Source organism: Primulina eburnea, chromosome 10 (assembly GCF_022965805.1).
Source record: "Primulina eburnea isolate SZY01 chromosome 10, ASM2296580v1, whole genome shotgun sequence".
NCBI lineage: Eukaryota > Viridiplantae > Streptophyta > Magnoliopsida > Lamiales > Gesneriaceae > Primulina > Primulina eburnea.
Window position 1 is genome coordinate 7,339,132 of NC_133110.1, and position 72,089 is coordinate 7,411,220.

The 72,089-nt window shown below is 33.6% G+C and overlaps 5 protein-coding genes, 2 long non-coding RNA genes and 1 pseudogene across 8 annotated transcripts; 2 read left to right on the top strand and 6 right to left on the bottom strand.

Moving 5' to 3' along the window:
* The first annotated feature begins 15,337 nt into the window (after window positions 1-15,337).
* On the top strand, window positions 15,338-22,644 carry LOC140802995 (plasma membrane ATPase 4-like). Its single transcript, XM_073158662.1, has 16 exons — window positions 15,338-15,580; window positions 18,116-18,235; window positions 18,484-18,720; window positions 18,828-19,589; window positions 19,675-19,797; window positions 19,905-20,009; window positions 20,148-20,292; window positions 20,416-20,580; window positions 20,676-20,914; window positions 21,002-21,034; window positions 21,138-21,219; window positions 21,309-21,469; window positions 21,605-21,778; window positions 21,880-22,062; window positions 22,201-22,382; window positions 22,472-22,644. Exons 1-16 carry the CDS (start codon window positions 15,524-15,526, stop codon window positions 22,566-22,568), a joined length of 2,865 nt encoding a protein of 954 aa, XP_073014763.1. The 5' UTR covers window positions 15,338-15,523; the 3' UTR covers window positions 22,569-22,644.
* Window positions 22,645-23,444: 800 nt separating this feature from the next.
* LOC140802996 (uncharacterized) lies at window positions 23,445-24,780 on the bottom strand. The gene is made up of 3 exons (XM_073158663.1): window positions 24,556-24,780; window positions 24,257-24,430; window positions 23,445-23,807 (listed from the first exon to the last, which is right to left on the bottom strand). Exons 1-3 carry the CDS (start codon window positions 24,699-24,701, stop codon window positions 23,558-23,560), a joined length of 570 nt encoding a protein of 189 aa, XP_073014764.1. The 5' UTR covers window positions 24,702-24,780; the 3' UTR covers window positions 23,445-23,557.
* A 12,822-nt stretch (window positions 24,781-37,602) lies between these two features.
* LOC140803657 (peroxidase 16-like) lies at window positions 37,603-39,042 on the top strand. Its single transcript, XM_073159558.1, has 4 exons — window positions 37,603-37,849; window positions 38,000-38,197; window positions 38,274-38,439; window positions 38,603-39,042. The coding sequence occupies exons 1-4, from the start codon at window positions 37,625-37,627 to the stop codon at window positions 39,007-39,009; spliced, it is 996 nt and encodes a 331-aa protein (XP_073015659.1). The 5' UTR covers window positions 37,603-37,624; the 3' UTR covers window positions 39,010-39,042.
* A 2,846-nt stretch (window positions 39,043-41,888) lies between these two features.
* On the bottom strand, window positions 41,889-45,901 carry LOC140802997 (probable receptor-like serine/threonine-protein kinase At5g57670). Its single transcript, XM_073158664.1, has 7 exons — window positions 45,598-45,901; window positions 45,184-45,438; window positions 44,731-44,888; window positions 44,565-44,644; window positions 44,081-44,216; window positions 43,836-43,985; window positions 41,889-42,205 (listed from the first exon to the last, which is right to left on the bottom strand). The coding sequence occupies exons 1-7, from the start codon at window positions 45,773-45,775 to the stop codon at window positions 42,005-42,007; spliced, it is 1,158 nt and encodes a 385-aa protein (XP_073014765.1). The 5' UTR covers window positions 45,776-45,901; the 3' UTR covers window positions 41,889-42,004.
* A 3,170-nt stretch (window positions 45,902-49,071) lies between these two features.
* On the bottom strand, window positions 49,072-53,064 carry LOC140802998 (VIN3-like protein 2; annotated as a pseudogene).
* A 1,972-nt stretch (window positions 53,065-55,036) lies between these two features.
* LOC140803534 (uncharacterized) lies at window positions 55,037-55,502 on the bottom strand. The gene is made up of 3 exons (XR_012111899.1): window positions 55,440-55,502; window positions 55,255-55,355; window positions 55,037-55,170 (listed from the first exon to the last, which is right to left on the bottom strand). It is a non-coding gene; the product is annotated as an uncharacterized lncRNA (long non-coding RNA).
* A 12,197-nt stretch (window positions 55,503-67,699) lies between these two features.
* On the bottom strand, window positions 67,700-68,556 carry LOC140802999 (uncharacterized). 2 transcript variants are annotated; one of them, XR_012111730.1, is made up of 3 exons: window positions 68,539-68,556; window positions 68,355-68,423; window positions 67,700-67,980 (listed from the first exon to the last, which is right to left on the bottom strand). It is a non-coding gene; the product is annotated as an uncharacterized lncRNA (long non-coding RNA). The 2 variants fall into 2 exon arrangements; XR_012111729.1 differs by having other exon boundaries at window positions 68,355-68,550.
* A 41-nt stretch (window positions 68,557-68,597) lies between these two features.
* Window positions 68,598-69,020, bottom strand: LOC140842844 (uncharacterized). Its single transcript, XM_073211035.1, has one exon. It carries the CDS (start codon window positions 69,018-69,020, stop codon window positions 68,598-68,600), a length of 423 nt encoding a protein of 140 aa, XP_073067136.1.
* Between the last annotated feature and the right edge of the window lie 3,069 nt (window positions 69,021-72,089).

Genomic DNA, 72,089 nt, shown 5'->3' on the forward strand with positions numbered 1-72,089 from the left:
CTAGCTAAAAAAAATAAAAAATCAATGGCCATCATCATGAAAATGAGACAATTGGGGCAAGATGATCAATAAATGCATTTACTAATTCATTGAAAGAAAGAAATTGTGATTCTATTTATTGGCAATAATTCATCCAAAGTCTTATTCATCATCACCACAAAGCCACGCTCGGCTCAAGTCTCTGTCGTTTGGTGGGCAATGTTCTTCTTTAATAGAGTTGAAAAGTATATAATAAAAATAATAATTGAAAAATGGAAAGAAAATAAATAAGTTTTTTTGACAATTAGCCTCTATTTTAAAACTGTGAAATTAAAATCTACGTCATCAAACACACACACACAAAATGGAGAGGAATAATCTTCTATTTATTTTTATTTTTTTCCAAACAAGTGTCGAATATATGTGGTCGATATATCGGTCTAATATCATTAATATATACAAAATTATTTAAGTTGAAATCATTCAATATATACACAAAAACTCGTCTGAGATCCGTGGGATCTTCAATCCGACTTAGATGTAATTTTTTTTTTAAAAAAAGATCTTTAATATTTCGGGAAAAAATTTGAAAGATTATTTGTCCAAAAACAAAAACAGAAGATATTGTCTGTGACTGTAGTTTGGTCCCATTTTTGCCTGCAGATTTCAAATGTATATAGTTGTCCCCATTATGTATTAAATCTTCGAAAATGAATTTATTATAAAAGATTATACACCAATCAAAAATATTCGTGTTGTGGTTGGGACAATGAAGAGAATACAAGAGAGAAGAGCCCAAATTAAAATCACACTTTTATTCATCTTAAATCTAATTAAATTGTTTTAAAAAAATCTAATTAAATTTTAGAATTTTTTGAGTATGTCCGTTATGAGACAGTCTAACTAATCTTTATTTATGAAACGACTCAATCATGTCCATATTTATAATAAAAATTAGAGTAAGTCTCTTGTGAGACGGTCTCACGAATCTTTATCTGTGAGACAAGTCAACTCTATCGATATTCACAATAAAAAGTAATACTCTTAGCATATTTTTTTCATGGATGACCCAAATAAGAGATCTGTCTCACAAAATACGACCCGTGAAACCGTCTCACACAATTTTTTGCCTAAAAAGTAATATTTAAACATAAAAAAATTATTTTTTCAGGGGTGAGTCAAATAGAGATATGTCTCACAAAATTTACTCGTGAAAACGTCTCACAAGAATATACATACATTAAAATATTGTGGTGAATTAATCAATGAATGTCATTATCTTACTATTTAATTACAGGCAACACCTTTGTACTAATTAATTTCTAACTCATTTGGTGAATTTTTACTTAAACTTAAAATTATTTTTTATTTTTCTAAAATAATCTTTCTTTTTAAATCTTCAATAACTTTTTTAAATCAATTATATTTTTATTTATATTTTTAAATCTTTAACATGTGACCAATCGAAACGCTCGAAATAGTATCTTTTAATTATTTGATGGGATTATAAATCAAATGTTGTCTTTCGTTTCACCGGAGATTTTCCTAAAATAATTTTATTTTTATTGAAATTTTTTATTAAATTAAGATCAAATTATTCCGTTATTAAAACCTATGAAACTTGATTCCATGACAATTAACACAGACCCTTTCAATGGATTAAAGTAAATCAAAATTATGTTCTTTGTATTTCGTGTTTTTATGTTTTGTCTTGATTCTGTTTGTCCATATTTTCTATTTTTTAAAAAAGAAAAAAACATGTAATCTCATTCTTCAAGTCAAGTCAATGATATTTGACTATGTTTCTTGTGAGCGATCTCACGGATCTATATTCGTGAGTAAGATGAATCGATTTGATTTATATCTATATTGAAAAGTAATTTTTTTTTTTTGCATACAAAATAAAATTTTTCGTGTGTCGAATCAGGTCGAATATTCATCTCATAAAATTGATCCTTCTATAAGAGGTTTTTTTATAGTTTATTTTTAAACACAAGAAGTTAACCTTTTCCAATTAAATATATTTAATTAATCACAGACAAATTAATTCCATATTCCAAAAACAAAAATTACGTTCTCAACAACAAAGTAAAACACAGACAAAATGCATGATCACAATCATTGTTTAACTATTTTAATTTGAGCACTTGATTTATTTTAAGTTATTAATTAATTATTTTTTAAAAAATTAATTGTATGCAATAATTTTTTTAATTAATGCAATAGTTATTTTGAACAGACGCAAGTGCCTGTCGGATCCTATGCTATTATTAAATTAGAAGATCCTCAAAATTAAATAATATGTATTATAAAAAGAAAAATTACAACTTTATTCTTGTATTTTTTATTTTTTATAATTGTTATCTATGTTATCAAATTTTCAGTTTTAATTTTATATATGTTGCTTTTCAATAATTTTGTCATGTTTAATCGGGAATGTTGATGTGACACTACACACATTGACATCACATCAACATCATGTCCAAAAAAAATTAAAATTACTTAATAAATAAAGATATTGGACTCATACTAAAATTTGATAACATAATTAACTAAAATTGTAAGTAGACAAACATATTAAACTAAAAAATAATTATATATATAGTTTGATCTTGCATATCTAAAAATAAAATAAACTTAATGTTTGTATAATTACTTATTGTTGACGTGTATTAATTCTTTCTATAAGGATGTCAACTGAAACGTGATGTTTGGATTAATGTATAATTAAAATTTGATTTGTACCCAAGCATGGAGCCATGATTCAAAGTACATCGGGTTAACTTTGTCCCGAGTTAGATTGTAATTAATACAATAAATTAATTAATTTAAAAACATAAAATAAAAAATATATGTGAATATTAACTTTCCAAAAATATGGAAAAAAATAATCAATATTCAATAGATTAATAAACATTGAGAAAAAACACTATTGAAGTTGTGCTCTTCGATTCTTTTTAGAATCAAACTAATTAATTATTATATCGTTACCAATTTTTTAACCAAATCACATTTAACGTAGATGAACATAAAATCTACTAAAACTCTTCATTCATCTTGTTACGCATAGATGTTTTGAAATTCCAAGCAACAATTTAAGGCACTTAAAATTACAAGCAATAAATTTAAGCAATTGAAATTCCAAAATCGTGATTTTCAAACTAAAATCCTATAAATCAACATTTTTAATTCAAAAACTCATCAAAATAACATTTCAGAAAATTGTATTTATCAATACTAAGGCGTGACAACTACCAAACTTGAATTACCCGACACTAAACTTCAAAAAATCCCGAAATATTATAGTCTGAAATTTTGAAAATAACCAAATATAAATTTTGAAATTCGATTGATATCTCAATATGTTCAAAGTTTGTCCAAAATTAAACCAAAATTTGGCTCACCCTTAAACTGTCACGCCCCGGGACGAGGGTTGGTTGACACCGGCGTTGCTCTCAAATTTACATTCGAAAACAACAAGCCTCAGAAGTACAGAATTTCAGAAAAAACCAATCTTTTATTCATAATACTGAATATTCATTGTCTGATACAACTCAATAATAATGTTTTACAGCGGAAATGTAAAACCAATTACAACATCGTCTTAACAAATGCAGCGAAATAAACATAAATAAGAACTGATAACAACGATCTTCATCACCAGCCCCAAAACTGACGTTGCTCCTCTTCTTCTATCAACTCTTCCTCGTTTTTATCTGAGATGTGTTTGGTGAGTGAGTGATATGATTGTCACTCAGTAAGCGGGGGCGGGAATAACTCCCAGTTTCGAAATCGTTTTCAACAGAAACAGTAATACGATAATATACAGAGAACTCTTGTTTTCAGAACAGTAATCAGAATTCAGAAATTACAGAACAGAATTCAGAATTAGTAAGCACTAAGCACGTTAGTGAATTTCATGGCTAAACTGATATCAGTCCCCTATATGTTCTCTCCTCTAAGGGGTGAGGCCAGAATCAGAATCAGAATTCAGAAATGTTCAGAATATATATTCCTACCATTAGTTCACTAGGGAGTTTCAGTGCTTCAAAATCAGAAATCAAACATACAGAAACTGAACTTTAAAACAGAATTATCAAACGGATTTCAAGATATTTACATATAAGCCCACTTACAGTAAATTGCTAGAGTTTCGGTTGAAGTCTACTGAAATCTGTTTGCCTCGCTACTGGATTTTACAGCTTCGAAAATGCACTCTCTTAGCTCTAATTTCAGGTGATAACTCAAGGTTTTGGTAAACCAATTCAGGTGTTTGAGAGTGATATTTATAGGTGAAATTCTGACTGTTAGCCTCCCAATTAAAGGCCATAATCTGACATTATCAATCTTTATTTCGTGTTAAATGCTTCAGTTACAAGTTCAAGCTGAATCAGTAACTGTCTGCTGGAATTTCGTGCTGCTGCTGCTGCTGCTACTGGATTTTATCTGTTGTCTGCTGCTGGATTTTGGAAAAATACCAGCTTCTGAAATATTAGCTTCTGCTGGAATTTTTAGCTTATGCTGAAATTTGTTAGCTGCTGGAATTTCAGGTTCTCACATAAACAACCTCTAAATGTGGAGCAAGGGCAAGGGTTCAAGCTCCAAAAACCTTAAAAACTAGAGTATATGCGGCGATGGACGTTTAGGGCGGCAGACAAACGGCATGCGACATGATAATTTTCGCAAAAATAGTACCAAAAGAGAGCTTTCAACGAGGGCTTTCCAAATATGTGGTCGTTTACAAATTTCGGTAATCGACGACGGCGAATCGGCTTGTCAAAGTGGCAACAATAGTTTGAGCAAATTTTTTGGAAAGAGAAAGGGTTGATATTTTTGCTATAAAATTTTGACGAATGTTGTTCATGTTGGGTGGAGCAATCGAAATATGATGTTTGAATTATTATACTGTTTAAAAAATTTAAATTGCATTGTTACCAACATCTATAGTAAAACCGACCAACGTTCGATTCTACACCTGGTTTGCTTTATTTTAACATCTGTATATTATTTAATTCAAAGATTTACTTTAATATCATAAATAAACTGATTTTTTAAATATATATTTTAAAGCATACAATTTAATTTTTTGGATTAATGAGAAAAAAATTTAATAAGACGGGGATACAGACAAAATTAAAAATATGCATGACTAATTTTTGTTTTAATTAATTTAGTAAACGTTAAATGTTCAATCCTATAATTGATATCAGATATAAGATGACATTTTTTTATTCTCGTGGATTGCAAGGAGTTGAATTATTAAGAGGGATATTGTTGAAGTAAAATAATTGTTCATGCTATGACAACGATCAAAATATGACGTTTTAGCGGCCGTACAATTTAAAACATTTGAATTAAATCATTACGACTATACATCAGCCATAGTTTTTGGTAAAAAAATTAAATACTCGTTCCGATACTTATCATTATGATCATCATCATACGCGTGTTCTATTTTATTGTCCATGTTGTTATTATTAATAATAAATTAACTAATAAATTAGTTTAGTGAAAGGCGGTAATCGTAGCGTAATTAAACAACTTTCTCGTTTGACATATACATACACAGAGTAAATTTGTACAAGGAAAGTGGGTGGATGTCCATAGAGACGTCATTAATTGATCTAATTAATTTTGACTTCCATTGCTACTGTTATTCAACAACTTGAAGAGGCACGCACTTAACATCAACTAAACATAAAAAACAAGAAATGGGAAAGTTGCATCGAGACAATATAAATATCGTAAAAAAATTTGTGAGACGATCTCACGAGTCAATTTTGTAAGATATATATCTGATTTGGGTCACACGTGAAAAATATTATTTTTTATGTCAAAAATATTACTTATGATTGTAAATATGAGCAGAGTTGACCTATCAAACAAGTAAAAAATCCGAGAGATTGTCTCACATAAGACCTAATGAATAAATATTTATCATCCTTCAAATGACCAAACACAAAAGGATTAAATAAATGCACAATTCTTTCCAAATTTCACGAGTTGGCTTGGATATTTGCCTTCATGAACTAATAGAAAAATATAATTTATTTGAAAATCTATGAATATAAGAAGTTCACGTGTACTTGTAATAGTAATAATATAATAATAATAATAATAATAATAATAATAATAATAATAATAATAAATTTAAAAATGTGAAGTTTAACAACCAAATGAAGGACCCAATCTTTATGCAATAGTATTTTTGCCGGGGATGGTAGCATTCTAGCAGCGTGGTTAATAATCTGTCCCTTCACATCAACGTGCAAGCCAACTTTTTCTATATTTAGTAGTAAAGATAATATTGTCAATAAAAAAATTAAAAAAATATTATTTCATTTTAAGTTATTTTAATTTAAAAAATATATTTTCAATAGTTAAATAATCTCAAAAGTAATATGTAATCGTACATGTAACTCTCGTCGTCATACAACTTTTTTTTTCAACTAGCCACCTAATACCAACACTTTAGAAATCTAAGTACTTAAGTCTGAAGGTCATGTGTTTAAGTGTTTGGGAAATTGAAAGAAATCACTTTCCATGGGTGAAATACTTTATGAGTAACAGTGCATGAGCATGAGCTACGGCTCATGTTGGATCATACTAACGACTTATGACCAGTAGTGATGTATGAGTATGTGCTAAGGCTTATGTTAGTTCAGTCTAATGACTCATTATCGTTGTACAGGAGTCGTGTCTATTGGAATAGATCTAATCATATATTATACCAAAAATAACTACCCCTGTACTAGCTTTTTCGATTTGAGGAGTCCGAAAGAACGAATAAAAAATGAATACTACATGTAAAATAAAATGGGATTTTTTTTTGCCTTCCCGATATGTTTCCAAGATAGTCGAGTAGGTGACGAGTATTTGACAAATGATAAATAGTTTGATTATCTTTTCCAACATTTTATCGGCTATTGTGTTAGTGAAAATTATAAATTTTGAATGAAAAATAATAATTTTAATTTGTATGACAACGAATATTACTTTGTTTTGGGTTACGGTCTCTATATAAGGTCGTTGATTTAGGGGTCAAACGTTAATCAATTTGGAAAAAAAAAACGCAAATTGATGTTCACACTAAACAAATACACAATAGTTTCAGAGCATGTGTTGACCGACCTCACGCAACTTTTCTGATAAAAAAATCGAAATTGATACACACTGAAAATTTAAAGTTCGGTTCCAGTAAGTGGTGCTAGTCGAGTGCAGACCTCGAATTTACTCTAGGTCTGAAATTACGAAAGAAACCGTTAGAAAAAGGCCATGAGGGTGTCCTTCCGTAGCTCATCCGACACTCAAGTCAGAGACTGAGAATATAATGAGAGAGCAGCTAAGGATGCTGCTGAAAACCAATGTAGTGAATGAATGAATTAGACACTCAAATCTGATATTTATAGGAGAGTACCTGATAATTTAGTATTTTAGTCACATACAATATAAACTTCATGCTTGAGCTCTAGCTATATAATCGTATTCGTTGTATGTTTGTATAATATTTTATTTTAAAAAATTATTTGGATTTGAAAATTTTGTTTTTAATTAGTTTCGTTTATATTATTAAATAGATACGCAGTTTTGAAATTTTCGTTCGATTAAATGTATAAGAGTAATTTTATTTTGGTGTAATTTTGCCATATGAATAAAGGGTAGTGTGTTAATATATGGTACCGATTATATATACGTACTAAGAAATTAAGATGTAGTGTATTATCTGAAATTTATTCATAAAAAAATTGTGCGTAAAATATAAATTTATTACACAAAATTTGATATTTTCTGTTCGAATTAAATTTTAGGCATGTATATCTATTCTTCTAGAACCCGTAGAAAAATTATTCTAATCGCTAATATTTTTTAAAAAAAAAACGTTTTATAAGTATTTGTAGGATCGAGTGCTTACCGCTTTACCAAAAGCTATAGCTAGTGGTAATGATGCAACTCAAATATTTTAAAACGCACAGCAGCTCAAGCATCACGGTTCGATCGCTCTACCAAGCAAGGACAATTATTGCACTCAACAATTTCTCTCACAATAATTCCACTCCTTGCAATCAATGGGAATCGAATCCGTGATCTTGGCTCTGATACCAATTGTAGGATCGAGTGCTTACCGTTTTACCAAAAGCTATAGCTAGTGGTAATGATGCAACTCAAATATTTTAAACTGCACATCAGCTCAAGCACCGCGGTTAGATCGCTCTACTAAACAGGGACAAGTATGGCACCTGTTAAAGTTTGAGAAAACAATAGAAAGGAAACAGAGTATGCGAGAATGAATTCTCATTTTCTGGAAAAAATGGTTATCGTACATGAGTTTACCTAAGTGGGTTTCTATTTATATGTAACCAAGACTAACAACTAACTAACAAAATAGAAACACGCTTTTAGCTTTTATGGTTTCAATACTCCCCCTCAAGCTTGGAAAAGATGAATCATTCCAAGCTTGGATAATAAATAGTTATGCTGAACCTTTCCCAATGCCTTGGTAAAAATATCTGCTGGCTGTTCTTGTGTTCCAACATATGCAGTGCGAATGATATTATCTTTCAACTTCTCCCTAACCAGATGACAATCTATCTCAATATGCTTCGTTCGTTCATGATATAAAGGATTAGCCGCTATGTGTAATGCAGCCATGTTATCACAATGCAAGGTTGCTGGCCCATCCAAGCACACTCCCATATCTGCCAAAATTCCAGTAATCCACACCACTTCACACGTAGTATTTGCCATAGCACGGTATTCCGCTTCGGCTGAAGATCTTGAGACAGTGCCCTGCTTCTTGGTTCTCCATGAAATTATAGACTCCCCTAGTTTTATGCAATATCCTGTGACTGATCTTCTGCTCATGGGGCAAGAGGCCCAGTCTGAATCACAAAATGCAGACAAAGTAAGAGTACTCTGTGCAGATAGGAGAATTCCACTTCCTGCTGTTCCTTTCAGATATTTCAAAACACGAAAAACTGCCTCCATGTGTGAAGCTTTCGGAGCTTGCATAAATTGACTTAAAACCTGTACAGAATAGCATATATCCGGGCGTGTAATTGTGAGATATAGAAGTCTTCCAACTATTCTTCGGTACACACTCGGATCATCAAGAAGTGGATCATTCATTTTCTGCTTTTCAGCCGAATCATCATACTCTTTTGTTGTTAATTTCAGATTTTGTTCCATTGGAGTGTCAAAAACCTTCGCTCCAGATATTCCTGCTTCTGAAATCAGCTCCAGTGTATACTTTCTTTGGTTTAAACATATCCCACGTTTGGAACGAGCCACTTCAATTCCCAAAAAATATTTCAAGGACCCTAAGTCTTTGATCTTGATAACAGTGTGCAGATATTCTTTGACCTTTGATATAGAGTCTTCATGATTACCTGTTATCACAATATCATCCACATATACCAAAAGAATTGTGATAAAATCGTGTCCCCAAACATCCACATGGATCATTTTACTTCGTATTATAACTGAAGTCGTATCCAAGAAATTAGCGAAGTCTTTGTCAGTTCAATTAGGGAAAACCGACCCGGAATTAGACCGATGTCGACTTAAAAAGTCTTTTACTTCATCGATTTCGTAAAGTGCAGAAGTAATAGCTTATTTATAACTTTATAGTTTACAGAAAATTAGAAGTGAAGCCCGTGTTTTTAAAATTTTGAAGTAAAAAATAATGTTTTACTTCGCTGGTGTTATTATCGAAGTTGATCAGTATATACTACTGCATCATTAATAATCGCCTAAGTAATCAGTGACGAAGTAAAAACAAAAAATTCTACTAGTGCTGACTAGTTTGAAAAACAATCGCCATTGAATATTAATATTTAATAATAATTATTATAAACTCTAGGGTCTCTAGGAAACTAAATCAGAATTATTATTTTAGTAATTAAATAATAAATTGTGCCAAAATAAATTGAAATGAATTATGCAACATTTGAAGTTGAATAAGTGCAACTTTTCGAATTAAATCAGTGTCCATTCATAAAGGATTTGAACCAACATGTGTTTGATCGTAAAAGGTATGCCTATTCAATAAGTCAAATATTTACAAAAAAAGTTGTTTCTACATTATAAATATAACTTAACTTCTGAATTGTGATTTACCAAATAAGATTTCGTTTACTTTAAGACGTACTTGAAAAACTTCAGATATTGTTGTCTATAAATTTTGTTCTTTGTTTCGAATTCTTCGGAAGGAATTTGTTATTATTATCCCAATAATAATATGATATGATCAATATTTTTTTAAGAAATAGGTAGGTCTATTATGAGACAGTCTCACGAATTTTTATCCGTGAAACGGATCAATCATGTTCAAGTAATACTTTTAGCATAAAAAGTAATATTTTTAATAGATGACCCAATGAGATATCCGTATCACAAAATACGATCTGTGAGACCGTCTCACACAAGTTTCTGCCTCTATAAGAAAAGCAAAATCGCGGTCGAAACAAAATCACATTCTGAAAACGTATTTACTAACAAGGATAAAATCATGTTCTCACCTACATTTCGATATTTTTATATCAATGGTGATATATTATTTCTCCGTTATTGAATTTTCTCTATCCGTTTTTCTTTGTTATTTAAGATATTTGTCCGTACCTTTTGATGGAACCAAGCAGTCAAACGTTGACTTTTACCGTGGGAAGGAGTTTTCGATGGACGAATGGTCCACACCAAAGGGCGCCCGCCGGAGAAAACAAAAAGCATTGCCAGTTGCCTTAACAAAGAGGGCAAAAACTTGTGTGAGACAGTCTCACGGGTCATATTTTGTGAGACGGATCTTTATTTGGATAATCCATGAAAAAGTACTATTTTTTATGCTAAAAGTATTACTTTTATCGTGAATATGGGCGGGGTTGACCCATCTCACATATTGAGATCCGTGAGACGGTCTCACATGAGACCTACTAAACAAACAGATGTTAGATATTTTTTTAAGACAAACTTTCTATGATTTTATATCGGAGTGAGTTGAATTAGATATAAATTATAAATTTTTAGTGGAAATAAATTTTTAAAATTTAATGTATCAGGATTAATAATAAATCAAATATATCGTGATGTTTATATTTAATTAAATGGACAAAAAATAGTACAAAAAATATTTTTTTTTAGTTGTTTTCCCCCTTTTTTGAGAGATTTTTAATAGGTTTTTAACACTAATGTAATACATATTATAGTTTGAGTGGGTCTCATGTGAGACCATCTCACGAATCCTAATCTGAGAGACGGATCAGCCATACCGACATTAACACTAAAAAGTGATATTTTTAGCATTAAAAGTAATACTTTTTCATGGATGACTCAAATAGAGATCTGTCTCACAAAATTCGACCCGTGAAACCGTCTCACACGGGTTTTTGTCTTATAGTTTTATTAATACTTGACTCAAACTATTATTAAAAAAAATTGACTCAATTTGGGTTTGGGTCAATTAATATTGATATATTATTTTGGAAAATATAGTCATATGTACGTAGTCAAATAATAAATTCATTATCATTTATATATATATATATATATATATATATATATATATATATATATCTCAAGTTTAATCACATATATTCATATTAAACCCAGTCACATATATATGGTGTGCAACATCTCGCCATAGCCACTACATAGATACGTCTCTGATCTTACGAATTTATTTTTATAAAATATGTCAATCTGATTTATACTTAAGAGAAAAATAATATTTTTAACATAAAAAATATTTTTTATGAATCGAGTTGGAGATCCGACTAAAAATATTGACACATGATATCATCTCACGAGAGTTTTTGTGTTTAACTAAATATATTGGTTACTATTTCTTGCAACTTCAAATTTTATAGAAATAAAAAATAAAAGAATTCGAGAGTTAGTGGGTTGTACCATTTAATTGTTTTCTTCTAAAATTATGAGATAATTATAAGTATATATTAATTATTAAATCTTTTGTGAGACAGTCTCACAGATTTTTATACTTGAGAATTGTCAATTATGTCCATATTTACAATAATAATTAATATTTTTTGCATAAAAATAATAAATTTTCATAAGTAACCCAAATAATATATCAATATCACAAAATTAACTATGATACCGTTTCACAACAATTTTTGTTAAATGGTAAATAGCCGAAACTTTATATAAAGAAGAATAAATACACAAAAGATTTAGGCAAAAACTTGTGTAAGATGGTCTCACGGGTCATATTTGTGAGACGGATCTCTTTTTTGGGTCATCAATGAAAAAGTATTACTTTTTATGCTAATAATATTACTTTTTGTTGTGAATATGAGTATGGTTGACCCGTCTCATAGATTAAGATCCGTGAGACGGTCTTACATGAGATCTGCTCAAAGATTTAAGTATACTTTTTTTTTATGGAAGATTTAAATATACTTAGTCTTTTGAATTAGAGCAGGTCTCATGTGAGACCGTCTCACGGATCATAATCTGTGAGACGGGTCAACCCTATCCATATTCACAATAAAAAGTAATACTTTTAGCATAAAAAGTAATACTTTTTCATGGGTGACCCAAATAAGAGATCCGTCTCACAAATATGACCCGTGAGATCGTCTCACACAAATTTTTGCTTTTGAATTAAGCAATATATGGAAAAAGCTCCAACTTGTTTCGGCCGGAGCACTTAGATCCACCGATTCACAGGTATATAATATAAAGAAATAATAGTATAGAATTTCATTTAAATGTTAAGACAGAAAGGATCCATGCTGTTTATTTATTTAATTTATTTACCTATGACAACAAATAAATTAAACATCATCTTAAATTTTTTGTCGTTGATTGCGTTGAGTCCCTAATTTTTTCAAGAAAAGAATCTTCAAATATAATTTCAAAATCTTTTTTTTTTTACTAATAAGGGCGATTATTATTATTACTAGTAAAATATGCACACGCGTTGCATGTGCTATTATTATTTTTAATTTGATCAAATAATATTAAACAATTAACACGAAATTATTTTCAATTTAGGAGAGTAATTCGATTTAAAATGAAAGTTTTGTTTAGATTTTTTTATGTAAAATATGAGGTGACTTAAGGAAGTTTTTAGTAGGGTAAGAAGAGTAATTATGAGATTAAATATTGTAATGTCCTCTAAGTTAGTTACTATAAAAGTTTCACACTTAATAATATAATAATAATAATAATAATAATAATAATATATTATGTATTATTATTATTATTTTACAAATTAAATTTTTTCATCCTAAAGAAGGCTTCTCCTTGACCCTTTTCATTTGCTTAAAATTTCAGTTAAAGAATCTGTTTGGTTATGGAATTAAGAATGATATTTAATTTTATTTCTGTCTTTTTTTTAATTTTTTAAGCATTTGCAAACACTAGCTCGTTAAGATAGTGTAACTTTGATTAAAAAAATATTTAATTGTTAAAATTATTAAAAATTTGTTTTAGTAATTAGAATTTGTTTGAAATAATAATAACATATTTAAAACTATTTTTAATTTTTTAAAGAGTGTGAAAATTTCAAAAGCTTAATTAGTATATAATATGAAGGATACAAATACATTTTAAGCATGTATAAACAATAAAATGAAACGAAAAGAAACAAAATATGGGGAATCTTGTTTTTGGTTTTGTAATTTTGTTCCTTTTCCATACGATGTTTCTAAAAAAATATGTGCTACCTAACAAAATTATTTGCTATTAGAAAACGATAAAAAAAAAATTGTTTCTAAGAAGGAAATAGTAATCCAAATATTACATTTAAGTCGGTGTACGATAAAATATCTAAACGACAACTTACACCGTTACAGTATTCTAAAAAATTTCGATTCTACTATACCGTTGTTGAATGCAAGTAGAGACGGTCTCATGAATTTTTATATGTGAGACGGATCAATCATATCGATATTCACAATAAAAAGTAATAATCTTAGCATAAAAAATAATACTCTTTCATGGATGACCCAAATAAGATATCTGTCTTACAAAATACGAGCCGTGAAACCTTCTTACAGAAATTTTTGCCTGCAAGGTAATGCTCATCAAAATCAAAGATTGAGTGAATCGAACACGAGAAACACAACAATTTGTGTGAGACGGTCTCACAGGTTAATTTTGTGAGACAATTATATTATTTAAGTCACCCTTAAAAATATTACTTTTTATACAAAAATATTATTTTTTATTGTAAATATGAACATAGTTGACTCGTCTAACGAATACAATCGGACTGTCATCAAATACTAGAAAAATATGGTGTAGCAAATGTAAACATGTATCTCGCTCTATGGATCACATCTTTGGATACTGTTTTCATTTAATGGCTAACAAATAATTGTGTGCATATCAGAATTACAGCAATTGTACGAAACATAAGATTTATAAATTTCACGTTAAACATTATTTATAAGTGATTCAAAGAAGATTTTTTTCCTTGATTTTACATACAAAAGAAGTTATACATAAATTTTTTATTATCTCATTTGTATTATCTTTTAATACATAAAACCTCCTTATATATTATTTTAATTTAATAAATCTTGCACTTAACATACTAGTATAACTACTGACCCATAAAGTGCGTGTCATGTAGTAAATTTCAAGGTTCTAAACAACGTACAGCGTTTCAAATCGTGGATGTCGAGCTCCAAGTTTTTTAAGTTTAAGCGCAAAAAAACATTTTTTATCTTTAGTGTAATTGTAATTATCTCAAACCAATAAATAGATAAAATAATTAGTCTGATGCATTAATTCTTATATTTATAAAAGCATAAAAATCTGAAAATTACAATATTTATTTGTTTTTTTGCAACTAGACCACATTAAAAAATGCTAAATATTTGTCAAATCATTATCAGACATACTTAATCATAATTAAAATTGAAAAAATAAACATATAAATTATAAACTTAATTTATTATTTTAAAATAAAAAGACGTATCTTCAAAATAAAAAATTTAAAAATAAATAGATGCGATTAATTGTGGATAAACAAACTTAATTAAACGTCTTAATTACGCTTAATTCGATCAAATTACAGTTTAATCGTTTTTTTTTTCTGAAGCGAGGCGTTTTTGTCGAGCTTCAAACTTAAAACACGCTTAAACGGGCTTTTTAAAACACTGATAAATTGTACTAATATATATATAATTTTAATTAATACAAAAATTTACATAATGTCGTCTCACGAGATAATTTTATTATATAAATTTATTGTAATTCGATTTATTAAAAAATAATATGTTCCAACCTTCCGTCTCAAACAAGTTGGATGTCAAAGTTGGAAGTCTGAGGCACTTGGTGTGGGGACATACGGCTATCGGGTCGCGAAAACAAGTATATAAAGAGGCCACGGGCGAACCACTACTCTTACTTGAGGCGATCGAGCGATCGATCCCATTTCCACTTCTCCCTAAAAAGCTTCGAATCATATATTTCCCTGTCCCTTCTACTATCCCTTTTCGTTCATTTTCACAAAAAGATTATTGGGAAAAATAAAACAAAAAGAAGAAGAAGTGATCTAACAGAAGTGGGGGAAGCGAACATGGGAAATGACAAAGGCACAAGTCTTGAAGAAATCAAGAATGAAACAGTTGATCTGGTACAATTGTTTTCCCAGTTTGATTCTTGATTATTGAACGAAATCTTGAAGTGGGATTTATGATTTTTTGTTTTGTTTTGTTTGTGTTTTGACTTGAATCTGTGATGAAAATCAGATGAGTTTTTGCTGTTATTTCATCACTGCGTTTCCCGAGATTCGTTTTGTTTGCACTTTGGGGATTGACTTTTAGTGCTAACCGGAAAGGTTTCTTTTCATATCATTTGATGCTTTGCTTTCAACTTTCCAAAGGCTTTTTGCTTCTCTCTTTTAGTTTCTGTTATACATACATACAAAGAACTGCCAACTTGCACAGAATTATGGGGACCAGTGTGTATGTATATATATGCATCCATTTTTCTATATTTCACCATTTTTAATGGGTGAGTGACATCTCATCGGTACTCAGATAAGTGTGCTGCAGGATATCAAAACTGTATATATAGACACACACCTTACTAATAAAATAAATAAACCAAAATTAAAATTTATTTCATTTTCTTGATTGACCATCCCTTTTGTGTTAATAATTTGATAACAATCTGTTACCCTTTTTTCTAATCATCACTAATCTCCATGAATCTGAATTTTGATTGCTCATCAATAAGCTTGACTTTTTTTCATATCATTTAATTAATTTGAAGACTAATTACAGTTATTGGGATGTACAATTAATGACTAGGTTATGAGACATATCAAATCGATTCATCCAAAATAATATTTTTCATTAATCGAATCAGGTTAGAGATCCGTCTTATAAAATTGACCCGTAAATTTACAAAGGTAGCCGAAGAAAATTTAATTTAGGAGAAGATATTGTGATTTGACTAGTAAGCAAGATGCATCCATCCATCCGCATCTCATTTTAAAATAATATCCCTAAATCTGAAGGTGTATAAAAAATATTAAATATTTACCTTCATTTTATAAATAATAATATAAGAAATTATTAAGTTAATTAATTAAAATATAAAAACTATGAATAATTTGTGGATAAAATACCGTTTCTGGCCCAGACGCCCCGTAATTCAGGTGAACCACGAAGACTGCTACTTTGGTCAATTTTCCTTTTTTATATAAAAAATATGGAGTAATTATCAAGAAAATGCACACCAAATTTAAATAACGAAAATTTTGAATTTACCCATCTTCATTCGCCAGTCAACTTGATGTAGTTTTCGAAAATTTATCATTTTTTTAAACCTCGTGGAGATCTAATCGAGGGAGTGGCCACAAGCATACAAAAATCATTTACAATTTAATAAAATATAACAACCTTTTTTTTAGATCGTTTGATTAGTTAAATTTGTACGATGTATATTTTATTTGATTCAATTAATAATTTGTTTTAAATTAAATAAACAAATTTGACGAACGTGAAATCGTATAAAAAAAGAGTTACTCTTGATAAAATTAATCAAACAAGTGACTTTTGGGAATTTTGTCCTTTTATGTTAACTTTTTGAAAGTGCCACTCTTTTTTGTAATAATAATAATTAAAAAATAAATATTTTGGGACACACCCAATGGTTGAAACTTGAAAGTCAACTTTCTCATGTCCACTTTTATTTTATTTTTTATTTTATTTACTTTTTGGAGACTTGTTTCGTTGGATCCTATGAACGAACAATTAATGAGTGTACCATGTGTAATTTTAAAAAAATTCATCCTAAAGGAACATGTTGCATGTTACTTATCTTCTTCCCACTATACAAGTTTGATTGTTTTTCAAACACGTGTTAGAAAAACAAACAAGCGTAGGTCAACCCTACCGATATTCACAATAAAAAGTGATATTCTCAACCTAAAAAATAATACTTTTTCATGGATGACTCAAATAAGATATCCGTCTCACAAAATACGATCCGTGAGACCGTCTCACACAAATTTGAGATAAACAAATAATTTAGAGTCAGCGCAATAATGGATTTAGGATTGCTTTGGCCTTTGCGGACAAATTTAGATTATGCTTAAATTTTTTTAATAATTTTTTTTTGTTCGTAATGGATATTGGGTTTTTTTGTCAGGCTGAAGAGCATTTTAGATAGCTGAAAATTTTGACAATTAATTCTATAATTGATCGTGAAAAGTATTAATTACAATTGTGCTCGGTTGACTTTGTCAACCACCTAACGATGTGATTGAGTAGGCCATTAAGAAAGACTAATCATGATGTTAATTATCCAACTACTGTTGTGTAATTTGCTCACACAATCGATTTTTAATGGAGACGAAATTGGAAGCCTATCTGATCGTAGTTTAAGGCTCATAAACTCACATTCGGTACGAAAAATGATGTAAACGAAACGAGCCGATTTCTGTGGTTCTTCCTAGGATACTGCTTCAATGACGTATGATTTTTAATGCATGTAACTTCAACTTATATTTTGCAACATCTGATGCATTGTCTAGATGTGAAGCTTTGAGTGTGGCTGTTGATATCGTTTTGATTTGGTTTTTTGTGACCAAAGAAAATATTTGGATGCATGACTGATTGTATGGATTCTCATGTTCGTGATTTTTCGTAAATGATAATAGGAAAAAGTCCCGATTGAGGAAGTCTTTGAGCAGTTGAAGTGTAGCCGTGAAGGGTTGAGTTCCGATGAGGGAAACACGAGGCTTAATATTTTTGGCCCCAACAAGTTGGAGGAGAAGAAGGTAATGAAACTGCTTTTTATAACTGTTTTGTTTGATCTTTTTTTACAATGCATGGTTATTGGCGAGGGGCAGAGGACGGATTCATGCACTAGGGAGAAGGGTGAAATGGGACGAGGAATGTGAGATGAGATGTTTCTGAATGATTTTTGGGAAGTGGAAACACATAAAATTTTAGTATCATTTTATGATCAGCGTCTTGCTGGATTGGATTGCAATGTATTTGATTATCTGTGTCAATTGTGATTCAGGAAAGTAAAATTCTCAAGTTCCTTGGTTTTATGTGGAATCCACTGTCATGGGTCATGGAAGCTGCAGCAATCATGGCCATTGCGCTAGCTAATGGAGGTGGCAAGCCCCCGGATTGGCAAGATTTTGTTGGTATCGTTTGCTTGCTCGTTATCAACTCAACTATCAGTTTCATCGAAGAAAACAATGCTGGAAATGCAGCAGCTGCTCTCATGGCTGGTCTTGCTCCTAAAACAAAGGTATATGATTTAAACCGGAATTTTGATCTATTTTCAGTTGTTGAACGGGCAAAAGCATAGATTTAATGATATATTGTTTCTCATATTGGATGATTTCTTGATCACAGGTACTTAGAGATGGTCGTTGGAGTGAGCAGGAAGCAGCCATTCTAGTTCCTGGAGATATCATAAGCATCAAGCTCGGAGACATCGTTCCAGCTGATGCTCGTCTTCTTGAAGGCGACCCATTAAAGATTGACCAATCTGCCCTCACTGGAGAATCCCTTCCCGTCACCAAGAATCCCTATGATGAAGTATTTTCAGGTTCAACTTGCAAACAAGGTGAAATCGAGGCGATAGTGATTGCCACTGGAGTTCATACGTTTTTCGGGAAAGCAGCACATCTTGTGGACAGCACCAACCAAGTGGGACACTTCCAGAAAGTGCTTACCGCCATTGGTAACTTCTGTATTTGTTCGATCGCGATTGGTATGTTGGCTGAGATAATCGTGATGTATCCGATTCAGCACAGGCCATATAGGAAGGGAATCGACAATCTCCTTGTTCTTTTGATCGGAGGTATTCCAATTGCTATGCCCACTGTCTTGTCTGTCACAATGGCTATCGGATCCCACAGATTATCTCAGCAGGGTGCCATCACGAAAAGAATGACTGCAATTGAGGAAATGGCTGGCATGGACGTCTTGTGCAGTGACAAGACTGGAACTTTAACTCTTAACAAGCTTTCCGTTGATAAAAGCTTGATCGAGGTCTTTGCGAAGGGTGTGGACCCAGATCAGGTTTTGCTTCTTGCCGCAAGGGCGTCAAGAACTGAAAATCAAGATGCTATTGATGGTGCCATTGTTGGTACACTAGCTGATCCGAAGGAGGTAGCGCATGACTACTTTTCTTGTCTTATATTTTAGATAGACTTGGAGTGGATTGTGTTTAGACGAAATATATTTGATTTTTCAGGCAAGAGCTGGTATTCGGGAAGTGCACTTCCTCCCGTTTAACCCTGTGGACAAGAGAACTGCATTAACTTACATAGATTCAGACGGAAACTGGCATCGGGCAAGCAAGGGAGCCCCTGAACAGGTGCTTCTGATTTCCACTATCTTGGTCTACTGCTTCATGAATATTATGCACAAATAGTTTTCTAACACATCGAATATTTATTCAAATATCCTCTTTTCTCGAATCAGATCCTAACTCTCTGCAACTGCAAGGAAGACTTGAAGAAAAAAGTCCATAGTGTCATTGATAAATTTGCAGAGCGTGGGCTTCGTTCACTGGCTGTTGGTCGACAGGTTTATTAACACTTTCTTGTAGCATGTTTGCTTGTTTCTCAGCATTTCTTTTTTTTTTTTTTTGTTTTTTGCATTTCATTTTGTACTGTTATTCTATTAGAGATGCAGATTTTTGAGACAAATGTTTTCTGTTTTCAGGAAGTGCCAGAAAAATCGAAGGACAGCCCTGGAGGTCCATGGCAATTTGTTGGGCTCTTGTCCCTTTTTGATCCTCCAAGACACGATAGTGCAGAAACAATCCGCAGGGCCCTAAATCTTGGTGTAAACGTCAAAATGATTACTGGTAAATGAACTTTCCCTGGATATGCAGTCCCAGAAGAAAGATACATTTCTCCTGAACCAACCTCATATTCATTTCTTTTTTCTTTGAAAACCTCATATTCATTTCCTTTTTCTTTGAAATTAGGTGATCAACTTGCCATTGCCAAGGAGACAGGGCGTAGGCTTGGGATGGGAGTAAATATGTACCCTTCTGCTTCTTTACTTGGCGACCACAAGGATGAGTCCATAGCTGGCCTGCCTGTTGAAGAATTGATCGAGAAGGCTGATGGTTTTGCTGGGGTCTTTCCAGGTCCGGTTTTTCCCTCTCTTTCTCTGTATTTACACCCTCTTTGTTTCTTAAATTAACAAATGGAAATTTCCTTATTTTTTTGTCTTTCCATACAGAGCACAAATATGAAATTGTGAAGAAATTGCAAGAGAGGAAACACCTTGTCGGAATGACTGGAGATGGTGTGAACGACGCCCCTGCTCTAAAGAAGGCAGATATTGGTATTGCTGTTGCTGATTGTACCGATGCTGCAAGAAGTGCTTCTGACATAGTGCTGACCGAGCCAGGGCTTAGTGTTATTATCAGTGCAGTTTTGACCAGCAGAGCTATTTTCCAAAGAATGAAGAATTATACAGTTAGCATTTTCCTCCTCTCTTCCATTTTTACAGATGAACTTTTGGTCGAGCTAACTTAAATGCTTTTTGTAATTATATTTTTGCAGATTTATGCAGTCTCCATTACAATCCGTATTGTGGTAAGTCGATCGACTAAAGCACAACAATCAGTTTTCTGTTTTTGGTAATTTTACTTTTAATTGACAGTTTTGATTGATTATATTATCCACTTCTTGTTTGCAGGTTGGTTTCATGCTTATTGCTTTGATTTGGAAGTTCGATTTCTCTCCCTTCATGGTTTTGATAATCGCCATTCTTAATGATGGTGAGTTACCGGATTGTATGAATGTTTCCTGTTTTTTCATTTTTTGGAAAAAAAACATGACATCTAATCGACAAATCTGGTCTACTTAGGTACAATTATGACCATTTCGAAGGATAGAGTCAAGCCATCTCCATTGCCAGATAGCTGGAAGTTGAGGGAGATCTTTGCCACGGGCGTAGTACTCGGAGGTTATCTTGCATTGATGACGGTTATATTCTTCTGGCTGATGCATAAAACTGATTTCTTTCCTGTAAGGAAAATCAACGTCTCTTCTTACCATTGGCGCCCTTGCCAACTTCCTTCTAACTCTACCACTGTTTGACGTATGAAAAGTATTTCAACCATTGTCTAATGGTTTATGTCCTATCATTTGTGGCCAATGCAGGACAAATTTGGTGTTAGGAACATTAGAGGGAGTGAATATGAAATGATGGCTGCTCTATACTTGCAAGTGAGTATAGTTAGCCAGGCCCTCATTTTCGTGACTCGGTCGCGCAGCTGGTCATATTTTGAACGACCTGGGGCTCTTTTGATGATTGCTTTTCTTATCGCACAACTGGTAATGGTTATATACCTCTATTGTTCCTCAGAAAATACACACTCTTTTCATAGTTCTCATGGTCTAAACTCCGTGGTGCGGAAACCGATATGCTTGTGTAGGTTGCAACTCTTATAGCTGTGTATGCCAACTGGGGTTTTGCTAGAATTAAAGGATGTGGCTGGGGATGGGCCGGTGTCATCTGGCTTTACAGTGCTGTTTTTTACATCCCGCTTGACTTGATGAAATTCGCTACTCGTTACATCTTGAGTGGAAAGGCCTGGCAGAATTTGTACGACAACAAGGTAATGAATGTTGTTATGTAATGAATTACTGAAATGTCTTCTCCTCTCCATGTTGGGTAGCATATATGACAAAATAGTTGAAGCATCAAAGCTTGGACTGGAGTGGAATTTAAAAATTTTGAATCCACTTTGAAACAGATTGCTTTTAGCAACAAGAAAGATTATGGCAAAGAGGAGAGGGAAGCTCAATGGGCTCTTGCTCAAAGAACTTTACATGGCCTTCAAAAGCCAGAAGTCTCGAATATCTTCCACGAGAAGAGCAATTACAGGGAACTTTCTGAAATTGCCGAACAAGCCAAGAGGAGAGCCGAGATTGCTAGGTAACATAACTTTTTCTCAGTCTATTTTCCTCGGAAGAACATCGAAAATGAAACCGAACATAACATGTTTTCCCATGTTTATTATATAGGCTTCGTGAGTTGCATACGCTCAAGGGTCATGTTGAGTCAGTCGTGAAACTTAAAGGGCTCGACATTGAAACGATCCAGCAGCACTACACCGTGTGAAGAAGCTGGATAACCTTGTAATGTCTCAGAAGATCAAATTTGTGGTTTAGGGAACACCCATACCTCCCCGCCCAAAGAGGTCGTGTTTTGTGCCATAGTTGTTTCTTGATGTATTTATGTTGTTCTCGGATGTGTATCTTAAAGAGCTGGCAGAAGGATTTTCTGTCTGATCTTTGACTCTATTGTGAGCATAATGGAATGATCTTGTCACACATTTCTCCCATCTCAAATATTTCGTTTTTCTACCTAAAAAAAGAAACAAAATCTTGGTTTTTCTCTGGTTTCTTTGCCTTGCCTTTCTGGTAAAGTGACCTCATTCAATGGTCTATTTTTATTTGCTTGTGTTGATTTGATTGAAATAAGAGTCTAGTAAAACTAAAAAATTCGAAAAATGAGCTAAAACTGATGATAACAATCATTCATTCACCCTGGGTTTTTGACTGTAAACACGAGTGAAACTGATTGAGACACATATTTGCAGTTTCTGGCCTTGGTGGTAGTGTCGTGCGTCCCAATGTTTAGTACAAATACCTATAACTGGACATTTGGTCATCACTCCCGTCTTGTGCAAGTACTGAAACAGTAATCAAACCATAACTATGTGACTGATATTTTGAAAATTTGTCTGAATGGGAGGAAAATCTTATTCTAATCGAGAAGAAATTAAAATGAATCAATCGATTTAGTATTGGATGGTTGGACTTTCGACTGGGTATGCCAATGGGAATATAGTTGTGTGAGCAATTTCATGTCGGATCGTTGTCCTTGACCCTGCGTATCGATATAACCTCAAGTAGATTGACCATCAACCATGAGTGATCGTTATTCACAAGATTACTGCGAATATGAATCATAAGCCATCCTGGTATGTCTCAGTTCCATATGAACTCAACACCGTTTTATTACTGTAAAATTATGCACCATACTGTTAACAGTTGAGCACAAAAAAGTATACACTGCAACGATCTTCCCACAATTTCAAATCGATCCTAGTATTCATCATCTTCATCATAGCCTTTGGATCGGAAAAATCGCCTGAGCACAGCAGAAACTGCACCAAGAACAATAAATAAAACAAAGAGATCGAATCCGCCTCCAACACCAACAGCCACGCTTGGACCTGGGGCGAAAAACGAGAAAGGAGACCAGCCCCATCCACCGTAAAAAGGAACACCAAGCCCGTAGCCGTATCCTCCTACTAGAGGAGGGGCCACTGGTGGGTTGATAAACACATTGGTCCTGCAAAGACAAGTAGCATTAAGCTTGTATAGTTGTATGGATGAGGGAAAATTTGTATGAGAATCCAACTTTCAGCCCACACATCAAAATTCTAGTAACCCATTTGGTCCTGCTTACAATCTTGGTGACTGATGAGTTAGAAAACAAATTTTACAGAGGTGCAACGGAACTTGAATTTATGAAGTCTGATCGAGTTCGGTTTGTGATATCTGAGTTTAATGTTGAGCTAGAACACATATGACGACACTATCTCATGAGCTCCTAAGCTTGTTCAATCTCCAATCACATGTAAAAGTGATAAATATATTAAATTGCGTTAGATTACATGTTCACGACAGAGTGTTCAACAATTAACTGACAAAATGGTCTGAAACTTCAGTTTGCGGCATTCATTAACCATTCAACGTACATGTCTCAAATATCAGTTAGAATCCCATATAACTAACTACCTCGAATTGTTGATTCTTGGGCCAGCAGAGCGTGGCGGAGGCGCAGACTTGAAAGCCTGGCCACCAATCCGACCACCAGTCTTGGCCGCGGCTGCCGGGTCAACTGATCCGAGTGTCAAAACGCCAGCTGTCATTGCAACAAGCGCCAATTTCGCCAAGCGATTCTCAATTTTCCTGCCAAACATCAGCTCCAAACAATCAAGAATCTTGCTATCAAGCACCAATCCACGAAAATGGGGTAAGGAAACATAACCAACTGCAGAGGAGAGTAAATATGTATTTTACACGATGAAATATACCTTGAGGAATCATCCTTTTCGTCCGGTCTACACCTGCAGGATATACGAAAAAGTTTTACATTTGGAAAAAGGGATTTTCCATTGGGTGTGAAAGTAGTTGTGGGAGAGATGGGGAAGAAACTACTCTCAAGCAAAGTGAGTGGCATGATTTCCGTGAATTTCTTCTGGGAACTTCAATTTTGGTCGTCCACTCGGAGAGGAGCCGGCTTGGGGGTCCAAGAATATGATTTATGTAATAAATCTTTTGTTGGAGACGGTTTAATTGGTGGTTATACAAGGTGGCACGTGGAGGCATCATAGTGGATAATTGGGATTTTTAATTTTTTTTTTTAATTTTTGGACAGATTTGATAATTGAGAAGTTTGAAAATTGAAGGATTAAGAAACGAACAAATTTCAATACATATTTATTTATCATGAATTACGAAATACTAGATGAAAATGTAGAGCATTTAGAATTAAGTTATAATTAGGGGCGTTCGTTAAACGACCATTTAAACTGACCAGAACATAAATTTTGATTTATTTGATTAGTTTAAACTGTTTTTTTGGATCGGTTTCGATTTTTATTTTTATTTTTTTGTATGTTTTTCGGTTTGGTATTTAGTTTTAAAATTAGAAATCATAAAAATCAAATCAATCATTTTATATATTATATATTAAAATATTGAAAAGTTTTATACATAATATGACAAAATAATTAAGAGAGTAATATTTACCTATAAAAGAAGACTCTGAACTTTAATGTAAATTATTAAACACAAAAACTCTCGTGAGATGGTCTCACAGATCAATTTCGTGAAACGGATCTTCTATTTAGATCATCTATGAAAAAATATTACTTTTTATGATAAGTCTCCGTTTGATACGTGTGATAGGATAAGTAAATGATTAATAATTAGAGTGATTGAAAAATGAGATATATGAATTAATAGTATGGTGGGATAAATAACATGGTGTTTGATAGGATTTTAAAATGATGGATTAATTTTGTAAATTTTATTGTAATGACCAAAATGCCCCAAATGCTAGTTAAATATATATTCTTAAAATAATTAGATAGATAATTCAATATTTATAATTATAATTTACATTTATTAAAATTAATTTAAATAATTAAAAAAATAAATTAGAATTGAAATAATATTTATTTTCATAAAAAAGTTAATTAACAAGATTAAAAATTTATAAAAATTTAATTTAAGATAGATTTGCATTATGATTTATTTTTTCTTTAAAATGATTGAAAATAATTAAAATATATGAAATTAATTTATGAAAAAATATAATAAAATTTTAAATATTATATTAATTTTAAATTTTCACTAATTTTAATTTTCATATTATATTGAAGAAAACAATTCAAGGGTATTATGGTCAAATATACAATCTTATCATGATCACAATTAAAAAATTATTAATTATCACACCTTTTGAGGAGGATTATTTAATCACAAAAATAACATGAATAATGTGGACTTTCAATCATAATCAAGGGCCTATAGATTAATAAAAAACGAACCAAACGCGAGATAAGAGAATAATTATTAAATAAGCATTCCCTTATCATGGCTACAAAACATAGCCTAAGAGTATTACTTTTTATTGTGAATATCGTTAGAGTTGACCCGTCTCACAGATAAAGATCCGTGATACTGTCTTACAAGAGACTTACTCATTATTAAATGGGTGGTTTTAATCACTTTCATCATATTTATTTACGTTATCATGTTTTGGTTATGTTTGTTTTATTTAATTTGCAATCCAGCTCTTCTACAAACATGGCAAGTCTCAGAGCTGGACTGAGACGTTTTTTTTTTTAAAAAAATTATTTTCCTTTTGCCTTAAACTTATATATTTTGTTTTTGCTGCTGTTATGAGCGTGGAAGTTGGTAAGGTGATATACCGGGGGGGCGGAGCCAGGATTCATGAGTATTTGAGGCTGACTTCATCTTGTATTAGACACTAATAGGTTCTATTAAAATCGAATTAACTGAAATTTTTTTTCGACAAACTTTATTATGAATATCTAACAAATCAAATCGAAATAATCAATTATTTCGGTCAGTAACACAATTAACTGAAGTTTTATATATTTTTTAAATAATCATGTTTAAAAAAAGTCCAATATAAAAATTAGATTAAATAAATTAAAATTTTATTTATTATAAAAATATTTTTAAGTATAGTTCTATTGTCCAATAAATTTTACTAGAAATTGTAATATTTATATCCTTATAAATTTTATTAGAAAATTTAAAATATTAATTTTATTTATAAAAGTTCAATTTGTTAGGTTAATCGAAGCTTTATATTAAAAATTGAAATCGAACGGAACTAACCCATATTTTAAAAAAATTAAATAGAACTTCCAAATAAACTAATTGTAGGACCAAACACTTGCCGCTTTACCAAAAACTATAGCTGGTGGTACTAGTGCAACTCAATTATTTTGAATTGTACAGCAGCTCAAACGTCATAGTTCGATCGTTCTACCTAATAGGGACAATTATTGCACCTCAACACCGAACCGAATTTTCAAATTAATTCATTTCAGTTTATTATGATTCTAATTGGAACTGATATTTTATTCACAATTAGATTGTAATTGATGTTTACTCGTTATTTGTTGATATGTACTCTTTTGGTTTAAAAATAACTTGACATATTTTATTTTCTTCATTTATTGAGTTATTTAACTAGAAATATTCAATATTCCCAAAAATTTACACAAAAAATTATTTTTCAAATTTCATACTTATTCAATTTTCGGTTATTATAAATAGAAAAATCACAAAACAAGCTCAACAAATAATTGCACGTCAATAATCCTCAAACATTTCAACCAATTGATTATTATTCTAAAAATATGCAACAATAGATTTTTATGGTGAAAATTTAAACTCCAAAATTCATATATATCATAAGACAATATTATTGCAACTCGAATAACAACTAAATATTTAACATAATTTTAGAGTCGTCGAATTTTTATCTCAAAGTCGTATAATTTCAGACATACGACAATGAACCAATCAATATACAATAATGAATTATGATTTTAAGAGATGTGTTATTTTTAGTTTTTAAACATGAGAATAAAAAAAAACTGATAAATTTGTTTTATTTTTAATATGAGACTGAAAATAATTTAAAATTTTCAAATACTAATTTTAAAAAAAAAAAAAAAAAAATAGGCGGGGCTGGGCTCTAGCCCTGGGTCTACCCACTAGAATCAAACTATATTACTCATGAATCCTTGAGAAAGCGAATGTGGAATTGACTGTGAATCTCCTAAGAGCAAACTTGTCTATATTTTTTTCGCTTTCTCAACTGCTTCAACACAAGTAGATGGCGATTCGGACATAACTAGTTTATGGATTGTTCGCTGAAACTTTTTTTTTATAAAACATGAAGCATAAATTGATAATGACAGCAACATGTGGTTCATATGTAAGAAGGGCAGAGAAATGAGTGAAGCGAATCGAATTTATATAAAATATATACGTATTTAATTTAAGAAACCAGAAAAAAATATAATAAGAGCAAGGGTTGCATGGTCTATAGCGGTTGAAGAGGGTTCTTCAACCATCGCTTTCTCAGCTTCAGAGATCGTGGAATGGCCACCATTGGTATGTGATCGATTGATGTCGGGACACGTTTCATCCTCTTTTGCTTTCCTTTCTTTCACCACCTCCTCTTCTTCCACGCCATTTCATTGAGCATGACAAGGGCTTCGCTAGCGTGGACTTCAATTGTCTTGGCAAGCTTTACTTAGGCATATCAAACTCCCTACGCTTAGTCCGAATCTTGGAGCCGATGGACAAAACATCAAACTCCATCTGTGAGATGACTGGCATCATCATCGGGAGCTGCGCGGCTTGTGGCATCAAAGTTTGTCTACCTTTGAATATATATCAGCCGCATGAGACTCTCCCTCAATTGGAAATCAGTGAAGGACCACAAACCAAGAGCTACCTTAATTTCATCAGTCTCTGCCAAGTCCAACATCTGACCTTCAAGAGTGGCCAACTTCTATAGTATATTATCCTCCAGTATGGTCTTCAACAAGACTGAGGTGCGATGTTCAAACCATCTGTCAAACATCTTGATTTTCTTGGCCACAACCTTCAACACTTGAGATAGTATCAGAGCAATATCTACTAAACGGTGGTAGGAGTCTTGGATGGAGGTTGCACATTCCCTTTTCCTTATCCTTGGGGTCTATTGGGGAAACAACAGAGGTAGTTGAAGGAACATCTTCTTAATGCCAGTCACAGGTTGAGTGGGCTATACTGGTGGTACCGGTTCCGGTTGAGTCAGCTTGGACACCAGCTTGAGCTTTTTCTCAGGCTCCTTATTTCCCTTCAACCTCTTTGGTCAGCAGCATCCGACCGTTGGGATGCAGCGGTCAGAGTTTTGATCTTGGTGAAGACTTGTTTTAGAGGTACGTTCTCCTGATTATCCTCTTCATCGATCTCAGAGTAGACCATTTTTTCTCTTCATCGGTGTTTTTGAGCCTCTTACCCAGCATCTTTCACCACCTTGATCTTCACATCACATTAGATAGAAATAAATGTTCCCTATCAATGCAGGTCCTCGAGCAAATCAGTTGTGGTGGTAGTATTTGTGATATTCATGAACAAGTTTGCGATATAATAAATAAAATGTATTTAAAAAATTTCTTTTATCTAATAGTGAAACACAAATTAGGGTTCTATTTTCATTTTTGGGCTGAATTTTGTTTCACTCATGGTACATATAGTAATGATTTATTTTTATAATAAATTTTACCTTCAAAGACAACATACTATTTTTTAGTAAATTCACTATTTTAATTTTCAATTAATGATTTATCTTAATTTCAATATTAATGTGAAATTATTATTATTTAAAAGTTGTAACTCATTTTTATAAATTCCTTTCAATGTGATAATAGTTTCTCCTAATTAAATTGTCAACCTTTCATGTCATTTTTATATATTATATATAAATCCTCCCAACCCATTTTCACTTTTCTTACAAAGAGAATGAAGAGACAAGCCATAAACATTATATTTTATCACCACCAAATTTACTAAATACTATTCCAATTCATTTATTTTATCAAATTTCCACTGCCAACTTATTCACTTCCATACTAATAGCTACTCATGATTCTTTTCATTGAATTAGGGTAGTGGCATAATGATTGAAAGGCACGGAAAATAATCGTATTTTATGTGGATATATTGGATATTGTGTACTTGTGGATATTTAAGGATTTCTTTATAAAATATAATTCTTAAGCTATGTCATGAAGTTGATGATAGAAGATGATCAATAATAGTTTCCACTGTATGAAGCTGAGATTGAGGTAAATGGGCTTATATATGTGTTTTAAATAATGATGTTTATGCTCTTTAAAACTCGATCGTACATTACTCGTTTCACGTCTTTTGATTCTATATATGTTTGTTCCGCATGATTCCTCTATTATTACTGTTATGATTCGAATTAAAAGTAGTAAGGAAATTTCTGAAACATGATTTGATAAGATAAGGCCCTGATACGGTGATTATATTAACCGATATATTACGTCGTCTCCTTAAAGGAGTAACAATTAGGGACTGATCAGTATACCATGGATAAAAAGATGAATAACAGTACCTTGTTTTGATATATTTTGATGTCTTGTTTCGAGTTTTGTTTGTCTCTAGTCTTGATTCATGTTGCGACATGTTCTACATCATTTCACCTTTGAACTCATATTATATGTATATTTTGATATTTTGGTGTACAGTTGGCCCCTACATGCTGAGTGTTTCCCTAAAACACTCACCCCCTTATGAGTTCAAAGGTGAAATGGAAAGGAACTCGAAGAGGAAGAGCTTACATAATCTTGAGCTGATGAAAAAAGAGACATTTAGAAGTGCTGCTATTTTTTTTTTTATTTTTGTTGTCTCTATGATGATAAGTTTTAGCTTCCACTGATGTATTTGATTATGATTTATACTTTGGGATGTAAAAACAAATTTTGTCATGAAATAATATAATGGTTTTTGTTTAAATCCTATACCATGAGACTTTTTGTTTTCGAATTTTATTTGAAAGCAACGTCGATGCCACGCTCCCAGGTTCGGGGCGTGACAAAATTCTTAGGATGCAGCGTTTAATATTCCAAGAAGATAACAGATTTGCAGAGCAAACCTTTTAGATTTATCTTTTTCGCTTGGTCATTTTGCAGAGAATCCCAAACAGGATGTGCTATGTATTGGAACTTCTCTTGTGTGATCTTGCCAAAAGCCCATGCTTTAGCCAGTAGGGCTTTGGCGACGATGGTGGCCGAAAACCGAATTTGCGGCATGCATAATATGCATTAGTATATCTAATAAGGTTAAAAGTTTAGTCTTTGGGATTACCAAAAACTCATATTGATAGTGTTTTTAAGATATTTAAAGATATGCTTAGCAGCAACATAATGGGACAGTTTGGAAGCAACACATAATCTAGCACAAAGACAAACTGCAAACATAATATATGATCGAGTAGCAGTTAAATTAATTAGGTTGTTAAACAAAAATAACCAGAAAAATCACTTAGCATATCAAGTGTAGACTCTGATACCACTTGTATGTGATTTTTGTTTACGTTAAAAAAATGTGTGTACCAAATATCAGTGTTATCCCAGATGTTGTAACACTGAGTAATAACACATAACAGAATAATATATCACACAAATAAATAACTTAAACAAAAATAACTCAGATATAATTATACACAGGTATAAATACTTGCGTGATTCTTATGGCAAAATATTCATTAAAAAAAACAAAAATTTGAGTTTACAAAACCAATACTAGTGATCTTACGAAAAAATAATTTTCTCAAAAAGTTGAGAAAATAAATTGATTCTTAAAATAAATAATCAGATTAAAAACATATTCAAGGAACACAACCGTCTACCGAAAAACGGAGCAACAAAAACACGATCTTCAATCCACACTTCTACAAGTGTTGTCTTTAGATATCTCCATCAATCACGACAATATGTTGTAGCAACGAAGATCTTCAAACGACGACGCTATGTGATTTGATTATTCTCTCTCTATCTCTGGTCGTGCAAAGCCTTTTACAGCTACTGATTTCTCCTCCTTATATAGACTTTTTTTCCCTAAAGTATATCTAAAAAAGAATTCTACAAAATATGAAAACGAGATTTTTATTATAAATAAACTCTTATAAACAATAATACTATATCATGAAACTCTTAGCGTAATTATAGAAGATCTAGAAAGGCAAAAACCTTAATTAATTATTTCACAAAATTTTATTAATAAGGAAAAAATAATTTTTAGAATATATCTTAAAAACTAAGAATTATTTTTCCTTTCAAAGATCATATTTTATTAGAATAAAACAAAATTGTAATTTTTTTAGCAATTAAATTGTTAACTTAAATTCAAAACAGTCGGATCATTTGCAAGGAAGGTCAATGTCAAATAAAACAAATGGTTTTTTGGGCCAATGATCCATTAAAGAAATTTTTTCCTAAAAAAAGACACTTGTTTCTCGGCTTATTTTGAACTTGTTTATATATAGTTTGTGGTGGAGTAATGTGTGAATATATAATTTATTATATTTCAAGATTCTCATTAAAAAAATTTTTCCCCGAGAAATTAGGGGTGTCAAAATTACACACGACTCACCAACCCGACACGGTTCAATCCTAAAAAAATCAGGTTTGGGTTGGGGTTTTTTGGGTTCAGGTCAGATCGGGTTGGACCCGATAGCTGACACGAAAAAATGATCGGGTTGGATTTGGTTCCGAAAATTGTAATTTTTTTAAAAATATATAATTAATAAAAATTGCCTACATTTTTATATATTATATGTCTGAAAAATATTTATTGTATATTTATATCATAAATTTTCATAATTTAATATTTATTTTGAATATTTTTTAATTTTCAAACAATTGTTTATTTGATTTAATAAATATGCTTTATTTTTCTATAATTAAACTTTCAAATGTAATTATGTAAATCATATATATGACAGATATTTTATTATTATATGTTTAAATTAAAATATTATTTTTTTATTTTTAAAAAAAAAATTCAAAATCAAGTTAATCGGATTGATTCGGGTTTGAGTTCGAGTTCACAGTTTTCGAGTTGACTCAGGTTCGGGTTGGACAATTTTTGAATAGTACTAATACTCAACCCAACCCACCCGAATTGACACATTATAATAGAAAATTAAGTTGAATGGTGTATATTCCATATCGTCCATGTCTTAAAAATAATAACAAATTAAATAAGACAAGGCCGATATGGGATACGCATAATTCAACTCACAATTTTCACAAATTAACAATAACAATAATTTAATAAATCAAACACAAATTTAAGACATGGACGATATGGAATATACATCATTCAACTTAATTTTCTATTATATATATATATACATATACATATATATATATAATAAATAATATATATAATGTAATATAATTTAAAACATATATTAGATATTATATTAAAAACATACCCGTCTTCGACAACTGGAGAAAAGGTAAATGTTTTTGATAAATTATAGTATTTCGAACTTTGAAGTTATATGATAGTGTATATATATATATACACACACACACATATATACATATATATATATATATATATATATATATATATATATTATATTTGAGAATAGTGTAAATTGTTAATTAAGAATATAAAAAATTTAATACTCGATCCACACAAACACACATAGAGGGGTGACAGCGAATGGATATGCTTTATGACGCTTTCAGCCACGTGAAAACGCTTAGGAATTAAATATAACTATTGTTGGATTATGGTTGACAGCATTGTTCAGCTAAGTTTTAGGTAAGATTTTAACGTTTGATCGGGAATTCTTTTTATTCTAAAAATATGAATGAATCTATATATGATGCATATTTTTAAGTTGGTCATTATTCTTATTCTGAGTGTGTATAGACTACCATCACATCTCGATTTACTTGGAGGGCGAACCACAACGTCTTTTCCTAGAGATTATATAAAAAAAAATGGGTCGTGATTATAAGGGCATGCACAATAGTGGATATAATACATGCCAAGGCATCCAAATATCCTTTTCATCTAAATATTCACCAATGTACACCATTGATTTGTGTGTCAGAGCAATACCCGGTTACAAATTTGTAACCGGGTATTGCAATTTTTTTTTATTTCTTCAAGCCAGCGTGAGTTTCACGTTGATTTGAGACACGTGCGTGCATTGTACTCGCACGTCAAAACCTGTAATGGACAATTAAATGGACGGGGTCGACGAAAACATTGGTCGACCAATACCATTTTTGGTCGACCAAAATAATCGGTCGACCAATTGTTGGCCAATTGGTCGACCGATTGTTAACAATTGGTCCACCAAATGGTCGACCAAACAAAACATTGGTCGATTATTTGGTGTGTGGATAAAAATATGAATTAGCCGTTACAAAATAGTCGTTACCAAGTAGACGTTACAAAATAGTCGTTACGAAAATGTATATAAGTAGGAAATGAATGATTAATTATTCTTCACAATACATCCAGTCTGCATTCTCTCTTATACTCAACTATTCATTTGTTCCAAAATGTCTTAAGATCTTACTCAAAATAACAGAGAAAACATTCCAGAAAATACATCTGATCCTGGTGAAGAATTACTCATGACGATGGTGCATAAATAACATAGAGCGGCTGAATTCATTCAAACTTCTTATGGAAATTCACAAAGAAGACGATCAATGAACAGATAGCGTGTAGCTGGGCACGTTCAACTTGTTAATGATTATTTCTCTACTGAGCCGGTTTATGCCGATGACATGTTCCCACGGAGATTCCGAATGAGAAAGGAGTTGTTTTGCGCATAGTCACTGATTTGCAAAATCATCCAGATGGATATTTTAAATGGAGAGGAGATGCTGCGGGAAGAAAAGGCTTATCCCCACTTCAGAAATGCACGGCAGCTATCCGCCAACTAGCTTATGGAGGCCCAGCCGACCAATTGGACGAGTATCTAAGGATGGGTGAAACAACTGCACTTGAATGCTTGTCCAAATTTTGTCAATGTGTTATGCAAATATATGGGCCTGTGTACTTAAGAAAACCCAATGCAACTGACATCGCTCGTTTGCTTGAAATGCATGAGCAAAGACATGGTTTTCCTGGTATGTTAGGAAGCTTTGATTGCATGCATTGGGCTTAGAAAAATTGTCCGGTCGCGTGGAGAGCCCAGTACACTCGAGGCGATCATGGCTACCCAACAATTGTGCTTGAGGCAGTTGCATCAGCCGACTTGTGGATATGGCACGCCTTTTTTGAAGTGGCTGGGTCTCGTAATGACATCAATGTCCTTAACGAGTCACCTCTTTTTAATGACGTCTTGAAAGAAAATGCACCAGATGTTAATTTTCTTGTGAATGATACACAGTATACTAAAGGATACTACTTAACAGATGGTATATTCTCGGAATGGGCCACTCTCATGAAGAGTTTCTCATGCCCACAGGATCCCAAAAGAATGAAATTCAAAGAAAGACGAGAGGCTGCAAGAAAAAATGTTGAACGGACATTTGAGGTTCTCCAAGCTCGTTGGACAATTATAAGAGGCCCATGGAGACATTGTTTTATGGATAAATGCAAAGAAATCATCTATACATGCGCGCATTATCTTACATAACATGATTGTTGAGGACGAGGGTCATGCAATATCAATGTTGGTCGTGGGATTTTGAAGAAAGAGATAATTTCATAGTCAATCAGGGTTCAACCATAGAATTTGGAGAATACCTTCGAAGAAATACAGAGTTACGTGATAGTCATATGCATCATCAGCTTCGTCACGATTTGGTTGAACACATTTGGGAGACATGTCTTCGTGATGAGCGAACGTCTTGTGTATTTGACTATATATGTGGTTTGTAATTTCTGTTTTCATGTCTTTTTTAAGTATCTTCGTGAATTACTAATTTTCAATTAATATTATTATAAATATTGTTTTATGGTTTGTAATTTTTTATTATTAATGTTATAAATATTGTTTTGTGGTAAATTAATTTGTATAGTTCGTTATAAATTTTTTAATTTTATTAATATTTATTTTATTACAAATTAGTTATTCAAAAATAATCGTTATAAACTTTCTAGTTTTATATTTCAATAAAAATATAATACTAAATAATAGATGAAAGTAATTAAAGTGGTTAAATGGTTTTATTTAAATGAAAATAAAATATTAATTAAAATGATCGTGGGACTCATAAATATTTGGTTGGTGAGATATTTGATTGTGAAATATGAGATATTTGAGTAGAAAAATATTTGATTGATGGTGTGGATTATGGAGTCCACAAATATTTGAAGGAAATATTTGTCTTATTGTGGATGGCCTAATGTTCATGTGTGTATTTATATATTCAAGAAAAAAGAATATTTTAAAAAAATTAATTTAATTATGTTTCAAATATTCATTTTCGTTTCTTTTTTATACATTAATCGTTTATTATCAAGTTGGTCAAAAATATATTTTTTAACCCAAAGGTATCCTGAATTTTGACTTATCCGAGTCTTTGGTATATAAATGAGTGAAATTTAATATTTGATCAAATTTCAAATTGCAAGCAAACGAAAAAAGAATACATATTATTACGATCAAACAAGATAAGAAAGCCCTAAATGCATAATTTATTGGAAAGAAATATATAAAATATATATTAATGTCATCTCTGAAAAATATGATTAAATTTAGGAAGTGGTTGCTTATTCCTTCTTGCAGAAGAAGCCAAGAAGTAAGCAAATTTTCATTCTTATAAAATATGTATGAGTGACTTCAGTTCGATTAAATTAATGCCTATGGTAATTTATATGGTTCCCGTTGATAAGTAAAATATATTGCCCATACCCTCTCATTTTTAAATATTTTTTTTATATACTAGATCAGATTCTGGTTCTAGTTCCGGTTCCCGTTTCGGATCTGGTTTTATGTTGTTGTTAGAGAATCAAAGTGGATTTGCAATTAATCACGAAATGTGATGGTTCTTACAAATCATTTCTTAATTTCTTCAGAAGTAATTCGAAAGATCATGCACATTTCTTTCCTAGTTAAGAAAAGAGTACAGATGGCCGGTTGAATCCAGCTCAGCACAATTGGGATTTTTTTTTGAAATTGGATGCAATTACTAATTCATGATCTGACATGTACAAAATAAAAACTTCATTTTCGATTCTACGAGAATTATTATGAAAGCCTTTTATTTGCTTCTCTTCGATGGAAGTTTGATTTTCCTTGAATTTCTTGCGTAACCGTTTTGATTCCTATTATTGGGAATCACCTAAAACCATTATCAAATTTGAAGATTTTTAATTAATACAAAAAAAAAAAATATTATCCATTTATGTTCTCTCCATTGATGCCGTGTATATCATAATTCATTCCAATAGTCTGAAAGAAAAATTAAGTATTCAAATGGATGTACTCAGGCCACCATAACCAAATAATCAGAATATATTTAACATTTAAAAAGGTAATCAAGCATCCAGTTCATGTATTTGTCACATATCTGGGCAAAATTTTAATTGTTGTCATGTATGTCTGTTTTCCTTTTGTTTGTTTATAATTTTGGATTTTAATATAATTAAAATCGAGTTTTTAGTTTTGTATTTTTCGATTTTTTTATAATTTTAGATTTTTTTTATTATTGAGAGTGATGAAATACATTTTATAGCATCATATGAACGTCATGTTAGAGATGTAACGATATCACATAGAGAAAATACCAAAATTGCAAAAATACGTAGATAGAATGTTAAAGACAAATTTTGATGATGACGTAGAAGACCAAAATCATAAAGAGATGATATAAAAGACCAAATTGTAATTCTCTCTTATCAAAATTTATATATTTGTAGTAAAAAAATCGAAAAAGTATAGTACCTACAGATCTGAAACAAGATTTTTAAGCCATGTAAACCAACTATAAATTCAACAGGAAGCTTTGCAATATGATAAACAAACATCGGCAAAAGTAAAATACCAAAATGAAGAAACAAAAAACGTTAATTTTCCATCCCCTTTTGCCTTTTCTTCTGCTACTCCAAATATTTGGTGTGGCTTCCAACAACCGTCTTAGCACTAATTTTTACAGAAACATATGCCCGAACGTTGAATTTCTGGTCCGGGCCGCAGTCGAGACAAAGTTCAGGCAGACGTTCGTGACTGCTCCCGCCACCCTCCGCCTCTTTTTTCACGATTGCTTTGTCCGGGTTTGTGCATCATAAAAATCTTGATCAACTTCATAACATTATATATATATATATAGTCATAAACTTTGGTATATTTAGCTAGTGAAACCAATGTATTTTGGCACAAAGACAAAATTTGTGCCGCCTTCTAATTTGGCATGAATACGTCAGGGTTGTGATGCCTCCATCCTTTTGGCATCACCGAACGGCAAGGCGGAGAAGGATCACCCCGATAACCTTTCGTTGGCTGGAGATGGATTTGATACTGTCATCAAAGCTAAATCAGCCGTGGATAGTATTGCTCAGTGCAGAAATAAAGTTTCCTGCGCAGATATATTAGCATTGGCCGCAAGGGATGCCGTAAATTTGGTATATATATTCATTTATATTTCTTGACTACATTGTTAGCTATTACTTATCAGCTAGTTTGTGAGTATATATGCAGGCTGGAGGACCATTTTATCCAGTGGAATTAGGGAGAAGAGATGGACGAATTTCTACAATAGCCAGCGTACAGAGAAAGATTCCAGGTCCAGGCTTTAGTTTAAACCACCTCATATCGATGTTTTCCAGACATAAGCTCCACCTCACTGATTTGATTGCATTATCAGGTGTGACAACTGATCTCATTATAATTTGACCATTTTCTCATGAATCATTCATTATTAAATCTATTGGGAAAATAGTTTTTGCAAGTTTGGTTATTTTGATTTTGGGTATGGTAAGTAGTCAAAATCTGGTCTTGTTGCGAGATTATTTTTTTATATATAATAGGTGCGCACACTATCGGATTCTCTCACTGTGGTCGATTTTCCCACCGGATATACAACTTCAGCCACAGCAGCAGCATTGACCCGACCCTCAACATGGCCTATGCAATGCAACTAAGGCAAACGTGCCCAAAAAATGTCGATCCAAGAATCGCTATCAACATGGATCCCACAACTTCTAATACCTTTGACAATGCTTATTACAAGAACCTTATTGAAGGGAAGGGACTGTTTACATCTGATCAAGAACTTTTCACGGATGCTCGTTCGAGGGCGACTGTTAATCTGTTTGCCTCAAATAGTGCTGCTTTTGGTGATGCGTTTGCGCAGGCCATGATCAAGCTGGGAAGAATAGGAGTCTTGACAGGGAAAAAGGGTGAGATTAGAATTGATTGCAGCAAGCCTAATTAATTTGTTGAATATTTATAGTTATCTCTATTGTCATGTTCGTTTTCTAATCAAGCACGACATTTGAATTATATTCAGTGTGTCGATACATATATAATTAAATCAAGGTTTTATTAAACCATTTTAAACCCACCTACCTACATTATAAATTCTGTGGACACAAGTCTAACATTAATCTTAGATACATACAAAACGACTTTTTCGTACATCCGGATAACTCGATGCTACATGTGGGGGCAGTGCCCCCACAGGATCTGTACCGTTAATTTTAAAGAATTTGGTGGACCCCGCATATGTGTGGTTAAGATGGGTCTTTGATCTTCTCATGGGACAATACCTCATGAGGTAGGGTGAAATATTCCCATCCGAATGATAGTGACCGTGAATTTCTAATTATATAAAAGAAAAAGACTTCTCGAATCAAATATAAGGAAAAGGGACGATTAGTTGCAGCACCATTAATTCATCTCAGAGCTTTCCTTTTGTGTGTCTCTTGAATTCCAATTACTTGAGTCGTTTTAAAGAATATTGTAAGGCTGCGTTTACTTTAAATGATGGATTGTGTAGATAATTAGGTATAGTTTGATACATGAGATAAGAGAGAGATTGATAAATAATCATCTCTTATCCCATGTTTGGTACATTTTTAGAAAGCTCATGATATTGTCATGAGCCCGTGATAAATAATTTTATAGGGGGTAAAGTATCCCTTTTATGAGATGTGATAATTTTAGTCTAATGATAAAAACACCACAAATGACTTAATTGCCCTCAATATATAAAAATCATAAACCTATTGTTCTCTCATTTTATTTGTAGGTAAATTAAAATTAAATAAATATTTTCATTTATTTTTATATATTATATAATATGATAAATATATAAATGAACTCGAGATAATTATATAAATGATTTGTATGAATCTCAATAAAATTATTAGTATCACTCGATTAACCTTAAAAATTTATATTTGACTTAGTTCACAAAATTAAGGGCTCAATTATCATATTATATAATATATAAAATTAGGTAAAATAAAAATAAATCATGCAAACACTGTCGACGCATGAACAAATAAGAAATATGAACGCAAGCAACAAATTTGAAATTATAAAATTTATTATGATAAGGTTAATTTTGTCATTACAATCTAATATATAAATTTAATCACTCTTATTAAAATCATACCAAACATTAAATATAATATCCTACATCTTATTTATCCTTAGCTTATCATTATATTATATATCACATGTTTATCCTATCATGTGTACCAAACTATACCTTATAATATGATTATTAAAGTAGTTAAATAGGATTTGAAATAATGATATATAAATTACAATATGTTTACATTGATTTATTATGATTAGGATTGATATTAAAATTAAATCATGATTCCTAATTTACATCTTTGATAATTATATTTTATATAATAAAATTAAATGATAGTGATAGTTGAAAAATATTATTTTTATGTTATTTATTTAATTTTATTTGTTTAAATATTTTATGATTAAAATATATTGTGATATTCGTTGAATTTTAAAAAAATAATATTTTAATTCGTAATTTTTCATAGTACTTAATATTTTTTTATAATATAATATTTGAGATAATATTGCATGATCTCAAATGTAGGACAATACGCTTTTAGTTAGTAATAACTATTTAAAACTTTTACATTTGATTTTGCTATTGTTCTATTTATTCTAATTTTTTTATTAAAAAAAAAACAATTCTTGAAAATATTTCTTCTCACTTCAAGAATTATAAATGTGGGTATTTCAATTTGGCTCAATATAAATGTAAATTATAAATATGCTTTTATAAATCATTTAGTAAATAATTTATTTTATTATATAAAGTTCAAATAATACTTGATATGAAATAATATAATGACAGATGAGATGACTAACTTTGATAGTTTGAGTTCATTAGATGATAGGATCCATGTTTTCAAAAGTAGAATAGTTCGACCGAACCGGTATGGATCATAATTAAAACCGTTTTTAACGGTTAAACTAGTAAAAAACATGTTCACTATTTTTTTTTAGAAATTTTTATTTAGAATTTATTTATCTGGACCATAACTCAAGCTATTTTCATCATCAAATCGGTCAAGAACCCGTTCACTATTTTTTTAAAAAAAATTAAAATGTATTTTTCTCTTATGTTTAAATCTTATATGTGTGTGTGTGTCTATATATTGTAATTAGATATATATATTAAAAATATTAGAGCTTATTTTACTAGTAATTTTTTGTTTGTATATATCTAATTACATTTGATATTTCCTTGTTATTTAGATTTTGATAAATATATTTTTTTACCAATTATATATAAATTTAAGATTTTTAGAATTTAAACTATATTATCTAATATATTTAATATTATTATTATTTTATATAATATAACAGTTTTCCATTTCGATCGGTTAAACCATTATTTTAAATAGATTAGTTCAATCACATGTCTAGTTATGAAAATATTGGGTCAGAAAGAAAAATCACTTCAATGAAAAATTATTAAAATTCTTTCATCAATGATAATTAAAAAGGGGCCATATATTTATTATGGTAGGTAAAATTTTTAGTTAACACTTAATAGAGCAAAATTATTAAAAAAAATTAGTAAACACTTCATAGAGTTGCTTGTTTAGTGGAGGTTGCCTTTTATCTACTAACCTATATATATCAATCCCATAAAATTTTACATAGAATTTAACCAAAAATGGCGTAGAGCTACAAATAGCATCACTATACATTCACATATATCAATCATTATACCTATATATATATATAGTTTTGATATGTTTGAACATCCACCGTACACACTTATGTGAGCACCGATGAGCTGACACTCACCTATTGGATGTAATGAAATATATCAAAATTATACATACAATATGTGAATGACACATCATGTGCTCAGATAAGTGTATACAATATGTGAATGACACATCATCGATGCTCACATAAGTGTGCATGATGGGTGTTTAACATATTACAACATTGTTTTTTTGATTGTAATTGGAACTTCCAATTGAGACGGAGTCTTGTGGTGAGGTTGAGAATGAACTATCGCATTCACATTCAAGATCCTCAAAACCCCAAAGCTCTTCGTGATCTTCCTCTTCCTTGGACATTCTCCATTTTTCCTTGTCGATTTCTTCCTCGGATATAATTATTTCCAATACCTATCAAAAAAAATTTATTAAAAAAAATCATCATAGTTAATTGTCCATTTAATCAAAAAATTTCCCATAGGATTTAATACAATTGTAGCTTTTACTATATGAGCATGTGAAAAATTAGAAGAGATATATGTTCAAGGAACTTAGGGCACACAGCTGGAGAACTAGCAGCATCATTGCTAATTTCAACCTTGAAAATCTAAAAATATATACATATATCCACTAATATGGAATAATTTGTCATTTAAAACTTTGTGGTTCAAAAAAATATCTCTTATTTTTTTAAAAAAAAAAAAGGATCTGAAAAGATCATTTCATATGAGGTTTTTAGCCTATTAGACATTTCATATGGTGCTAAATTTAATTTATGCAAATTTAGTTTTAGGAGTTAATTTCTGTATCAACCTTTACTTGTATGAGCATCGATTTGTAATTTGTTCGAGCTCAAAGGTCAACAAAAATAGATTCGTGAAGGTTTAATTACCGAATCACTTCTCAAATGCATGTTTCATGTTCGGTTAGACCGAATCCATTCGATTTCTAAACAAGACTACTAATCTTTAACTTTTCGAGGAATCCTTCATAGTATTTACATAAGAAAGTCTACGAGAGAACTTAATTAATCCATGATTTATGTTTCATCTTTCGTTTCTCTTTAGAATCTCTAACATGTACAAGATTTTTAGAATGACTAAACTATCATTCAAAAGCTGAAAACACACTAAAGAAAGTTACAATTTTGGTTTTGTATGTTTTTTTTTCGATTTTGGTCACCGACAAACTTTAGTTTAAATAACGTATCTTTCGATTTTTTTGGCAATTTCAACATATAGTACCAAACGTGCAGTTTTTCCAACAGCCTATTAATTTAAGCAACACGTTTATAATTTTTAACCAATGGAATGCTAGGGAGACTTTTCTCCATATGCCTCCTAGCCTGTCATTATCACTCAAATCTTCCTAATCACATGTATGAACCAGATATATTGCCTAATATCCCACAAAGAATAAAGTTAATGGTTAGGTGAAGAAAAAGGAAAAGAAATCAAACACCTCCCATATAAAATATGCTTAAAATCACATGATATGGAGACAACAAGCCTATCCATCAGATTAAATTAAACGTGTAAGTTTGATATTACGGTCTCTATCAGAAACTAGAAAAGTTAGTGTACGTGTTTTCATCATGATACACGTTTTGAAAACACGGGAAGTTAATAGATTTTTTTCACGTGGGTTTTTCAACAATCTCGAGATTTCACAGAACAAGTATATGTAATTATTCTTTAAAAAATTGTATCACCCTGTCAATAAGAAGGCTTACAACTATTGAGAAGAGGATGATGTAGAATAACGGGCATTCAAGAAAAGCTTCTTCTATCATGACAGATCGATCATACTTTTGGGATAATGAATGTTTCCTATGTTCTGAGCCGAACTAGAAAATCCCACATCTCTCATGTTAACCTCTCAATCAAATCCCAAATCGAAACAAGAAAAACGTACAAATATATATTCGGCATAATGACAAGCCAACAAGAATTCCATAAACATGCAGAAGTAGGCATTGATTTATGCATAATGCATGATATTTAAGTACAGAAAAAGGGAAAATCAGAAAGAACGAGATCACCTCACTCATCGTCGGGCGCCAGACAGAAGAGGCTTGAATGCATAGAGATGCTGCATATGCCAGCCTATTAAGCTGCATTTCGTTGTAATCATCTGCAAGCCTCGGATCAATCACGTCTTTCGTATTTCCTTGATTTAATATAGGTTTGGCCTATCGGATTAGCAGCAGGACATTAAGTGATAATTGAAACATAGTTTGAGGAGGAGGGGGGGCGGGGGAAGCTTGATTATGTGTTTTGGAATTACCCAACTATGCAAACTCTGATGAGAGTTATCCACAGGTTTCTTTCCAGAAATAAGCTCTAGTACAAACACTCCAAATGCAAATACATCGGTCTTCTCATCTACGACCCCGTGCATAAAATACTCCGGCGCTAAGTGTCTGCCATATGCAAGGACCAAATGTCAACTTCTGAGTTACTGGATGTTAGATTTTCAACTACACGAATAGGATACGATACGCATCACATTTCACACGATACAAGCAACGTTGTATCAGAATTTTTCAAGCCATTGCATCATTGTGTGACCAATCAATTTTCGCTAAGTCATAATCTATAACCATTTGTAGTTTAGCAAATCAAATCTTTTAAATCAACAATTCAATGGTCGAATCGTCACGTTTTGATCGTTTCAAAACTTATGACAAAACATCCACTCAGTATAATAATATGAAATGTAAAACCGAGTTTTTTAGACATGAATTCAGTGAAGAAAGATTAATGTGTACCCAAATGTTCCTTCTATCGGAACAATCGAATGGTGACTCCATTGAGAAGGGAGCCATTTTGCCAACCCAAAATCAGATATCTGTAGACATGTAAATACAAAAACACAGATTAAAAACTCTTCCATGAAAATCATTAGCCTGAAACAAGTAAAGATTGAAAAATTGCCTGCGGTTCAAAATCTGCAGTCAATAAAACATTTGATGCCTTGATATCCCTATGGATTATTCTTCTGGGACATCTCTTATGCAAGTAATGTAGGCCCCTAGCTGTTCCAACTGCAATTTTATGCCTTGTTTTCCAGTCCATCACTGGCAATTTCTCATCTAGCACCAGAAACCAGTAATAAATAATTTTAAAAAATCCCATAAATTTTCACAATCATGGACTTGATGATTTTATAATACTATACTTAATATTTTTTGAAAAGTATTTATATAGAGAAAATTTTAATTTTTTCTTCATCAAATCACGAGCCAAGCTTAAATCCACTTGTTCAAGGCCTGACTGCAGATATTTATGCATGATTTCACCCAAAAACAAAAAACAAAAATAAATAAAATTCGACTCAAAACCCACAAATGATCTCCATCGAGTTTCTACTCAACCCGATTGTCGTACCATGAAGAAGAGACGAAACAGAGCCCTCTGAAGAGAACTGGAAAACAAGGTAGAGGCCATTATCAAGACAGCAACCAAGAAGCGAAGTAACATTTGGATGCGAGACATGCCCCAATGTCCCAATCTCACTCAAGAACTCCTTCTCTTTTCTCTCATCATTCGACGTTTTCGACAACCTTTTCACTGCAATCGCTTCCCCATCTTCTAAAACTCCCCTGTAAACCTCAGCATATCCCCCTCTCCCTGCCATATTATCTGCAAAAAAAAAGATTTAGTTATTTTCTTAGCTTCCTTCCTATCCATTTACACATTTCAAGGATGAAAAACATGGTTTCATTAGCGTTCAACCTTCATAATCCTTACTTTACTCAAAATAAAAACATCAGAATCTGAAGCAGCAAAACAAGAGTGAACCTGGGGAGAACCCATCGGTGGCAGCAAAGATTTCTTCATAGGAAAAGCATTTCCAAGTGGGTTTTTGAAATGGCTGTGAGACGGTGGGTTGGTTTCCTTGAGCGGCAAAAGTGGAATCTTTGGACGATTCCTTGTAGGAGAAGAGACGCTTCAGGCTGGCAGTACGTATGTATTTCATGACTTGTACTTTGAGAGGATCTCAGGCGGTGTGTGAGACTCTGCAAAGGACTCCAAGATCAAAGTACACTGCAGATACACTTAAACAAGACAGAGTGGCAAGCAGGTGATACAGTACTGCTCTGTAATTAATTATATTAAATTCTTTTTTTTGGCAAGTTTTTTTTGTTTTTAGGGAGTCGTTTATTCTAAATAAGAGGAATTTTTAAATTAAAAAAAAAAACGAAATTTGTTATATTAAGGAATAAAAAGTTTTTTTTTTAGACGCATGGTATAAGAGAAAACGACGTATTTGACTTATTTCAGTAGAAAAATCAATTTTCTTTTTAGTTTACTCTCTGGATCGATTAAAGTTATTTCGATTAGTTTTAGTAAATGAATTTTGTTTTGGAGTTCTAAAATATTCCCTATCTAAACTGGTTTTTGAGACAAAAATTTGTGTGAGACAGTATCATATATCGTATTTTGTGAGAGAGATATCTTATTTGAGTCATCAATGAAAAAATATTACTTTTTCTGTTAAGAGTATTACTTTTTATTGTGAATATCGTCAGGGCTGATTCATCTCACAGATAAAAATTCGTGAGACTGTCCCACAAAAGACCTAATCTGGTTTTGATATATGGAAAAAAGATATTTAATAATTGGTTATTATTTGACATTTGTATATTATCTGCGTCTATTGACGAGAAGATGTTCACGTGAACACATGAATATTTTGAGATGTCTGACATAAACGTACATCCATAATATCAAAATTTATGTGTGTGTGTGTTTGATCTCACTGACCTACCGTAAAATTTATGTAAACATCGCTAAAGTGACGTTCTCTTATTGGATGTGATAAAACTATACATCCAATAAATAGACAGTCTCATCAACGGAGTATACATTAAATACTCATGAGATCAATTATATATATAATTTAGTGCCATTTGTCAATGAACTAGTGGTCCAATTTTAAAAATACAACGAGAGCAGCTCAAATTATTAGAATGATAATTTAAAATTCGGAGTAACTCGTTGTTTGTAAGCCTCTCCCCTTAATTGAAATGATTGGCGTTTCATTAAACAGGGAGCATAATTATTGAGGAAATAGTGTACTAATTAATCAGCAGGAAATGATTGGAGTAGTTGAATTAAAGCACAAAATGAGTCAAATCCAACACGAACCCATTAATTGTGAGGACAACCATAAGCGATATGTGTGGTCTGAAAAAAAAAATTATTTTTTTAAATCAAATTAAATTTAGCCATTTTTGGCTATAAGAGTTTAATTTTATTTAATAATATAAATATCTCATTTTATAAAAAAAATATTTATGAATCTTCAAACAATGATTTATAGTGATTTGGAATTGTAAATGTTATTTTACACGTATGAAAAAGATAAAGGTCTTGCTTGTTATTTATTTTTTCTATAAAGTAAGTAGTATTATTTTTTATCCTCTTCCTGTAAAATATATTTTTCCATCTTTCTCGCCCACATATTATTACTTTTGACTCAATTTTTATCCATTTTTCTAAACATTATGTTATTATGTCATATTCTAACCAAGAATATACTTTTAAAAATTTTAAATAGTTTCACTTCTCGATTTATCTTACTTTTTCAAAGAAATTAAAGCTCAAATGCATATTTTATTTTCCCAAAATATTTTCTCTAGATCCTTCTCTCAAAACAAACAACATAAAATAAAAATTGAGAATTAATATTTTTTTTAATACAAACCAATTAATATTGAGATATCTTCTCAAATACAAATATTTCCTTTATATAATTTTTCCTAACAGAATGAAATGCTAAAAATTTCGACGAACACCACTCTATATATATTCGTTTTGAATTTACACTTCTCTATAATATTTTATTAGCGTTGAGGTGTTTTAATATAGTTTATGTTTTTCTAAGTACTTCGTGTAATCATAGCATGAAATCTTAACCAAATGCGACCATATGCATATATTATAATAATATTATTTACAAAAATACTCCTTAATATATCTCTTAAACTCGACAAGAATCATCATCAGAACACATTCTCATTAGTTATGAGTCGGTTACATAGGATTTCATTCTTTCAGATTAAGCGAGTTTCTCATATATCATCTTTTAAACCAAGATCTAAGATATCATCCTTAACCACTTTTGTCCAAGTTTTCGATGGCATGCTTCTCATTTTACTTCTTCTATTAACCTATCAATCTAAAATATATCGGGCTGAGGGCGTGTTTGGTTTCCTCTTCACATTATCAAACCATATTGGACGTTTCTCCTTAATCTTATTATCTCCGGGGTTACATCTAAATATCACATAATAATTTCATTCTTAATTCTATCATTGCGCGTTTATCACACATCCATCTTAACGTACACATATCTGTCACTGCAATCTTAACTATATGTAGTCATGTGGTAGCCCACACTCCGAGTCATAAAGCATAGTTGGTCGAACAATAGTATTATAACAGTGTCCTTTCAATCTCGTAGACATCATTCCATCGTATAAGACTCCTGATGTCATCCTCCATTTCATCTACTCTTCTTTAATCCTATAGTCTATATCATCTCTAACGTCTCCCATCTTTTGGATAATAGATATAAATAATGAAAAATTTCACTCTCAGATTTCTCGACCTTGCAAAATAAAAATAACATTTACTCACAATGAATATTAAACTAGATCCTACTACAAACAGGCATTAATTAAGCAACAATCGATTTATTCAACTCTACTTTTGAGGTAATATCGCGAAAGCCGAGTATATGTTTTTTCAAGTGAGCCAACATGAGTTAGTGTAGACTCGAACTATCCACGACAATCAACGGAGTCGGAATCATGTCAAAACGGGGGCGGATCCGAGGGTGAGACCAGACGCAATACGATAAGATCGGACGAGGGAATAAATCTGAGAATTGTGTGGCCGAGGATTGGCGCTCCAAATGATATGAAGAAAGATCTTTAGATGCAGTTGCACATAATAATGTGTAGTCCTTTTGGAGAGCAATTTTGTCCAAAAATTTATTTCCAATCAACTGTTTTTCCTCTTGGAGATTGCATGATAATTATTAATGCATCAAATAGGGAGGCAGAGTTATTTATATCCAACTATTATACATACAAGTAAACATAGTGATAACAAGCTCTTGAGCTGGGAGTTGAGCTTCCAGACGATCATGTAAAAACTTCTTTTCATTTTCACCTGTAATCGAGCTTGAGACGAAGACTTAAAAGCCGACTCGACTCATCTTATAGCCTCAGTCACCCTCTAATACTTAAATCCTAATAGCAGGAGTTGAAAGAATACTATAAATAAACCAGGAACTTCTAAAGCAGAAAGGGACGGTCCAACACATCAGAATCTGCAACTTTTTAGCTATCCAATTCGAAATATAATGGGTTCAATGAAGATTAAGAAATTACAGCATTTAATTTCAAAGTACCATACCGAATCTCAGTGCCAAAGCTTCATGCAAAATCCAGGGGGGACTGCAGCGCATCTTTTGTTAGAAGCAACTTCACTAAAGATGTCCGCAAGTTGTCCAGCCAGAGATGAAGGATCCTCAATAAATGTATCTATAAAAACTTTCACGACCCTTACCTCCCGAGATGTTGCTCTCATGCTATACCACGTCAAGAATTTCTGTCTAAACGTTGTATCTATGTGACCCTCACACTCCAACCATCGGATCACTTTCACATAGTACTCAAACTCCTTGTCTCCTTTGCCGTTACTTTGCTCATCTCCCTAAATCTCCACTTCTCTTGAACGCTATTTCAACACCGTTCTCATTAATTTTTGTTCGATTGCACCTTCCATTTATGTCTTTCATGCTCTCCATCTTGGACGGAGTGGATAGGCAAGCCAGTTTCTGAACTATCCACGTATGGAACATATTCCAAGCTAGTACGACGAGGTGTTTTGGAACCATTATCACAACATCTTGTTTCCTCAACCATTTGACCACTGGGCAACTCCTTGTTTCTGACGTTCAAAGCCTCGTCATTTCCCATAGGACCTTCATCCAAGAAAGATATAACATCTTCTGTGGTCTCCTCGTGTAGTAAGTTTGTAGTAGCGGTTTTATCATTATTACTACAAAACGTAGGATAATTATCCCTTCTATTCTCGTTATTAGTCTCATCTTCGATTGAAGAAGGATTTGAGAGACTGCTACAGTTGGTTGCTGGACTTTGGCTTCTTTCTACTTCCAGGGCTCGTAGAGTTCAAATTTAGAACCTCGTCTTGGGAATTACTGGTTTGAAACAGGAGTTCGCAGAATCCAGTTTCTCTACCTGTGACGAGGGGGACAACTTTGAGGAAATAATGTGTTGCGGGAGTAAGACCGGATATAAGAAACTTGATCTTCGGTTCAAACAATCTGCAAGTTGGTTCCAAAGGGTACTCTGCATCATCAACTTTCCGATGCCATAGGGTGTAACTTGAGACGTTTCTGAGATTTGAATCATCAGAATCAAGAATCACTGTCACTGATGACGAACGTAAATCTTCAAATTTAACTAGCTTTTCTGCAAAATGTATTGGCATCATAGTTATATAGAATCCCCTGAACAGTCTAAATGGTTAAAGCAAAGATTAAGTTTTTTCCCCTTTTGTTCCATTTTTAGGAAGAGAGGGCATACCAGGTGTGTAAGACACTCTGTTAGAAAGGATCAAGTCGAGAGACTCAATAGCAAAAGCACACAGTCGCTGAATTTCTGGGCCAGATGAGAGCCTATTCACAATCCCTCTAGCCTTCTTCACGGGTAAACCAGTTAGAGGACCCACATCATCTTCGAGCTTTTTCACCACTCCATCAACAATTTCATACAGGTTCTGGTAGATTTTAGTACCATCAAGCATTTTTTGGCCTAAGGAGAGCCTATAGCACAATATGTCCACCCGCCTCGTATCACTCGCCACTACCAGTTGTTTTCTCCAAGAACTGCGTGATATCTTACACATTTAACTATTGTATATCTTATAGTGCTCCTTAAATAGGCATTATGTAATTCTATAAACAAATTCCAACCAAAATATAAATGTTAAGAGTCATACTTAAGTGCAGTTTCCTAGTGAAAGAACAAGAGAACAGAGAAATAGGAAGCAAGTTTAGACGTTTACCCGAGCAAGTCGTTCACTTTACCACAAGATACACAACGAAAGCTCCCATCAAGTCCCTTACCCTGCCTATCCTTTGAAATGCCTGATTTTTCATGTCGTAAGGCACATTCAAGATGACACGACATGCTACAAGCCATACCAAGAAATGGAGTATCTGAGTTGCAAATCAACCAAAGGCTTGGGTCCTTATTATCATCATACTGGAGACAAATGCAGCACGAACACCGTTTGCAAAATCCCGTCGTGACTATTCAGTTTAGCCTTGCAAGCTGAGTTTTTGCAGTATATTGTACTTTCCAAACAGGTATCAGGCGTACTAAGAAGGCAATTAGGACGGTCGGATTTCCTTTGCCTTTTAAGAGTTCTTTCACCATTTTCTTCAGATTTATCTGTTTCCAAAACATTCGCAGTTCCAAGCTCCAGAGCCTTTTTGTCATGTACGATTTTCAGAAGAAGTTCAATTATTTTCGATTTAGTTAAGCCAGTGTACTTCCTTTCCTTTCCAAGCTCAGCGCAAAGGACCTGCAGTATCTCTTGACGACTCCAAGCCTGCAGCATTTCTGGGGCCACTTCAGACCATTTTGACAACTCGTAGACAAGCTCTCTCTTTTGATCCATACTCAACTGACGGCACTTTGATGAGTCATACATCAATGCTGGACAAAAACAAAATGGACTTGAACAATTAAGTATCATTTGAGACACAATTACAATGACGGCAGAAAAATAAATAAATCTTTCAAATAGCCATTCCGATCATTACGCATGGGAAAAGGGCTTTCAGACAACCGCAGCCGAGGGAAGACAATACCCTGTAAGGAATCAGTTTCACAAGGGCCTCGGAGATGTCCGACAACAGATGGGGAAATTGCTGAGGAGCACCAATTATTTTTTTGTCATCTGTAGCGATATATGTGGCAAGTGGCAACATAATCCAATTGAAAGCACTTAACTGTGCATTTACTATTAACTATAGTTTTTTATGCAGTGAACACCTTTTGCGATATACACAATTGTAAAATCAAAGGAACACAAAATTAATCCACTGAATGAAACGCGAAAACAATCTAATCAAGTTGCATGTGTTTATGCTTGCGGTCTCATGAAGAACCATGTACAAAACACACTTTTTGGCTTTGCTATCTTTAGATCGAATTGGTTGTATTCTTTGCGGCATTGTTGAGTATTTGAATTCACATAGACGAAAACCAAGTTAACCCAAATTATGAATTCATGAAAAAAATAATGAACTCACTATCAATGCACCCACACCGATATAAAGTCAGTAGACTACATACACGGTTTCATACGCAAATTCAAGAAATTAACATATGATTGATGAATTACTTGATTGAAGATATTGACTCTGATGCATTATTCGATTACAGAAAGAGTAGAATTTCCTAAACTATTCATTAGAAATTGCGTTGAAGTAACTCGCCTTCATGTTTGACTTTCACAAAAACACCATGTTGAGGACTGCTCAACCACATAATCGATACAATATTATAAGCAAAATTTCACCATAAGCATGCGTGAGTATCAATTTTCACACGGAAAAAAAAGAAGAAAGAAAGCCCAAAAAAAGTAATCAATTCTCACACACTAAATCAAGAGCAGAATGAAGCCTACAAACGAATCAACTGAACTTAACAACTGATTCTTCCCAAACTCTTGAAAAACAAAATAGACCTCTTTCCCATCAGAATCGTCGAAATAAACCACATAAACATCAAAAAAGGAAAAAAAATAAAGTAAGAACACAACAAACCCAGAAAAATAAACGCATAAAAAATCATATAAAAACTAAAATCTTTACCCTCCAAAGACAACGCATCCATAAGTGGCGTCGCTTCAATAACAAAAGCCCATTTTTCCTGACCCTGAAAAACAAATTCTTCAACCCCACAAACAAACTCGAGGCAAGAAACCCACATGTCTGAAGAATAGGGAAGATCACATTTACCAAGAAGCGAGAGATCCATGACGAAACGAGCCTTCAACGTGGGCTTTTCAAACCCGAATCACAAATTTTTCTTGTAGACGCATATATATATAGTGCAAGCCTGCAGGGAGAGAGAGAGAATAAAAAGGATGCGAGGGAAAACGAATAAATAGACGAGGGCAAGGGAAGCAACAGGGGGAAAAAGCGGCTGGAAAATGTACTTTGGCCTTTTTACCTTTTCCACCCTTTCCTCGTCGGATACATCCAAATCTTGAATTGTAAACCATGCAATGCAAAACGTTTACAGATTTTAGTGCTGTTCCATTTCTTGGATAATTAATATATTTTACAAATAAAATGTTGATAACTTTAAGCTATGTTTGTTATGATTGAAAAAAATAAAATAGGAATATAATGAATATTAGAATGGAATCGATGTTCACATTCCAAAAATTATACTTAACAAAGAATGAAATGAGATTGAGAATGACCATTTCATTCACGACAAAAACTTGTGTGAGACGGTGTCATCGGTCATATTTTGTGAGACGAGTCTCTTATTTGGGTCATCCATGAAAAAGTATTACTTTTTATGCTAAGAGTATTATTTTATTGTGAATATCGTTAGAGTTGACTCGTCTCACAGATAAACATCCGTGAGACCGTCTCACAAGAAAATTACTCTTCGTTCACGTCTCATTCCATCATATCAAGCATTATCTTATTGTATGATTTTGCAGTGATAAGGCGATGTTGCAGAGATAATGTTGAAATATATATTTTTTTTAATTCAATTTAATAACACGATATTTAAATAACATAATAATTAAAATGAAAATAGTTAATAAAATTTTACATAATTAAATTTTAAAATCTAATTAAAAATTACACATAATTAGAAAAAACACACAATTAAGAACTTAAACGCAATTAAAAAATTAAAAATAATTAAATGTAATAAACAATTTTATCAACATTTGGTTTTCAGAGTATTGAGAATTGAATTTAGAAGATGATGATACCCTTGTAAGAGCCCGGGTCATGGATGACCCGGAATATCAAATGGATTCCCAAATCCGAGTAAGTCTGCAGGTGGATTCTTCTGGAGCCGGGCAGGTGCAAGCCCATGCTCGACTCTCCGGGCAGTCATAGGCCCGAGCTCTTGTATAAATCTCCAGGGAGGCATTCTACCCGGCCACCTCGGTATGAGCACCGCACTCGAGTATACTAACAGAATAGGATGTGGGCGACTGTCCCATCTCTGACACCGTGCCGATGAGTTGACATGTCAGAATATAGGGTGTGCTCAGCCGTCCTACTATAATTAGTAGCTAGGTAGCACGGAGAACGAGGTCATCATTACTCCTCATATTATAAATACCAGGTTTTCTCTTCACATTTAGAGGGGATTCATTCATTCATTCACACCAATCACACAGCCATCACTTGGCTACATTGGTTTTATTGCTTGAGTACCCTGCTGACTTAAGCATCGGAGTGGTCATGCCGGACACCCCTCCGGCGCCCATTCACGAGTTCCTTTCATTGTGTGCAGGTTACAGCTGAAGCCATATTACGGAGATATATCTCATTGCTCTTATTCCCATCATTATATTGATAGCAGATCCGGTGGAGCACCCGACCCGGCTCGTCCATTTCACCAGGATCGCATCATTGGCGCCGTCTGTGGGAAACTTGAGCTCAAGACGTAGATATGGTTTCCATTCGAAGCAAGTCCGACCTTGCTCGGCACCACAGTAAGCCCAACTCTCCTTGGCAAACATAGAAGTCCGACCAGCTCGGCATTCAGATCTTATATGTGGATTTTATATGAGCTCGAAGCTCAGCAGCTATTCCGGATTGACGTGGAAGAGTATTTGCTATGTACTCAGTAGCATACAGCTGTAGTCTAGCTCAACTAGAGAATTTCACTCTACCGAAAATGAATTCGGATTCAGTATTTCCAGGTTAGTGATTTGGTTTTTAATAAAACTAATATAGCAGGAGAAACAAAATCTTTTAAGTCCGGGAGATACTAGGCCCCGGCACTCATATTCAGAGCCCGGGAGGTATGAGGCCCCGGCATTCGGCACATTATATTAAGTCCAGGGATCCGTACCCTGGCTCGGGGCTCCGTACCTCGACCATTTATGAAGGCCAGGGCACCACACCCTGGTTATCTATTAAGCCCAGGGCACTACACCCTGGCTCGGGGCTCCGCACCTCGACCATTCCAAGTCCCGGGACCTGCTCCCCGGCCCAAGGCTCCGCGCCTTGGTTATTTATAAGCCCAGGGTTCTCAAACCTGGCTCGGGGCTCCGTACCTCGACCATTTATGAAGGCCAGGGCACCACACCCTGGTTATCTATTAAGCCCAGGGCACTACACCCTGGCTCGGGGCTCCGCACCTCGACCATTCCAAGTCCCGGGACCTGCTCCCCGGCCCAAGGCTCCGCACCTTGGTTATTTATAAGCCCAGGGTTCTCAAACCTGGCTCGGGGCTCCGTACCTCGACCATTTATGAAGGCCAGGGCACCACACCCTGGTTATCTATTAAGCCCAGGGCACTACACCCTGGCTCGGGGCTCCGCACCTCGACCATTCCAAGTCCCGGGACCTGCTCCCCGGCCCAAGGCTCCGCACCTTGGTTATTGATAAGCCCAGGGCACTACACCCTGGCTCGGGGCTCCGCACCTCGACCATTCATGAAGCTAAGGCTCCGCGCCTTGGTTATTTATAAGCCCAGGGTTCTCAAACCTGGCTCGGGGCTCCGCACCTCGACCATTCCAAGTCCCGGGACCTGCTCCCCGGCCCAAGGCTCCGCACCTTGGTTATTGATAAGCCCAGGGCACTACACCCTGGCTCGGGGCTCCGTACCTCGACCATTCATGAAGGCCCAGGCTCCGCGCCTTGGTTATTTATAAGCCCAGGGTTCTCAAACCTGGCTCGGGGCTCCGTACCTCGACCATTTATGAAGGCCAGGGCACCACACCCTGGTTATCTATTAAGCCCAGGGCACTACACCCTGGCTCGGGGCTCCGCACCTCGACCATTCCAAGTCCCGGGACCTGCTCCCCGGCCCAAGGCTCCGCACCTTGGTTATTGATAAGCCCAGGGCACTACACCCTGGCTCGGGGCTCCGCACCTCGACCATTCCAAGTCCCGGGACCTGCTCCCCGGCCCAAGGCTCCGCACCTTGGTTATTGATAAGCCCAGGGCACTACACCCTGGCTCGGGGCTCCGCACCTCGACCATTCCAAGTCCCGGGACCTGCTCCCCGGCCCAAGGCTCCGCACCTTGGTTATTGATAAGCCCAGGGCACTACACCCTGGCTCGGGGCTCCGCACCTCGACCATTCCAAGTCCCGGGACCTGCTCCCCGGCCCAAGGCTCCGCACCTTGGTTATTGATAAGCCCAGGGCACTACACCCTGGCTCGGGGCTCCGCACCTCGACCATTCCAAGTCCCGGGACCTGCTCCCCGGCCCAAGGCTCCGCACCTTGGTTATTGATAAGCCCAGGGCACTACACCCTGGCTCGGGGCTCCGCACCTCGACCATTCCAAGTCCCGGGACCTGCTCCCCGGCCCAAGGCTCCGCACCTTGGTTATTTATAAGCCCAGGGTTCTCAAACCTGGCTCGGGGCTCCGTACCTCGACCATTTATGAAGGCCAGGGCACCACACCCTGGTTATCTATTAAGCCCAGGGCACTACACCCTGGCTCGGGGCTCCGCACCTCGACCATTCCAAGTCCCGGGACCTGCTCCCCGGCCCAAGGCTCCGCACCTTGGTTATTGATAAGCCCAGGGCACTACACCCTGGCTCGGGGCTCCGCACCTCGACCATTCCAAGTCCCGGGACCTGCTCCCCGGCCCAAGGCTCCGCACCTTGGTTATTGATAAGCCCAGGGCACTACACCCTGGCTCGGGGCTCCGCACCTCGACCATTCCAAGTCCCGGGACCTGCTCCCCGGCCCAAGGCTCCGCACCTTGGTTATTGATAAGCCCAGGGCACTACACCCTGGCTCGGGGCTCCGCACCTCGACCATTCCAAGTCCCGGGACCTGCTCCCCGGCCCAAGGCTCCGCACCTTGGTTATTGATAAGCCCAGGGCACTACACCCTGGCTCGGGGCTCCGCACCTCGACCATTCCAAGTCCCGGGACCTGCTCCCCGGCCCAAGGCTCCGCACCTTGGTTATTGATAAGCCCAGGGCACTACACCCCGGCCCAAGGCTCCGCACCTCGACCATTCCAAGTCCCGGGACCTGCTCCCCGGCCCAAGGCTCCGCACCTTGGTTATTCAGTAAGTCCGAGAGACAAAAGGCCCCGGCATCTTATCTCAAGTCCATGAGACACGAGACTCCGGTATTTCATCTCATTTCTGGGAGACATGAAGCCCCCGATGCTTTTATAGAACAAAATCGATTGTCTCTTTGGGAATCCAAGCATGACTGATCGGGACAGCGAGTATGACTCTAGCCCGACTATTTAAGGGATGTGTGATGATACCCTTGTAAGAGCCCGGGTCATGGATGACCCGGAATATCAAATGGATTCCCAAATCCGAGTAAGTCTGCAGGTGGATTCTTCTGGAGCCGGGCAGGTGCAAGCCCATGCTCGACTCTCCGGGCAGTCATAGGCCCGAGCTCTTGTATAAATCTCCAGGGAGGCATTCTACCCGGCCACCTCGGTATGAGCACCGCACTCGAGTATACTAACAGAATAGGATGTGGGCGACTGTCCCATCTCTGACACCGTGCCGATGAGTTGACATGTCAGAATATAGGGTGTGCTCAGCCGTCCTACTATAATTAGTAGCTAGGTAGCAAGGAGAACGAGGTCTCCTTAATCCTCATATTATATACCCAAGTTTTCTCTTCACTGTAGAGGGGATTCATTCATTCATTTCACAACCATCACACAGCCATCCTTGGCTACATCGGTTTTATTGCTTGAGTACCATGCTGACTTAAGCATAGGTGGTCATGCCGACACCCCCTCGGCGCCCATTCATCACGAGGTCCTTTCATTGGTGGGGCAGGTTAACCAGCTGAAGCCAATTACGGAGATAGATCTCATTGCTCTTATTCCATCATTATATTGATAGCAGATCCGGTGGAGCACCGACCGGCTCGTCATGTTCACCAGGATCGCATCAGAAGAATTATGGTGAAAGAGTATTGATACCATCATTTCTCCTTGAATCTATTTGTATTTGGATTTAAAATGAAATTAAGGAGGAAGAAAATTTGATTTTTCGAATGAAGTAGAAGAAATTGAGATTTTTTGAAAGTATAAATGGTGACAATTTATAAGAATATGGTTGAATTTCCAAAATACGGACGAAGAAACCGGCGCTTGATCGTGCAGCTTCCTCGCCCAGTGGCCGCCGGGCCCGGGCAAACTGGAATATATTTTTCCATTAATTTTTCGGTTAGTTTATTAATCCGCCTCTTCCTAATTCCATAAGCTAGCTGTTAGGATTTGAAAAAATTAAATTATATGAAAGTCACTGCCCGATTTTTTTTTTATTTAAAAAAATACATTAGTTTAAATTGAATTAAATCTAAATAAATACTTTCCTTAACAAAAAGACATGCATGCTCTAATTAGTCGGGTAAAAAAAACAATGATATTTTAATGAGTATGTCTCTTATGAGACATCTTCACGGTTTATATGTGTAATATGAGTCGATCTAACTCATACTTAACATGAAAAATAATTTTTTTATCATACCAATTGATATTTTTTAATGAGTTGAATCGAGTTGGAAATCTGTTTAAAAAATTAATCAGTGAACGATCGTACAATTTTTTTAAATTATTTTAATATGATGATAATGTTCCTTAGACAATTGCTTTTTGAAGTTGGTTGAACCACCAGATATATTTAAATATTTAATCCATTTCACAGTATATATATATTATTGCAATCTTTGAATATAATATAGTAATATCATATTGGTGTGGCCTAATGGCGGATAAAGATTGGATTAAGACTTAAATATTTTAAAATATGTTTTGACGGTGATTTTTCTATTATATATGAAAAGTTTGTGAAAGATTCTTGTGAAAAATTTGATTAACGTCTAATTAATTTTTGTCGAATAGATTTTGACGTTGTCGGAATTCTTAGTTCATGAGTTGTAGAATACTTGATGAATAAAATGTTCTCACGAACAACTCGTGAAAAAATTAAATTATTAAGAGACGATCTCACAAACATTCTGCCATATATAAGTGACCATCAATATTATATATATTATATCAAAGTTGAGAAAAAGAAAAAGAAAATGAGATGTTTGTTTAAAAAATAATAATAAAATGTGGTTGGTGTCTATGAAGTTTTGTCACGATCATAGATTTTTTGTCGCTACGGCTGAATTATTCCAAGAATTGAATTTTCCTTACATGAATTGAATTTAAATACAACTGGGTTGAATGTAATAGATTTTAATTAGGGTATTCAGTTATTTTTATAGTGCAATTTGTTTAAGTTCCAAAAGGCAATGAAATGTTGAAGCACAATTAATCTAAACTTACAATCGAAGAAAAAATATTCATAATTAATTTTATGTCATGCGATATCATTGTATTGCACTTTTTGTTTCTCTTTTTCTGTGCCGGCGCCATCGATTTTTGCCTACCCTTTTCCAAGAATAATGATTTCAAAAATTCCTGGAGCCACTTTGTGGAGTGTCTTTTAACATCTTGGTCTTTGGATTAATTCTCTCTTTTTTTTGTTAAATAAATTTAAATTTTGGTGTGTGTATATATATATATATATTAATATGTTGATATATATATATATATATATATATATATATATATATATAATATAGTTTTAATATGTTGATCGTTTATCGTGTTCATTTATGTGTCTACTAATAAAACGACACTACCAATTGAATATACAATTTGAATATGTTTTATATCGCATTCAATAGATTAGTATCATCCCATTGATGAATATGAAGGTGGGACACGATGTAAATGACTCAAATAGAATTTTTGTCTTACAAAATTGACATATCAGACCGTCTCAGAAGAGATTTTGTGTATAAAGTTTTGATATTTTGTCCATCTTCGTGCTCACATATTATGTTACACATATATATCAAATGTAAATTAGGATATGATTCATCATATCCGATATATGATTGTCATCTCATTAGTGGGCATAGATGTGGGTTGGATGTGATGAATCGTATCTAAATTGTATATCCAATAGGTGAGTGACACCTTGTTTATGGACACGATGAGTGCACACATCATATCAAAACTATATGGAAAATTTGTAGTGGCCTTCACTAAAAATGACAAATTAGATATTAGTATTTCCCCATATGGAAAATTTGGTGTTGTCATTGTGTTGAGTTTGGATTTAAGAAAGCATCTGAACAAAATTTTTGATACGACTCTGTATTAAGACGGATTTGAAATCTACTATAATGATATAAAAATAACTAATGAAAGATTTTGGATTAATTTTTAAATCCATAAATTCAAATGCAACTTTAAAATTTGCCTTGATGACACGTCCAACGGTTGATATTTTTTCTTCTTGCATGTGGAAACCACGAAAAAATTATAGACTCCATGTATAAAAAAAAATACCATCATTATATGCAACCAAACACCTTATCCTAATGATAACATCAAACTTTTCCTGTCCGCACATGAGTAACAAGTACTCAAAATAATTTGATCTGGAAATTCCTTGTCAAATTGATTTAAATCATCTTGCATAGCTTCAATCCAAATATTATCTAATAAAGCTTCATCAATTTTCATGGGTTCTAATTGTGAAATAAAAGCAACATGAGATAATTCATTAATAATTTGTTTTCTAATTCTGAGAGATGCATAATGGTTACCGATCATCAGTGAAGGTGGATGAGTCTTACTCCATTTGTAACTTTGTCCTAGTGGATTATCGTCAATATTGAGTGGAGTATGATCAATTAGATTCTCTTCAGTTTGGTTTCCTTCAGCTAGGTTTTCAATTATTTGAGTATCATCAGCTCGACTGTCATCAACTTGGATATCATCATTCTGGTTCACATCAGCTTGTTTCATATCTGTTTGGTTTGTCAGTTCTTCATTCTTTTGTATAGCTGACTAATAAGAGATATTTAGTTCAGGTGACTGAAGAATCCCCTTATTTACATTGATTTCTTTTTTGCTGTCATCTGCCAGATCAATAACTTTCATTTGATAGCTCAAATAAGTTAGATTATTTTTATCATCGATTAACTCAATTTCATCAAAAACCACATGAACAGTTTTTTCAACATATAAAATTTTCTTATTAAATGCGCCGAAAGTCTTAACGACCGCTGAACGGCCAAGAAATATTTCAACATCATATTTAACATCAAAAGCAGAAAGATGAGTTTTTCATTATTATAAAAATAACATTTAACCAAAGGCGTGAAAGTATAATAAGTCAAGTTTCTCTCATTTCATATTTCATATAGATTTTTACCAGCTTTTTTGTTAATCATAGATCTGTTTCGTGTATAACATTCTGTATTGATTGTTTTTACCCAAAATTTTTGTGACACACCGGAATCAGAAAGCATCATCTGTGCATATTTCTTCAGAGTCTTGTTTCTTCTTTCAACAACTCAATTTTGTTGAGATGTTCTTGCTCCAGAGTATTCATACAAAATTCTTTTATCTAATAAGTACTCATCCAAAAATTTGTTACTGAACTCGGTACCTCGATCACTCCTGATCCTCCGAGGTTGATTTAACATTTTAAACACCTTCAAGAAATTTAATCAGTTGGAAATTATTATGATTTTTACCACTAAGAATTATCATCCAAGTAAATCGAGAAAAATCAACAACAATCAAAATTATATATCTCATTCAAGCTAAGCTAATTACATGTGTCAGTACAAACAAATCTATATGCAACAATTCTAAGCATTTATTAGTCAGTTGGTTGCCTTTATTTTTAAAGCTAGATCGAATCTACTTACTTAAGTGACATGCTGAGCACATATGATTTTTAACAAACTTAATGCAATGTAAACCATCATCTAGGTTAAATTTACACAAATTATCAATGCATATGCAATTTAGATGATTAAGTCTTTTATGTCATAGTGACTGTTTATCATTACTAATGGAAACAAAACATGTTGGTGAGATTAAATAAATACTATTCTAATCAATTTTATAATTGTTATCGTTTTTATTTCCAATTAACAATATTTGATTATTAGCATTATTGATTAAGCAATTTTTTTACTAAATTTAACTAAATAGTCATTATCACAAAGTTGAATAATGATAATCAAATTATAACACATATTTTCAAAAGTAAAACCTCATTAATTATCACATTTTCATGGGTAATCTTACATTTACCCAGGGTCTTATCCTTAGCATTGTCTCTAAAAGTGATCATGTGGCATTCAGAGTTGATTATGTTTGAAAGTAGTTTGGCTCGACCAGTCACATGCCTTGAGCATCCATTGTTCAAGTACCAAACCGAATTTTTCAGTTTTTCTCGTTTGTTGTTCTGCATACACAAATTAAATCAACTGGTACTCAATCATATTTAGGGTCCAAACGAGATTAGTCTTTTGGAAACCCATACTTGGATCAATTTGACAAACTGACCTATTTGTTTGTTATGGAATGGTTGTTCAGAAACATGTGCCTGCAATGCTTGGTGTGTGTGTGAAATAGAATGATGTTTAGTATTTTTGTCGTCACTGGTTCACATTTATCTCTCTCGAACATGCTTGCAGTTGTAGTATTGATAAGTTTTAATCATTCTTGAGTTGAGTCTTGCCTGAGTGAATCTGCTATCGGATCAGTTGGGCTTGATATATGAACTCTATGGTGTATACCCAATACCAAAATTTTTGCATATGTTCATTAGTTCAACAGATTTGATGTTTATATATCGTACTGAACTTTACAAAGTTAATATATTTCTTTTTGCATATGTTCGATTTCGATTGAGTACAATAGTCAATAGGAATTTTGTCATTACCACTGAATCCAAGACCAATTTTGTCTCAAGAGTGCTTCTGTAGCTCTTGCATTTTTTCAAGATTTACTGACGATTATTCCAAATTTTAATCAATTCAGCTAGTTTCTTATTCTCGGATATAAGTTGTTAATGCTCTCATTCAGTACTCTGTCATTCTCAATTTTCGGCTTGCAATTTCTGCCTTAAGACCTAATATTTCACATTACTGTTCTGAGTTAGGCTTAACATCATTATCAATTTGGCTTGTTTGCTTTGCTTGCACTTCCTTGAATGATTGAGAAATTCTTTTATACTCTATTACTATGTCATTGAGTGCAGTGATGAGATCGTTTGGTATAAAATCTTTTAAGCTAAAATCAAATACCTCATCATATGTAGATTCCAGCTCAACATCAGCCATGAGACATTATACCAACTCTTCATCACTTTCACTGGTGGAGCAATCTGACTCAGATGAGTCCGTCTCAGATTCAGCCCACTCGCTTTGATGTCTTTAGCAGAATCACTTTCTTGTTTCATTTCTTTCCGAATGTTCTCTTGTCATCCTTAGACTTTTTTTTTACTTTTCATTCAGTCTCCTTCTTTGTTAGCTCGTCTCCTCTCATCTTTCTTTGGATTGGGACGGTCGAATATGAAATGCCCGACTTTCCCACAATTGAAGCATGTGTTGTTCTCACTGATGAACTTTTTCTTGTGATGACTGCGTCTACTTGGACTTTGAAAGTTACCCTGATTTCTTCTTAAGAAGTTCCCAAATATCTTTAGAAATAGTAACATTGCACCACTTCTCAATTGCTCAGCTGATTTTTCTTTTAAGGAACTTTGTTAAGTAGTTACAGCAGTCAGATCCTTTGTCAGTTTGATTGAATATTCACCAGCAGTTTTTGTTTCTAATTCGAATTCATATGTTTTGAGATCTGCAAACAGATCGTGGAGTTCAAGCTTGTTAAGGTCCTTTGATTCTCGCATAGCCATTGTTTTGACATCTCATTCTTTTGGGAGTGCCCTCATAACTTTCAAGGTTATTTTCGTATTTCCATATTCCTTCTCAAGATCAAACATTTCAATAATAATGTCGCTTACTCTTTCATCGAAGTGCGACATGGATTCTCCATATTTCATCTTGATACTATCAAATTTTTGGATTTTCACAGACAATTTATTTTCTTTTGTTTGATTATTACCTTTGCATAATTATATTATATATGTTTATCCCTGATATATTTGGCAGTGAAACACATTTTGGTCTTGTTGAATGTATTCTTGTCTAAAGTTTCGTATAATATTTCCTTGGTTACATTGTCCAGATTTACCTTCTTCTTGTTCTCACCAGTTTATTCCATTATCGATTTTTCGATCATCTGAGGAACACCGTTAGAAATGACAATAGCAGTGTTTGTTTTCATGATTCTCATCCTTCCGTGATGATGTACCACATATCATCGTCTTTATCAGCTAGATGAGCTTGCATTCTGATCTTCTAGTCATCAAAATATTCTTTAGAGAACATTGAAATCTTACTGAATGATATCATTTAGAATATTTTGTTCAGAGACAAGAATAAGCGCTCTGATACCACTTTTTAGGATAAAAAATAAATTTAGAGGGATTTGAATAAATTTATCTCAAAAAATATTTTGGTTGAGTTAGCAATACTGAAATTTTGTTCTTGTTAATTGGATTCTCAGTAAGTCGACCAGTATAAACTGTGTAGAAGTAGGCTTACTGAAACTGATTGAACAAATGACTTATCAAGAAAATCAATAAGGAGGGTAGATTGAAAAGAAAATAAGTACAAAGTTGTTTATGGATATTCGGAGATTTAAAAACTCATATGTCATATTTTCTTTCTTACAGAAGAAATGTACTAAAAGACTGGTAATTTACAAGTAATTTGAAATCACCTACTTCATTAGGACTTAACAATGTCTAACTAAAACTCTTACTAAAATTTCATCTAAATACTTTAATCAGTAAGATTTCTTACTTTCAATTACAGAGATTTCACAGAGAAATTAGCACAAATTTAATCTTCAAAATGATTAAATAATGATATATCAATTGTGCTCACTGTTCAATGTGACACTCAGAAAGCTTTTACATAGTAGATCAGTTTGCTTTATAATCCAAAGATAGATGGTGTAATTGTTTAACTTAGAGCTTGTTCAAATGATATATTTGTAATTTTAATCTGCAACGATAATCTTTTCAAAATATATATGTTTCCAAATGCAGACGTCGTTTCCATATCATCGTCTTTTTCTGACATGTTCTGATAGCGTACCGAAATCTGACATTCTGTTTAAGGTTCAGTGACTGTTAGTACGGAAAGCTTTATCTGATATTTGAGCTGGGCTCTGATCTTTAATCATTGATCATACTGATTCTTCATGAAATATATGGATTTGGTCTGACTGATCAACTATAGACTAACATTTGGGCTTAATCAGTCGACCTAAAATCGGTTTAGTTATCAGTATCATTTTTATGTTTTATGAGTCTAGTTTTATAATCAGTTAGGCTTCTTAGTTGAGTTTTCCTCCTTGAATTCAGTTCGGTTAAGGTTTGTGATTATCATTTGGATATATAATTTTATTCAATCACCAAAACTTAAAATGTTCCAACATTATCTTCTCGATTCCTTTGGACAAAAAAACACACCATAATTTGAAACCGGCCACATGATACATGAACCAAAGTTGATGTATATCAAATAAAGCTAATTTCCAGTATAGGAACTTCAGCAATCTTCGAGGACTTGAGATGCACTTTCTATTATTGTAGTTTTATTCAGTTTTACTTTTCGTTTTTTTCTTTATTTATGTATTTTAACCATAAATTTTATAAAAAGAACTAACAATTGTATTTCATTCAAAATTGAATGCGTTTGGAAAAGTTGAATTACTTCAGTGGACTTGAGCTAGAGCTGGAGATAGTTAGCTAGTCGATCGAATAAGAACTCAAGCACTGATTTTTTTTTTTTTTTTTTTTTTGAGTTACCAGAAGTTAAATTAATTCATCTGAAAAGCTCAGAACTGGCCTAAATTTGCTTGGACCAAACACAAGAATCTCTCTTCACCCCCTTCCAAGAAACACAACTGACATAACTGGTTCCGTTTGTTTTAGAAGACGAGGACGACTTCGACATATTGCGAAGTAATGAATCATGGAATTCCTCGACGGAATCAAGAATCTCCATGTTCTCGGGACAGCTGAAGCTGATTTCTGGATCAAATTTTTTAGTTTTCCTTCTTCCCCTACTGCCCTTTATCCAAACCAAGGCCTTATTCGTCCATGCTGAGTCTCTACGCTTTTCTCCGCCATCACGCGGCCGAGGTGGTGGCGGATAAGAGCTACGAACCGCCGGTGGAGGTTGGATGACGTCGTCACGATCCTTCCATGGAATCGAAAATGAGGAAGAAGAAGAAGAAGAAACGCTTGAATCCTTGCCTGATTCCATAAGTTCTCTAAACCTCAAACGCTCCTTCTGATATCTATCACGACTAGAAATACTTTTCTGAACCATTTTCTTGAAACTCTCGACTTTCGATGATTTTGACGTCGACCCTTTGAACTCATCAGTGATCAGGAAGACGAAGCTTTAAGCTCTGCATTAATGGAGAAGGGCTGAGTGGTGGGGAGCTGATTAATCCATCTTCTTGAGGATATATGTATTGTTTTGGTGTTCCAGGCTGTGTCTCCCAATTGAATGGAATCCCAGCTTCGGATTCACTATAAAACAAGTCAGATGATTGGTTTAACGAAGGCTTTCTTGCAAGAAATGTTCTGATGCAGAATCCATCGTCACCTTCGAACAGAGAATTTTCTTGTTTTTGATCTTGAAGAAGATTACGTTCCGACTCCGAGCCCATAATCCCTCTTGGATTTTGGCAATAATGATTACATATTTTGTACTTCGTTTGTTTATATTAATTTCTTGGATGGATGAGTGCTTACAGTTGATGATATTTGCAAGTGTTGATTCATGCATGCTAGCTAGAGTTCAGAGTAGCTATATTAGATTCATGTATTCTAGCTAGAGTTCAGAATAGCTACATTAAGTGGATTCAAATTTCAATTTTAGCAAAGCTATAATTGCTTTTTTTTTATTCAACTCTTTTTTCTAGATGCTTAAAGCGCTGATGTGGTGTTGTTGTGAGCAATGTCGTAACAATCATTCGTGATTAAAAAGAGTTAAAATTGTCAAAATCGAAAGATACATGATTAAGACAGAAATTCGATAATATAGATGACTAAAATTACAACAAGAGAATACGAGACAAAAAATACAATATTCCCTTATTTTTATTATTAAATGAAGATTATATAGTTCAGTTCACCCCATAAATTGCCTGTTGAATTTAAGCCAACTATAACTATTACGGTAATAGAATAGGGATTGACTTTTATAAGTCAATGTATTTGTATATTTTGCAGGTTACCATGCTCAGCCACAAGAACTCAGATTCATTGAATTCCTGCCCCTACGGCTACACGAACGCATGCACCACGATAAATTCCAGACGATCGCAAATATCCACTCCAGTACATTACTCGAATAAAAACCACCAACTTTCTGTAGAAAATGTATACATCCATTCTAGATGAAATTGTTTATGTTAGCACTGAAAATAACACAACATATCCGTATGGCTTTCACAAACTCCTCCACAACATATTCACAAGATTGATCTTGGAGTTCTCCTAAGAGTTAGGCTTTTCGAAAGTCATCATATTCATTCAACCTGAGAAAATGTTCACATGACCTTGATTTATACAAGACTGTCCGTCCATAAACTATGGATATGGGAAACTGATTGTCTGATGGCACAACTCCATCTAGCTAAATATATTTTATTGATTTACATGCCGTAGTGAAAATCAAACAGGGAATCGAATATAAAAGAGTTTCATGCAATTCCATAACTAAAAAATTGGGACATGATGCAGCAAAAGACTTGTGTTCCACTCCCGTGTATATATTGTATTTGACACATCCCAAATCAAATGCAAAAATTATAACATGTCAGGAAGACAAGTGTCAAATTCCTTACATAAAGGGGAGGTGAAAACAAAAAACCCTACAGCGAAATCAAGGAGTCCTCCAACCTCAACCCCAGCCTGCTGAACCAAGTTGTGTATAAAGTTTCCGTAGAATAAGAAAGAATCACAATTGGAACATGGAAGGACCACGATAGCAACATTCAGAACTTCTCATCTGCTAATTCCTACCCACACATCCATGAGTTTGCAAAGCATAGTTAGCAAATGTCACATTCTTGGGATATAAATATCAGGGTTTCAGAGCTGATATTTTCAAATGCAAAAGATATGTTACATTTAACAATTCGTAAAGACAGTTTAAGCACGAGACCTCCACAGAAACTCTATGCATCAATGTTATAGAGTCCTAAATTTTAGTAAAGTGATCATGATCAGGAAAACAACACAGTGCAGAAGGCAATAGTTAGAACAAAAAGTAGCAATGAGCTGACCTTTTAAAGCTCATCATCCTCAAACAAGTACTGAATTGAAATAAACTCCAACAAAAATCCGCAAGTCAACTCAAAGCAGGTGCAAATTTGATTGTGATTGTATTTTAAGGGCAGAAAATATCAGATCAGAAAAGTTCAACATGAAATTGAAACATTTCCCATTGTAGAATGATTCACTACTCACCCCCAACAATTAACTGAATACAGTGAGACAAATAAACAAACACAACGTGCAATAGCTATTCAAAATACGGTCTTTTCACTATTAGAATCTTTCGGGTATCCATTATACTCCAACTTTACATTTAAAGTAGCGGAAATGGCCCTATATTTCAACCTCAATGAATCCATAATATCAGAAACTGACTCGTTTTCTGGGTCAGAAATTGGGTACTTGTGAAGCAACTCATCCATCTGCTTGATGGTTTTCTGGATCCTGACAGAAAAGCAAGCTGGGTCAATCCGGATTGCAGAGTTCCAAACATTAATGCAGCCTCTGTAAAAGCCCAATTCCTCGCCAACTTCAAATCCGGTTTTCAGACCCACTTGACAGCCTTCTTCTTTTCCGGAAAGCAATCCATCTGCATAGCCTTCATTATAGCCCTCTTTGAAATGGGTTTCTTCTAAATTAAGAGAGGATTCGAATATGTCCTCAATGGAGTCCATGAAATCGTTGGATAATCAGACCAGTTCCCAGGTCTCAAATTGAGTTTTCGGTTATATTTTTTCGTGCAGTCGCGCTTCAGAAAGACGAGCTAGATAAAATCCTATATAATTAACAAATGCAAGTAAAATGATGAAACAATACAGACATTAATACCAACATTATCAGGATGGACAATTTTGTCATTTTTTTCTATAATAAGTGCCATATAGCTTCAAATAACACAATTAATTTCTTCCAAAAAGCCATAAGCAACAAAGAGCAGCAATTGTTTTTCCTCTGTGTGTGTGTCATATGTAGCTATCTAAGTGGCAAAGTGCTCTAAATTTGAAGGATTTAATTTGCATTTTTAAGTGGACACTTGGTTATATCAAACGCAATCATAAAACGGAAGGAACGCTAAAAATATTCCAATCAATGAAATACGAAAGTATTCCAATCAAGTTGCAAAAGTTTATCCTGGTGGTCTCATGATGAACCATGACAGAACACACTTTCTTCGCTATGTTATTCGAGATTGAATAGGATATATTATTTTCGGAATTGTTGAGTGTTTGAGTTCATGTAGACAAGAAAGCCAAGTTTAGTCACAAATTTAGGGTGGGGGAGACAAACAAACAAACAAACACGAGATCAATGCACCCACGTCCATATGCAGTCAGAATGATTTCATACCCAAATTCAAGGAAATAACTTACAACGATTCTCAGTTTGGACATAATCACTTACATAATTAGACAGGGAAAAAAAAGAACATTACGGGGTTCGTGTGAGCTGTATAAGCATGTGTGAGTGCCAATTTTCATAGAAAAAAGAAACCCAACAAAGTAATCAACTCCCAAACAATAAATTAAGAGCAGAATGAAGCCTAAAAACAGATCGGCTTACAACTTAATACACAATACTCCCAAAACCTTAAAAGAATCGACCTTTTTCACTTCAAAATCATCTAAAGGCATAACAAATCAAACCCAGACAAGTAAAGGCAAATAATTATACCCTCCATATATATAAGCATCCATATCTGACGTCGTCCGGAAGCTGAAAAACAAAGTCTTCAACCTCATATATATTAATAAACACGAAGCAAGAAACCCATATGCGTGAAGACCATGAAGTAACGGGCCTTCAACGTGGGTTTTCCAGACCCGAATCACAAATTTTTCTCTTATATATTTTTATTTATTTATTTATTCATGTATGTGCTCCTAAATTGAGAAGCTTAAATTTAAAAATTCAGGGTCAAACAAAAGTCATTTTATTAAGATTTTCCTATATATATATATATATATATATATCCGTAAATTTCAATAGATATTCCATAGGAAAATCATGAAAAATAATATTGGTCTGTTTTTTAATTATAATCTTCCTTAAATTTATTTGAATTCATTTATTTAATAGATTATGTAAGTCTTTTGTGAAACAGTCTTACTGATCTTTCACAAAACAGTCTCACTGATCTTTATCCATAAGACATGTCAACTATGCTTATGTTTATAATAAAAAGTAATTTTTTGCATAAAAAATAATATTTTTTTTGGTAACCCAAATAAAGTTCCGTCTAAAAAAATTAACCCGTGAGATCGTCTCACATGAGTTTTTATATAATATATTTTGGTTGATTATTTGGAAAAATATTTAACAATATTATTTGATATTAGTCCTAGATAGGGGTGCAAACGAACCGAATCGAGCGAATAATAGTAAAAAAGTCAGGCTCGAATTCGGCTCGAAATAGGTATATACGAGTTCGAGCTCGATTCGAAGTTCGATAATTTCAAATATTTGGGCTCGAGCTCGGCTCGAAATGAAGTTCGAGTTCGAGTTCGGCTCGAAATATTCGAATATATTCGGGAACTATTCGAATTATTGCTCGGATATTAAGGTTTGAAAGCTCGAAATGCTCGAAATATTCGAAATGTATATATATATATATATATATATATATATATATATATATATATATATATATATAATTATATTATATTAATAAAATATTAAGGCTCGCGAACTATTCGCGAGCTATCGAACAAAATAATTTGGGCTCGAGTTCGGCTCGAAAAAAAGTTCGAACGTGTTCGAGTTCGGCTCAAATTCGATAAGTTCGAATACGAATCGAAAATTTATCGAGCCGGCTCGAAAAACTCGCGAACATGTTCGGTTCGTTTGCAGCCCTAGTCCTAGATGGCTTCCTCACAGAGATACCCTTCCCCCATAAAATGACTATTTTTGTCAATACAAACTTATTAAATTCAAACACTAGCCTAAAGTCATACTTGACCATCAATGAACCTGGCATGAGGTTCTTTCTTGTGTGTGGATCATGTAGTTGTTGTATTATTTGCTACTCGCAAGTGTACGATATCAAATTTTAGTACTCAGTAGAGCACATATATTGATTTCACATGGAGTGTAATTTAATTATAATTTAATTACCACAATTAAAATACTCATACTTTGATTAGAAAATTTAATAGAACCTATGTTGTTGATTATGAGCTAAAATTAATGAAAGCACGCAAACGATATAAGATTAGTGAAAGTAAGACTCTAGAGATATAATTTCACTTGATTTTCACTATATTAAGTTATTATTGACAGATATATTTATAATTTCAACTCATTTAGTACCCAAGAATTCTCAACTATTCATACTCATTTTCCCAAGTGGTGTGTAGAAATCAATTATCTAAAGTCAATTTTAATATACGTAAAAAAAATCAAACAATAAATAATTTAAATAACACAATAATTCTTTAAATGGATTCGTTAGAGTTATAGGCCTTCCGAACTCTATAAACAACAACGATATATTTTCCTACGATCTTATTCAAAATCCCCTCTCCCGAGTGATAGATAAATCAACAATTCATAAATATAGATCCGATCAAACTATGTCGTCCTCTAGATAAAATAAATGAGTTCATGAACGAAAAACGACAAAATAAATTCATGTTCTTCAATATCCCTAATAGCCTAAAATTAAAAAGAAAGGAAGACGAATTGAATCATAGCTGCGACTCCATCCCCGGTAGATGCGCTATTCGTCTTCGTTCTCGTTCTCTTTC

Coding starts and splice junctions, on each gene's coding strand:
- LOC140802995 (XM_073158662.1), top strand. CDS start 15,524: ATGGGAAATGACAAAGGCACAAGTCTTGAAGAAATCAAGAATGAAACA. Junction 19,590..19,674: donor CACTAGCTGATCCGAAGGAG/GTAGCGCATGAC, acceptor TTGATTTTTCAG/GCAAGAGCTGGTATTCGGGA. Junction 22,383..22,471: donor AGGAGAGCCGAGATTGCTAG/GTAACATAACTT, acceptor TTTATTATATAG/GCTTCGTGAGTTGCATACGC.
- LOC140802996 (XM_073158663.1), bottom strand. CDS start 24,701: ATGCCACTCACTTTGCTTGAGAGTAGTTTCTTCCCCATCTCTCCCACA. Junction 24,431..24,555: donor GAAAAGGATGATTCCTCAAG/GTATATTTCATC, acceptor GATGTTTGGCAG/GAAAATTGAGAATCGCTTGG. Junction 23,808..24,256: donor CCAAGAATCAACAATTCGAG/GTAGTTAGTTAT, acceptor TTGTCTTTGCAG/GACCAATGTGTTTATCAACC.
- LOC140803657 (XM_073159558.1), top strand. CDS start 37,625: ATGAAGAAACAAAAAACGTTAATTTTCCATCCCCTTTTGCCTTTTCTT. Junction 37,850..37,999: donor TTCACGATTGCTTTGTCCGG/GTTTGTGCATCA, acceptor TGAATACGTCAG/GGTTGTGATGCCTCCATCCT. Junction 38,198..38,273: donor CAAGGGATGCCGTAAATTTG/GTATATATATTC, acceptor GTATATATGCAG/GCTGGAGGACCATTTTATCC.
- LOC140802997 (XM_073158664.1), bottom strand. CDS start 45,775: ATGAAATACATACGTACTGCCAGCCTGAAGCGTCTCTTCTCCTACAAG. Junction 45,439..45,597: donor CACCGATGGGTTCTCCCCAG/GTTCACTCTTGT, acceptor TTTTTTTTGCAG/ATAATATGGCAGGGAGAGGG. Junction 44,645..44,730: donor CTGCAGATTTTGAACCGCAG/GCAATTTTTCAA, acceptor ACATGTCTACAG/ATATCTGATTTTGGGTTGGC.
- LOC140842844 (XM_073211035.1), bottom strand. CDS start 69,020: ATGGACTCCATTGAGGACATATTCGAATCCTCTCTTAATTTAGAAGAA.